General features: G+C 38.4%; 4 protein-coding genes and 2 long non-coding RNA genes across 6 annotated transcripts; all 6 read right to left on the reverse strand.

The window, feature by feature from the left end:
• Positions 1-7,170: 7,170 nt before the first annotated feature.
• Positions 7,171-11,619, reverse strand: LOC141653750 (peptidyl-prolyl cis-trans isomerase FKBP43). The gene is made up of 10 exons (XM_074461598.1): positions 11,422-11,619; positions 11,243-11,316; positions 10,850-11,088; positions 10,127-10,266; positions 9,283-9,499; positions 8,127-8,724; positions 7,948-8,035; positions 7,773-7,814; positions 7,635-7,683; positions 7,171-7,531 (listed from the first exon to the last, which is right to left on the reverse strand). Exons 1-10 carry the CDS (start codon positions 11,432-11,434, stop codon positions 7,453-7,455), a joined length of 1,539 nt encoding a protein of 512 aa, XP_074317699.1. The 5' UTR covers positions 11,435-11,619; the 3' UTR covers positions 7,171-7,452.
• Positions 11,620-21,040: 9,421 nt separating this feature from the next.
• LOC141651883 (uncharacterized) lies at positions 21,041-22,163 on the reverse strand. The gene is made up of 2 exons (XM_074459575.1): positions 22,007-22,163; positions 21,041-21,414 (listed from the first exon to the last, which is right to left on the reverse strand). The coding sequence occupies exons 1-2, from the start codon at positions 22,161-22,163 to the stop codon at positions 21,041-21,043; spliced, it is 531 nt and encodes a 176-aa protein (XP_074315676.1).
• Positions 22,164-50,376: 28,213 nt separating this feature from the next.
• LOC141651884 (protein FAR1-RELATED SEQUENCE 5-like) lies at positions 50,377-54,331 on the reverse strand. The gene is made up of 6 exons (XM_074459576.1): positions 54,167-54,331; positions 53,500-54,122; positions 52,998-53,176; positions 51,965-52,911; positions 51,599-51,703; positions 50,377-50,457 (listed from the first exon to the last, which is right to left on the reverse strand). The coding sequence occupies exons 1-6, from the start codon at positions 54,329-54,331 to the stop codon at positions 50,377-50,379; spliced, it is 2,100 nt and encodes a 699-aa protein (XP_074315677.1).
• Positions 54,332-55,283: 952 nt separating this feature from the next.
• Positions 55,284-56,384, reverse strand: LOC141651885 (uncharacterized). Its single transcript, XM_074459578.1, has one exon. The coding sequence runs from the start codon at positions 56,382-56,384 to the stop codon at positions 55,284-55,286; it is 1,101 nt and encodes a 366-aa protein (XP_074315679.1).
• Positions 56,385-56,712: 328 nt separating this feature from the next.
• On the reverse strand, positions 56,713-57,354 carry LOC141653752 (uncharacterized). Its single transcript, XR_012547506.1, has 2 exons — positions 56,950-57,354; positions 56,713-56,838 (listed from the first exon to the last, which is right to left on the reverse strand). It is a non-coding gene; the product is annotated as an uncharacterized LOC141653752 (long non-coding RNA).
• Positions 57,355-60,381: 3,027 nt separating this feature from the next.
• Positions 60,382-61,043, reverse strand: LOC141653751 (uncharacterized). Its single transcript, XR_012547505.1, has 2 exons — positions 60,715-61,043; positions 60,382-60,601 (listed from the first exon to the last, which is right to left on the reverse strand). It is a non-coding gene; the product is annotated as an uncharacterized LOC141653751 (long non-coding RNA).
• Between the last annotated feature and the right edge of the window lie 11,046 nt (positions 61,044-72,089).

The following is a 72,089-nucleotide window of genomic DNA, read 5'->3' on the forward strand; positions in this document are numbered from 1 at the left end:
GCCGAGAATTATAACATGCCCCTTATTTCTGCTTTTGTTGAGAGATGGCAACCCGACACCAACAGTTTTCACATGCCTTTTGGGGAGATGTCCATACTCCTTCACGATGTTGCGCAGATCTTAGGCGTTCGGGTTGATGGTAACTGTTGTAAGGTGGAGAATAATGACGGGACGTTGGCGAATCCCCTTATGTATGTTTGTGGCTTTTTGGGATTTCATCGAGCGAGTTGAGGTTGCCGTTAAACTCTAAGAAGAAGGTCCCTATTTACAAGAGTGGGGGTATATTGGTAGATGCAATTTGTGAAACGGCGAGAGCTAATTGTGATGTTGTTTTTGCTCGGGGTTTTGGTCTGTGGTGTTGGGGTCGACACTTTTTGTCGACAAATCAGGTGATAGGTTACGTCGTCAGTTGTTTTCTTTAGTGTATGATATCTTGATGGTGTACACGACTACGCTTGGGGAGCCGGTGTACTTGCCTTCATGTACCGACGATTGGGGTGGCTTCACGTGCTTGTGTGAAGACTATTGGTGGTTGCTTGACTTTGTTGCAATCGTGGATCTATGAGTATTTTCCTATGTTCAGACCCGGTCCACCTTTGGCAATTGACCCTACTCAGCCTTGGTCGTGTTCTTGGAGATCCGTTGGTCCCTTCGCTCAAAATGCGGAGAAATTGTTGGAGTATCGGAGGTTGTTAGATGGGCTTACTTGTGCTTCCATTAGGTGGGATCCGTACGGGCGCGTCGGGAGAGCGATATCATCCTCGTACTTTGTATACCGGTTGTATTCGTTTCATGGACATAGCGGAGCCGTACCAGCCTGATCGGTGTTTACGACAGTTTGGGTATGTGCAGATCATACCCAATCCCATTATGAGATTGACAGCGCACCGTCCGGCCGGGGATAGGGTACGAGGTTAGGGGTGGGGTTGAGAGACCGATCATCTTTGGGATTGCTGGGAGGATCACGTGGTTCAGCTTTCTCGTAAATCGAGACCAGTTAGTTTCCCGGGTGAGACGGAGCCAGATTATGTGACTTGGTATAATGGGAATTCTCACCCGTTGATCATTGATCCCGACCACCGTGATGCCCCCGCGCCACATGAGGATTTTGATATCCCTGCTGAGGTAATAATATTACTTACAGTTCTTGTAATTATTGTTTAACTTTCTTACTGTTCCTCGATAATGTTTATAATGTTTTAGTTGTTCTTGTCAATTTGCAGGATCGCACGTCTTTGTAATGTTTGAGTTTACGAGGCCAAAAAAATTAAGGATGACAAGAAATGACTTGCCTTCCTCCGCAAGATGAAGAAGAACGTCGACCCATTGATTGAGAGAGGGGGGATATCATACGTCGCCGAGGACCTCGTCAAACACCCGGTGATGTTGTTCAGCGTAGATCAGATGGTGTGTACACTGATAGCGATGAAGAGGATGATAAGTAGTCGGGAGACTAGTTTGTGTTTGTTTTCATTTATGTTGTACGGTTTTGAAGACATTTTTTATGTTGGATGATTATGTTAGTTGACTATTTGAACGTTGTTTATTTCAAAAAACATGACGGTTTTAAATTCTGAAATTTCTTAAATTTCTTGAATACATAGCAATCGATGCAAATTCATACACATTTCGGAAATAGTAACTACTTCATGACAATGGCCAACATAATGAAAACAAACAAATACAAGATACACTTGAAATAAAACTTCATCATCCTTGTCATTTCCGAAATCTCCTTTTTTATACCTAGCACTTGCTCTTTCATGACATTTCCACTTGATGCATCATCACCTTCATCTTGACATGCTATATTCAACTTTTTTGTTATTGTTAAATGATCTTGATCAACCACGACACAAAACGATCGCAAGGTACGCACTTAAAAAAAGCTTTCTTCGGATTAGTAGTCACGTCGGAAATCATGATGATAGCGTTTCTTTGACAACGATTGCAAATTTGATTCTTAAAATCAAGGCCTTCAATTGGTCGGGTTCCCCACATTGAGGATGATGTTGACATAAGTAAAGATTTGAAGAAGAAAATGGAAGATGATGAAGATGATTGGAAAATAGAAAAGGTTGAAGATGAGTGCAAAATTACAACATTATGTAGATGTTTATATAGGGAAAAATGTGACCGTTATAATTCAAATTTTACCGTTATAATTCAAATTTTACCGTTATAATTCAAAAATAGCCGTTATAATTCAAATTTTACCGTTATAATTCAAATTTTACCGTTATAATTCAAATTTTACCGTTATAATTCAAAAATAGCCGTTATAATTCAAAAATAGCCGTTATAATTCAAATTTTACCGTTATAATTCAAATTTTACCGTTACAATTCAAAATAGCCGTTATAATTCAAAATAACCGTTGTAATTCAAAAATAACCGTTACAATTAATAGGTTATAAATAGGCCATTCTATGTCAATTTCAATCACAACATCCAAATCATCTTCACTCACTACAATACTAATTATTCACTCACAACATCCAATCCTAAAATGGTTCTCACAAATGCTCAAAAAATCAGAGTTTATCAAATAAGAATCGATTTAATTGTTCAAAATTTACCAATTCTAATTGAGCGTCTTGAATCAGTGGTTCCCAGTGACACTGTATGGCACATGCTTGAAGAACCTCCAATTGGGACCCTCTGTATAATTTTACAAGGAAATCCGGATCATGTTCTAACTCCAGCAGTTAGAGATGAGGTTGTTTCTGATGAAGTACTAAACGAGAAGATGTGGGAGTTTCGTAGGTTGAAAAGTGATATCTTTACATATTTTGAGCGCATTCTCACCGTGATCGATTACCCAAGACTATCAGACTTATGTCTTTGGCAGAGTCTTAGGGGCAAGGAATTCTTTATCTCTACTTGAATGATTTGTTGACTCAATATATGTCTACCCAACCTGAAGAAATTGAGATTCAAGATCATGAAGAAGATAAGGAATCGTCATCTTCATCATCGGAAGATAATTAAGTTCGGGGTTTGGGTTTAGGGTTTGGGGTTTAGGGTTTAGGGTTTGGGGTTTAGGGTTTAGGGTTTAGGGTTTGGGATTTGGGGTTTGGGGTTTAGGGTTTAGGGTTTGCTATTTAGGGTTTGGTATTTAGGGTATGGTATGTTTTAATTATATTTTTATTGGTTTATGTTTTAATTATGTCAAAACGCGTTTTAAGGAATGTTTTAATTAAAATATGTCAAATTGTGTTTTAAGGATTGTTTTAATTAAATTACGTTTTAAGTCATTTAATCGGATGCAGAAGATAATAAACTACAATAATCGGATAAATAAAATAAAATATAAGGTACAATATTCGGATATATAATATAAAAGATACAATAAAAGCTAAGATGAACTCGCAAATTCGCGCCATACACTAAACGATGTCGATACAGGCTATTATAATGATCTACGCTTGCATCATGTACCCAACAATGGGCTAATGGAGGCATAGGTGACAAGGGGCGTAACCGGAGCCGCAAATAGTGGTTTCCCGCATGTAATACCCATAAGACACCATATGGGGTACGTACTCCGGGGGGGGGCTCGTAAAGGCAAATAAGTAAAACTACCATTCCAATGTCGCTGACCTTCTCGATCGTCAAATGCAGAAATACAACATATCACCCAATTGTACATCGTAGCATAACCATATAGATCGAAACTGTCCATCCAATTACCCGAGCCACACGGTATCTGATCCATAAATGTAATTCTAGCTACCTCCGCATCAAATCTCGCTGGGCCATAGATATGATCACGGTAATCGGGACTACGAATTTCCTAAGTAAACTGTTCTAGCCATCGTGAAATGAGATTGGTCACCCGAACAAGCATGTGAGATAACTCAAAACCACAATGACCGTCTCCGTAAGGATTAAACCATGCTTCTACATACTCGTGAAAAAATGAAGGCAGGAAGTCACGATAAGGAAAATACCTCAAATCACCAATGGTGTAGTCAACCTCAAGAGGTGCGCAATACGTTGTGCCGAAACTCCTCGTAGTCGTGGTAGCAGTGGTAGACGGTGTACCGAGGCCCGTTTGAGTGGACCGGGGGGTTCTATACGGAGTAAAACGAACCGACGGAGTAGAACGGGGAGTAGACGACGGAGTAACAGGAACCGTCGGAGTAGAACGGGGGGTACTAGACGGAGTACGTTGGGAAGACGGAGTACCTACTCGAACACGAACCCGTGCATGCTCAACGGCGGACGGATCTCTACGAGTTCCCCTACTCGGACGTCCTCTAGGGTTCTCGTTCACCCGAGGCTCGTTTACATCCTCCTGTTCCGGATGTATCTGAGAGTAAAGGGCATCGAACATGGATGATCTCATACTCGGATCTGCATTCCGAATTTCATCGAACAACTCCTCCAATCGATCATCGTCACAAGTCGGCATTGCCTCCGAACCATCGAACTCCAACTTCCTCCAAAATGCATGTAACACATCAACAGGGACCCGAGATCCGTTTCTAGCAATGCGATGTAGTGAACAAGCACATAACAAACCAAGTGTAGTAGCCTTTACACAACCGCAATCGATCGTCAAGGCATCTTCCATCATCTTGGCACCTCTTTCGAATTCTTTACTTAATTCGAGAGATGGCATTCTTTGATATTTTTAAAGAAAGTCCGGAAAATAATCGCTGAATCCCCGTCAACCGCCTCGATCTAGATAACTCCAACGAGTGTCGGATCTCAACATGTTGCGTTTCCATCAAAGAATGAAACCGAATCCAGATGCTATCAATCGGTTTCGCGCTATTCACCATCTCTTCAAATTCGCATGAGCCGACTCAACCCGGGATGTAGAAGTATTCCCAAAATGAGTTATCTTGTTCGTTCTATACTTGGCCCATTTTTCCAAGTGCGGGAACCATTGCCTCTCAATATAAGCCGCCACTCCCGCCCATTCCCTTGCCAATTTGCCCCACGCAACATTAAACTTTTCTTCGGTCTCCGCCTCGACAACCGCAGTAAACAAGGTAAAAGTTACGTGCTTAGCCCAATTATCCTGTTTCGTGATATCAAGTGCTTTCGTCTCCACGTTAGAATATATATGCCAAAGACATAGCAAGTGAGACGAATTCGGAAAAACAATGGGAATCGCGTTCAACAAACCACCCGCAATCGTAACAATAGCAATAGGTTGAACGGCATCATTGAGCGGGGCCTTGATTTCCGTAGTACCCACAGATATTTCTCCTCGGACTCATGCGTCACAAGAGCATACGCGATGACAAAGCTCTTCCCGACGGGTGTGACTCCAACCATCTCAACAAGTGGAAGACGGTATTCATTTGTCTTGTACGTGGAATCGATCTGTACCACATAATAGTATGATCGAAACATCTTAACGGCTTCCGGATGAGCCATGAACACGTGGGTTAGCTCATCGGTCTCATGATCGATGACCCAATAATGAACGTACTTATCTTCAACCGCAAGTGCTAACATCGTTGTTGTGCGGGTTTCTCTCTTCTCTTTCCTCGGCCCTTACTTTCCGAGAACGTTTGTAGATTTGTCGCCGATTAGGTCTTGACTTTTCCGGATTCCGCTGATGCAAACCCGCACTAATAATTGCCGGTCTAACGTGAGCTCTAACTTGGGCATCGATATAAGCCAACTCCTCGTCATCAAACTTTGCAAAGTATCCGCCGCCGATCACAATACAACGTTAAACCATGATTATGAAACCGGATCTCATCACAAGCGCCACTTATTCTCTTCTCATTCAACAACTTTCATTGAAAATTTGCAATTGCACCACGCGGTAGCGTGTTACCCTCATTAAAGAATCGGCATCCTTATTTACGGGACCTTTTCCACCCATCCGACAAACAAAATAACGTTGTCTCAAATTCGTGTTACGACCAACTTTCTTGTTGCTTGCTTTTTTATACCAAACCCGAGTCGGAGCCCGATCTCATATGCCCAATTAAACGCTTCAATACTAGATGCAAAAACGGTTGTCGTAAAATGATCCGAGTAATCAATACCGTCTCCATCGTTAATCACCGCGCACGCATTTCAATAAATTAGTTATTAATTAATTATTTGCTTCGGAAAGAGTCGGAGTAAATAAAAAATATTAATGAAAAAAGAGTCGAAATATTAATGAAAAAAATATAATATAAAGACGGTCGTTAATTATTTGAAATGTCGGAAAAAATAAAAAATTAAAATAATATAATACAAAGACGAGACGGTCGTTAATTATTTGAATTGTCGGAAAAAATTAAAAATTAAAATAATATAATACAAAGACGGGAATTAATTATTTTAATTGTTTTATACAAAAGGAGCCGAAAAAAAAAAAAAAAAAAAAAAAAAAAAAAAAAAAACGAATTGGGCCTTGGACGAAAGAAATTTTCGTCCAAAACCAGGCCTGGACGAAAAATTCTTTCGTCCAACATGGGCCTTGGACGAAAGAATTTTTCGTCCAGGCCTGGTTTTGGACGAAAAATTCTTTCGTCCAAGGCCCATGTTGGACGAAAAGAATTTTTCGTCAAGACTGTGTCCGGGCGAAAATTCTCTTCGTCCAGGCCCGTTTCGTGTAATTTTTTTTTTTTTTTTTTTTTTTTTTTTTAATTGCTTTTTCAAATAAATCCGTCACAAATTCTATCATAATTCCGTCTACATTCATGGCATCTATCCTAATTCGGGATTCAAACGATAATAAAACATAAATTTTTAACAAAACTAAATCGTAAACTAACCTCGTTACTAGCTTCATTGTTGGAATCGTTGTTAAAATCGTTCCCGTTCATGTTGTTAATTACAAAACCCGACTTTTTTTTTGTTTGAAATATTTTAGTGAGACGGTGACTTGTGTTTTAGTGAGACGGAAATTGCATTTGTGTTTTGAGACGGAAATTGCATTTTGGTGAGACGGATATGGAGTTATGATATGGAGGGCAAACTTGGAAATTTACGTTAATTGTCGACGATATTTAGTAATTTGTCGACGACGTATAGCAGGACCCTTCTCAATACAATGGAAGCCCAGCCCACTAAATAAGACTGGCCAATTAGAGCCCTGATGCGGGTCAGGCCTGGTCAAGCCAGACTATTCCATCATGTTGGCCAGCTCCCTGATCAGGCCGGGCTAGCCAGTTTCATTGGCTAGCTCTACAATGAAGAGCTATTACCTTCTCATGATACAGAACACAATATGATTCTGATGTAAACTTTCATTATCCAAAAGCATACAAAGCCTAATCAAGCGGAAAATATGGAGCACTGCAATTTGAGATGTAAAGGTTTAGCCCAATGTTCAATCACCTAATGTACCCAAAAAAATGTTCAATCACCTAAAGCACGTTTTCTATCAAAAACTATTGTTCCGAGTAGAAGTGCCGCGACGTAGCCTCCCTATGAGATCTGAGAGCCAAAAGCCGACGATCAACCTTACCGGCTCTCCCATCAGCAATGTCAACGAACTTTAAGCAACTCGACATCCATTACAAGCCATGCATTTGGTGGCACGTCATTAGCGCCTTTACTCCCAAATCTGTAACACAAGTAACACAAATTAAGCAGGAAAAAAGGAGACTGAAAAAAACTAAAAAAAGAGAGACATCAATAAAGATTTCAGTTCAGAGATACTAAAGTACCCTAATTCAGGTGGGATGACAAGCCTCCGTTTACCACCAACTCGCATACCTGAGGAACACAACTCGAGCAATAAATGCATATTGAACTCTTAAACAAAGCAAAAGGAAAACAAAACTAATTACTGCAGCAAGTATTACCATCAATTCCAAGATGTAGTCCATCCAAAGCATCATCTTTTCCTAGAAGAAGCACAAGTAAAAAATCGTGTCAAAGTTCAACATCAAAAATTACTGAAATGGGGGAAGAACCAATCAAATTTCAGCATCAAAGATTACTGAAATGAGGAAAGAACCAAAGTAAAGTAGAGCGTACCTAGGCGAAACTTGAGTGGACTTTTTCCAACAGTTGAGTCAAACACCTGGCCTTGCTCCTTAAGTCTACCAGTATAATGAACAGTGACCTGAGGCCAAACAGTAGGTGTAATTAGCTCATATTTTCAAAAAAAAAAAAAAACACCAAGCTCAAGAATAATGAAACAAATTACGACTTACCTTTCTACCTGAAGAGGCTATTTTTCCATCTTGTTCCCCGATTTTTAGCTCCTCAACAACCAAGCCACCAAAGATAGTCCTCGTACAGAGATCTGATGTTTCCAAATTCTCCGGCAAACCATTAGCCTCGTTATCTCCCATGTTTGAAGGCATTTCTGTGTCCACTAGTGACGCATTCTTTTTGTCCTTTCGCTTCTTTTTCTTAACTTTTCTGTCCTCGGACTGACTATCATGAGCTGCCAATGCAGCAACATCATCTACCTTCTTTTTTTTCTTCGATTTTCTGTCATTAGAAAGAGAATCTTCAGTTGCTCGCACAGCAACATCATCCACCTTTCTCTGAACTTCTCGGTCAGGACAACCATCAACTGCCTGCTCAGCAACGTCATCTACCTTCTTTCTTTTCTTGACTTTCCTGTCACTAGCTTGGCAATCATCTAATGCCTTCCCAGGAACAATATCCAGCTTTTTTGTAGTCATGTTGTCCTGATTATCATCAGTTATCTGCCCAACAATATTATCGCGGTTCTTTCTTGTCACTTTTCCGTCATCAGACTCATAGTCATTACTTTTCTTCACAGAAACATCATCATGTTTTCTGCATGACATGTACAAGACAAATACGAAAATTATACTCAATATACTTTCCAAGATCACCGCTCAAACCGAGATTTAATATCACGGACATAGGTAATGATCATTAGCTTTTGCTGTCTACATGGTCGTGCGTAATTTAATTAATAGAAGAAGCCTTGCTGTTGATTGAGTTTTGGACTTGATAAAAAGTGGCCAAAAAAATCCTATATCAGTGTTCTGAGAGGATCCAATTTTTTTTTTTTCTTATCAAAAACTGAAAACGCAGTAATCTGCTCAAAAAAATGACAATTTGATCTTGATAGCAAATTAAATTTCAATTAAAAAAGACTTGAGGTAAATAAAAAAAAAACATGTATTTTTAACTTCGTATGTGCTTTCATAGGAGTAAACGTGTCATTATTTGGTCACAAATTTTGGTAGGTATTGACGGTTAAAAAGTGTCTCAATGCAAGGAGAAATTAAATATTTTGTTTTATTTTAAATTTTTATTTATTTTTTTTCTACGTTACATATAAAACGCCAGTAAAACGGAGAGACTATTCAAATAAGCAGTGTTAACCTTTTCAAAGCTTCAGAGTCTGTCTTTGCATTTCCAAGGAGCGATGATATAGGCTTCTGATCATCCTCGTCACTTTCATCAATTAACACACAATTTCGACTACGGGTTTTCAAAGAAGTCGCGTTCTCATTTTCAGATTCACTCAATTCATATTTCTTCTTAAGCCGCTTACGGGTGCCTTTGCTCTTACTATTTTTCTTTTTCTTCCCCTTTTTCACTACAGAACAGAATAGCAGTAGCATCAGATTTGCCTACAATGTCTTTACGCCAACTTAGTGAAAAAATTATTCAAATAAAACATTTGATGAACTAAAACTTATTCAAGAACATGTCCTAAAAAAACATCCAGCTAATCTAAAGCTGTTTGGTGACAGTGTACCGTTATTACTTCTGTGCGTTAATATACGACTGTGGTGTTATCCTCAGGAAAATGAAAAGGCTACAAAACACATCATATGTGGCGTGATGTACGAGTAACTTAATGCACACACCAGCAAGCTCTTAATGCACAAAAGATACTGCTATTCAAATTAGGACCTGGTATATACTCCATCAGCTTAAAATAATGCCATCATGACATGTAAGAAATTAATATGAACAAGTATTAACTCTGCCATCAATCTATCATACGCTTGAGCAAAGATATTTGAAGAAAAAAATGGTATTTGCAAGTGTGACATAGTTTCATCGGGTGTAATACTCACATTTGTATCAGTACAAATAATTTATAGTAGATTGCAATAATGCAGTACTCACATGAGCACATGACTCACATCAGTAGCTAAACTAATGCACATATATGATCAAACAACGGGAACTACAGAAAAGACAAAAGAGAACACACCTTCCTCACTAGAAGAAGGTGATGGAGAACGATAAGTTGGTTCACCATCATCAATGAAACTACCCCCATAGTCATCATCGTCACTGACCTCACCCGATACTTCAGTGTCTGCATCTCCAACATCTTCTCCATATGATTCACTTGATCATGGTCAATGAAACAACAAAATAGAAAGAGAACCGAAACAACAAAAAGAAAAAGAGGTAGAACGCAAAGCTTCATTGACATCAGGATCTAGTTTACATTCGATACAGTTACTACATAAATTGTAGAAAAAAATCCATCGTTTGTGATTTATCAAGGCTCACACTATGTCACACTTTTAGTTACACGAGGACTAATAAATCTTCGGATCGAATAGTGAGGCGTGGCAAGAACTATCCATACCGAGAACTTGACTTATGAAGCATTTTCAAACACCTAATCAGCAGCTCAAATATTTTGACACCAGAACAGCTATGACACTAAAAAGGCATAGTATTTCGACAAAAAGTCTAGCATAGTATACTTGGAACATTCCAAAGCTGAATAAAGTTAACATTTGACACAAAAGTGATGAAATTATCATCAGCAAGGAGCATGTCATGTTCAAACAGCATAACGAGTGCCTACTAACAAATGCAGAAGAAAGATATAATCTTGATGGCCATATCCAAATCATGAACCTAAAAAAACATCACGGAAAATCAGCGGCATTGTAGGCTTACAAAATTAAAAGGATACGACTCATCATCAGCAGCTACAAGGTGCCGCGTTTTTGGCAGGATATAGCCAGTGAGATGAACGCTGCGTGGACCAATAACAGAGAAAGTGACATCCTCAGCCTCTTGAAATTCCAAATCTAAATGGATTGACTCCATTTTTTCGGGCAATAAAGAGCATAACAACACAGGAGCCTTGTTTCCCACATTACACTGAACCAAAGTGCTCTTGTGATTGGAAGAGCCTACTCCAACTGTAGCCTACAGTTTTTGTTTCGAAACATAAACAGTAAACCATCCAGTAAACACAAGACGAAAATGAGGGTTGTTACGGCTTTAGGTGATATTGATAAAATTAGCGGCTTCATATTTGGTAAAGACCTAAATTAGAAAATTGAATAAATAATAGTAATACCTGTGTAATTCGGAGCCTCGGGGAAGTATAATCGTGAAAGAGTGTAAATGTTTTGCCGGGTTTAACTTCAACTCCTACAAACAAACAAACAATCAATAATTAACAAGTTTGATAGAATTAAAGAGGTGAAATTGAATAAGGAAAGGCTAATTAGTTGGTAAGATGTAAAGGAGAATGACCCCAGAAAACCATGATTTGGGAGAAAATGGATGGAAATTGAATGGGTAAATTAGGGTTTGTAATTAAATTGGGAATTGGGGTTTTGTAATTAAATATGGGGGGTTTGGCGCCAACTTGGGGTAAGGCCTAGAGCGACTACCCGACTTCCTGTATCCGTATATTGACTTGTGTTAAGCTTTTCATATTCTACCCAGTACCCACTACTTCATAGCCCAACACACTTTGCCCAACGCTCCCACCAGAGGAGGTTGTGGATGGTCGTGGTAGCTTAGAGCAGTGGTTGACTTTGAGTCTTACATTTCATTCTCTTTAAGGAATAAGGATTCTCTTTATTTTCTCAAAAAAAAATGGATGTCCTTTAAAGGGTCGGGGGCTAATTTTAGATTGATTGAATCAAAATGAAATTTATAATATAATATGTGTATTAGAGAGGAAATTGAGAGTATCCAAATTACTCTTTAATCATATGACAACAATAACAACAAGTAAATAAAAAGGGGGGTTTTGGGTTGAGTTTTCAATTGTAACCAAAGCAAGGGAATTCAAACAAGAGTGTAGAACAAGTAAACAATCAAGAGTTTAAGATGGAAATTAATCAATATTAGGAAAGACTTAACCCGACTCAAAGCATGACACTTTAGTTGACAAAACCCTTCAATCAATCCTTCAATTATATATTATCACCCTATTGTGAAGATAAATCTTCTAAATCTCCTAAATAATGGCCAAATGACAAGGAAATCACACTTAATCAAATAACCCAACTTATCAATTCTACCAAGTAGAAATCACATACATTGGACAAATTAATAAGAAGATATGAGCACAAGAGATTCAATAGGGGTAATTAGACACAATGAAATTACAATTAATGCCCAATTACAAGTTAATCCTTTACTTGCTAATTAAGCCAAGAAGAAATCACATTCATTAGCATAATAACAAGGTGTTGCAAAGATGAGATTACAAGGAAATCACACTTAATAATCTCAACAACAATAAATTAAGGAACTTGATTAATTAAGCAACAAGGAAATCACACTTAATTACTCAATATAAACAAGGATTCCAAAATTCAAACAATAAACACAAAAGGATTAACAATGATAATTAAAATTAAAGAAGGATTAAAGGATCTTACAACCAAAGTTTAAGCCTTGAGCCGGATTAAGATAGGAGATTAGTTCTCCATAATTAGATCTAATATCCAATTCAAAAGATGAAAATATTCCCAAATTACAACCTTGATTAATTAAAGTGAACAAAAGATGGTTAACCTAATTGCAAACTTCCTATTTATAATACCCCGTAACCTAACACTTATGGGCTTAACAAAAGACAGCCCGTAATACAAAACGCTAACAAAAACCGTCAAACCCAGAAAACTCGCACGGTGCGAGTTATGGAGTCTGGAAACTCGCACCGTGCGGTTTCTCTGCTGGAGTCCGTCTTCCTTTCGTTCTTCCTTAGATCCTTTGGAAGGCTTTCTTAGTGCATTTCTTCAAGCTTGTTCTTGGCTCTTCCTTGGACATTTCTCTTGATCTTTCGGCTTCCTAATCTTCACTTGAAACTACGCTAAATGGTGAAACATATGGAATTGGCTAAATAACGTCAAAAACGTCACAAACCGCTACCAAATGCTACCAAATGAGCTCAAAATGATACCAAAATGTAGTAGAAATAGGAGCTCATCAAACACCCCACACTTAGCCCTTTGCTCGTCCCGAGCAAACTAGAATAAGTCTAATCACCACCTAGGCCAAGAAGTATGGGCACTCCTAATTCCCCTCTCTTCACCTCACTTCTTCCTTCTTATGTCATCCCTCAACTAAGCTCATGGTCACTTTCCTTCATAGCTCCAATAAGTGACTAAGTGACCCAAATTCCACCTATTCGAACCTCTCTTCTCTCACTCCCCCTCCTTGTGTCATCCCTCAACTAAGATGGTCCTAAGTCCACCAATTCATCCATACATCCTTCCCAAAACTCAACACCTCCTCCTTATTACTCCCCCTTATCACTCCACTTGGTAATACAAGGCTACCATGGTCACTAAAACCTCTCCTTCCAATCAATTTGGCAACCTCAAACACCTCCATTCTTCAACAATTCACAACAACTCAACAACTCATCAATCAAAACACAACTTTCCAACAAAGTACAATACAAGTCAACACAATCCCATGCTTCAAGTATACCAAGCACTAGTAACAAAGTAAGCTTCCAAATCCCCCTCCTAGTCTTGGCATATCACTATCCTACCCTTCCGGCCTTCTAGAGCTCCACCACTTATGTCACCAACTTCAATGGAAATAGTCAAGTATGTGACATGATTTCAAGGCTTCAAAGAGGTCACATGATTTTTTTAATTTTTCCTAATTCTCTCATTTTGCCTAAACCGCCCTTTCGGGTTTTCGGTTTAGCTCTTTTCCTCACCTCTACTCTCGTGGCTCGCACTCTTTTCTTCATTTTGCCCGGAGCGCCCTTTCGGGTTTTCACTCCGACCTCGGCCACTTTCCCATTTTTGCCTAGGATGCCCTTTCGGGTTTTCATCCTAGCCGGGGTTTTTTTTTTTTTTTTATCTTTTCTTTCTTTTTCTTTTTCGTTTTTCTGTTTTTTTTTTTTTTTTTTTTTGAATTGAAATACAATGCATGGAATTAAAATATATCACAATATATACATGATACCAACTCAAGAGTGATTCCAAGTACTATGTGTGGGATGATCCTTATTTGTGGAAATTTTGTGCCGATCAAGTGATAAGGAGGTGTGTGCCGGACACCGAAATCATGTCAATTCTCCGGTTTAGTCACGAGTATGCTTGTGGCGGGCATTTTGGAGCCAAGAAAACGGCTAGAAAGGTGTTGGAAAGCGGTTTCTTTTGGCCCACATTATTCCGAGATGCTCATGCCATGGTGAAGACATGCGATAGATGCCAAAGAGTTGGTAATATTTCAAAAAGAGGAGAAATGCCCCAAACACCCATGATCTATTGTGAAATATTTGATGTGTGGGGTATTGACTTCATGGGACCATTTCCCGCCTCTTGTGGCAATGTTTATATACTTTTGGCGGTGGACTATGTCTCCAAGTGGGTGGAGGCTAAGGCCACCAAGACCGATGATGCAAAGGTGGTTGGAGAATTCATCAAAACCAACATCTTTTCTCGATTTGGTTTTCCAAAAGCTTTGATAAGCGACCGGGGTACTCACTTTTGCAACAAAGCCATTGGAGCTCTTCTCAAAAAGTATGGGGTACTTCATAAGGTCTCAACCGCCTATCACCCTCAAACCAACGATCAAGCCGGGGTTTCTAATAGGGAGATTAAGGCTATACTTGAGAAGACGGTGAATCCCGACCGCAAGGATTGGAGCTTGAGGTTAGATGATGCCTTGTGGGCCTATCGCACGACTTACAAAACGCCAATCGGGATGTCACCTTACCGCTTACTTTTTGGGAAATCATGTCATCTACCCGTGGAGGTTGAGCATCGAGCCTATTGGGCGGTTAAATCCTTCAATTTGAAATTGGATGAAGCGGGACTTCATAGGAAACTTCAACTACAAGAGTTGGAAGAAATCCGGAATGATGCTTATGAGAATGCTTCCATTTACAAGGCAAGAACAAGAGCATGGCATGATAATATGATTTCACGAAGAGTGTTCCAAGTGGGAGAGAAAGTCTTACTTTTCCAAAATCGACTTAGACTTTTCTCCGGGAAATTGAGGTCTAGGTGGATGGGACCATATGAAGTGGTGAAAGTTTTTCAACATGGAGCAATTGAAATCAAATGCTTGAAATCCGGAAAAGTTTTGAAAGTGAATGGGCAAAGGCTAAAGCATTATCATGAAGGAATTGAAGTGGGTGAAGTGGAAACACTCCATCTTGTTGATCCAATCTACTCAAATTGATGAAAGTGCAACTTTGTCGAGCCATCGACGTTAAATAAACGGCAAAAGTTTGTAAATATTTCTTTCCCTTCATATTTAAATTTTGCATTGCATTATTTATATTGCATTTGTCATGTTGCATTGTTCATATTGCATTTCTCATGTTTAAATTCATTGCATCCTTTACTTTTTGCATAATAAATTAAATCATTTGCATTTTCACTAATGTTTTTGGCATATTAGAATGGTTTAATTTGTGTTTTAGTGTTAGGATATCAACTCAAGGGCATATGTGAAGAAAGGAAGGAAGAATGTTGGGTAAAAGAATTAGCTAAAGTGAAGAATTAAGCAACAAAAAATCAACATCCAGCAGCAAAGTCGCACGGTGCGACTTTTCTGAGGCCAAAACTCGCACCGTGCGAGTTTTTTTGAGAATACGTAATTTCAGCTCTAATTTCGCACGATAAGCTCACTTGTTCTTCCCCAATTCTTCTCACATTCTACCTCTCCCTTCACCATAACCCTAAACACCCAAATCACCAACCAAAATCCTTCTCAAATCATACAAATCAATCAATTTACCTTCAAGTTTCATCAACTTTCATCTCCCAACATCGATTTGGGTAAGGTAAATTGCATACAATCCGAGGAATCATCATCATTTCAAGCTAGGGTTTGGTCAATTGAAGAAGTTGAAGATTTGGGGTTGCAAATCGGTTTTAAGGGACGAATTTGAGCAATTTGGGTTAGCAATCTTCACCAAACAACCCAAGCAAGGATCAAAGGGAGGTATAACACCTTATTCTTCTCCTTGTCAATTCTATTTCACTAAAATTCGAATTTGTGTTCTTCAAATTCGAAATTTGGTTGTCTATTTGTGTTGTTATCGTCCTTAAAACAACCCTTTAACTAGTGAGGTGTTTCTTTCCTAGCAAATAGCTAATTAGCACAACATTTCTTGTAGTGCATATTAGGTGTTTGATCAATTGCCTCACCCAAAATTTTGTTCAAAAATTGTGTTTTTATGAGATTCTAATTGTTCTATAATGGGAAAAGGAAAAGAAACCGCGGCTTCCTCCTCCAAAGGATCCAAGGGAGCCTCGGATTCTTATGCAAATGAGTATTCGGGTAAGGAGGGCCTCCGAGACACGGCCCTCTCAAATTGGAAAAAGTTTGCCTCGGTGTCTACCGTGGCACAAACCAAGTTCCTTAATGAAAACCTTCTTATCGAGTTGGGAATGCTTCCCATAACTCGTATGCTTTTAGAAAAGGTCGGACTTGAGGCCTTTATTCATGTTGCCGCACCCACCCGAAGGGGTGTCACCTTTGAGTTTTTGTCATCGTTGGAAAAGGTTAAATTGGGGAGGGATAAAGTTAGGGAATCAAATTCCGGGCATGCCGCCTCACCCATACTTTGACTTATGATGAGGTGCGCGAGGCCCTCCATATCACCAAAGCCCCCGTCAAAGAGAAACTTGATAAACCATTGATGAGTGCTTTTTGGAGCGATATTACGGGTGACGTACGTCACGGGAACTCAAAGAACACCACCATCCCCAACCCGGTCTTACGCCTCCTTAGCCGTCACATAAATACAAATTTCTTGGTCATGACCGAACCAACCAAAATGCAATACCAACAAATTCAAATTCTTTGGTCAATGACCCCGGAAGGGAGGAGTCTGCGGATTGGGTGGAATTGTTTGTGAGTGGGTGTCTTGAATTGCAAAAGAATCCCAAAGGGACCATTTTTATTGGGGGCATGATCGATTTGATCGTGCAAAAGACGGGTGTGCCATTTCCACCCAATGCTTATCCTCTTGATGGTAGTGGTCTCATAGACTACCATTACTTGAAGCACTCTAAAGTGATTGAGGTGGTTGACAAAGTCTCTCCCTTGGTCATTTGGTGCATGGGTGGGCAACATTCCAAGCATTATATGTATTTACCCCGTTCCTCCGACTTACCACCCTTGGGTTGGGGAGTCGAAAGATTTCTACATGCCCCGATGATGCTTTTGTGTACCTTTGGGTTGATAGAGCCCAAGTAGTTGAGCCGGACGAGGATGAGGGAGGAGAGCAACCACAAGTGGGGGGGGGGGGGCTTTGACTTTTGGTGACATGCCTCATGATGCACCATTTGATGAACCCATGCCTAATGCCCCCTTTGATGAGCCACATTTCACTCCTCCCCATATGCCACAACAACAACCACAATATCCTTTTTCGGGTCCTCAATTCGACTACCCGGCTTTCAACACATGGCAAACCAACATTACCAACCGTGTCTCAAACATTGAATCTACCCTCTCCCAAATACAACTAACGGAGAATGCTCGGTGGGGAATCACCGAAAACCGCTACCATCATTATCAAGAAGACTTGGAAGAGTTGCGTTATACTTCAAATTCAACTTTTGATATGGTGGCTGCGATGAATGCTCAATTCATGCAACAATTCCCCACCCAATATGAAGGGTACAATGAGGCTAAGGTTAAGGAAACAAGAGCCGAAAGGGCTAGAATGAGAAGTAGAAGAGAAGCAAGAACAAGAGCCGAAAGGGCTAGAATGGATGCAAGCAACTATGCCCTTGGCGCGGTACTTGGCCAAAGGGTAGGAAGAACACCTTATGTTATTCAATATGTATCGACAATGATGAATGAAGCTCAAAGGAACTATACAACTACCGAGAAAGAATTTCTTGCGGTGGTGTTTGCCTTAGAGAAATTCCGATCTTATATTCTTGGAGCCAAGGTCATCATCTTCACGGATCATGCCGCTTTGAGGCACCTTGTCTCTAAGAAAGAATCCAAGCCCCGTTTGATGAGATGGGTATTACTTTTGAGCGAGTTTGACGTTGAACTCAAGGACAAGAAAGGCTCCACCAACACGGTGGCGGATCATCTTAGTAGAATCATCAAAGAAGACTCCTTGGTACCACAAAGCTCAATAAAGGAGACTTTCCCGGATGAAGCCCTTCTTGCCTTGATGTCTACCGAACCTTGGTATGCACATATCGTGAATTACTTGGTCTTGGGCAAATTTCCACCGGGTTTGACTCGACATCAAAGAGACAAAATCAAGAGTGATTCCAAGTACTATGTGTGGGATGATCCTTATTTGTAGAAATTTTGTGCCGATCAAGTGATAAGGAGGTGTGTGCCGGACAATTGGCACCTATAATTGGCACCAACTCTTGTTCTTGCTTCTCTTCTACTTCTCATTCTAGCCCTTTCGGCTCTTGTTTCCTTAACCTTAGCCTCATTGTACCCTTCGTATTGGGTGGGGAATTGTTGCATGAATTGAGCATTCATCGCAGCCACCATATCAAAAGTTGAATTTGAAGTATAACGCAACTCTTCCAAGTCTTCTTGATAATGATGGTAGCGGTTTTCGGTGATTCCCCACCGAGCATTCTCCGTTAGTTGTATTTGGGAGAGGGTAGATTCAATGTTTGAGACACGGTTGGTAATGTTGGTTTGCCATGTGTTGAAAGCCGGGTAGTCGAATTGAGGACCCGAAAAAGGATATTGTGGTTGTTGTTGTGGCATATGGGGAGGAGTGAAATGTGGCTCATCAAAGGGGGCATTAGGCATGGGTTCATCAAATGGTGCATCATGAGGCATGTCACCAAAAGTCAAAGCCCCCCCCCCCCACTTGTGGTTGCTCTCCTCCCTCATCCTCGTCCGGCTCAACTACTTGGGCTCTATCAACCCAAAGGTACACAAAAGCATCATCGGGGGGCATGTAGAAATCTTTCGCACTCCCCCAACCCAAGGGTGGTAAGTCGGAGGAACGGGGTAAATACATATAATGCTTGGAATGTTGCCCACCCATGCACCAAATGACCAAGGGAGAGACTTTGTCAACCACCTCAATCACTTTAGAGTGCTTCAAGTAATGGTAGTCTATGAGACCACTACCATCAAGAGGATAAGCATTGGGTGGAAATGGCACACCCGTCTTTTGCACGATCAAATCGATCATGCCCCCAATAAAAATGGTCCCTTTGGGATTCTTTTGCAATTCAAGGCACCCACTCACAAACAATTCCACCCAATCCGGCACTCCCCTCCCTTCCGGGGTCATTGACCAAAGAATTTGAATTTGTTGGTATTGCATTTTGGTTGGTTCGGTCATGACCAAGAAATTTGTATTTATGTGACGGCTAAGGAGGCGTAAGACCGGGTTGGGGATGGTGGTGTTCTTTGAGTTCCCGTGACGTACGTCACCCGTAATATCGCTCCAAAAAGCACTCATCAATGGTTTATCAAGTTTCTCTTTGACGGGGGCTTTGGTGATATGGAGGGCCTCGCGCACCTCATCATAAGTCAAAGTATGGGTGAGGCGGCATGCCCGGAATTTGATTCCCGGAACTTTATCCCTCCCCAATTTAACCTTTTCCAACGATGACAAAAACTCAAAGGTGACACCCCTTCGGGTGGGTGCGGCAACATGAATAAAGGCCTCAAGTCCGACCTTTTCTAAAAGCATACGAGTTATGGGAAGCATTCCCAACTCGATAAGAAGGTTTTCATTAAGGAACTTGGTTTGTGCCACGGTAGACACCGAGGCAAACTTTTTCCAATTTGAGAGGGCCGTGTCTCGGAGGCCCTCCTTACCCGAATACTCATTTGCATAAGAATCCGAGGCTCCCTTGGATCCTTTGGAGGAGGAAGCCGCGGTTTCTTTTCCTTTTCCCATTATAGAACAATTAGAATCTCAGAAAAACACAATTTTTGAACAAAATTTTGGGTGAGGCAATTGATCAAACACCTAATATGCACTACAAGAAATGTTGTGCTAATTAGCTATTTGCTAGGAAAGAAACACCTCACTAGTTAAAGGGTTGTTTTAAGGACGATAACAACACAAATAGACAACCAAATTTCGAATTTGAAGAACACAAATTCGAATTTTAGTGAAATAGAATTGACAAGGAGAAGAATAAGGTGTTATACCTCCCTTTGATCCTTGCTTGGGTTGTTTGGTGAAGATTGCTAACCCAAATTGCTCAAATTCGTCCCTTAAAACCGATTTGCAACCCCAAATCTTCAACTTCTTCAATTGACCCGAAACCCTAGCTTGAAATGATGATGATTCCTCGGATTGTATGCAATTTACCTTACCCAAATCGATGTTGGGAGATGAAAGTTGATGAAACTTGAAGGTAAATTGATTGATTTGTATGATTTGAGAAGGATTTTGGTTGGTGATTTGGGTGTTTAGGGTTATGGTGAAGGGAGAGGTAGAATGTGAGAAGAATTGGGGAAGAACAAGTGAGCTTATCGTGCGAAATTAGAGCTGAAATTCGCGTATTCTCAAAAACTCGCACGGTGCGAGTTTTGGCCTCAGAAAAGTCGCACCGTGCGACTTTGCTGCTGGATGTTGATTTTTTGTTGCTTAATTCTTCACTTTAGCTAATTCTTTTACCCAACATTCTTCCTTCCTTTCTTCACATATGCCCTTGAGTTGATATCCTAACACTAAAACACAAATTAAACCATTCTAATATGCCAAAAACATTAGTGAAAATGCAAATGATTTAATTTATTATGCAAAAAGTAAAGGATGCAATGAATTTAAACATGAGAAATGCAATATGAACAATGCAACATGACAAATGCAATATAAATAATGCAATGCAAAATTTAAATATGAAGGGAAAGAAATATTTACAAACTTTTGCCGTTTATTTAACGTCGATGGCTCGACAAAGTTGCACTTTCATCAATTTGAGTAGATTGGATCAACAAGATGGAGTGTTTCCACTTCACCCACTTCAATTCCTTCATGATAATGCTTTAGCCTTTGCCCATTCACTTTCAAAACTTTTCCGGATTTCAAGCATTTGATTTCAATTGCTCCATGTTGAAAAACTTTCACCACTTCATATGGTCCCATCCACCTAGACCTCAATTTCCCGGAGAAAAGTCTAAGTCGATTTTGGAAAAGTAAGACTTTCTCTCCCACTTGGAACACTCTTCGTGAAATCATATTATCATGCCATGCTCTTGTTCTTGCCTTGTAAATGGAAGCATTCTCATAAGCATCATTCCGGATTTCTTCCAACTCTTGTAGTTGAAGTTTCCTATGAAGTCCCGCTTCATCCAATTGCAAATTGAAAGATTTAACCGCCCAATAGGCTCGATGCTCAACCTCCACGGGTAGATGACATGATTTCCCAAAAAGTAAGCGGTAAGGTGACATCCCGATTGGCGTTTTGTAAGCCGTGCGATAGGCCCACAAGGCATCATCTAACCTCAAGCTCCAATCCTTGCGGTCGGGATTCACCGTCTTCTCAAGTATAGCCTTAATCTCCCTATTAGAAACCCTGGCTTGACCGTTGGTTTGAGGGTGATAGGCGGTTGAGACCTTATGAAGTACCCCATACTTTTTGAGAAGAGCTCCAATGGCTTTGTTGCAAAAGTGAGTACCCCGGTCGCTTATCAAAGCTTTTGGAAAACCAAATCGAGAAAAGATGTTGGTTTTGATGAATTCTCCAACCACCTTTGCATCATCGGTCTTGGTGGCCTTAGCCTCCACCCACTTGGAGACATAGTCCACCGCCAAAAGTATATAAACATTGCCACAAGAGGCGGGAAATGGTCCCATGAAGTCAATACCCCCACACATCAAATATTTCACAATAGATCATGGGTGTTTGGGGCATTTCTCCTCTTTTTGAAATATTACCAACTCTTTGGCATCTATCGCATGTCTTCACCATGGCATGAGCATCTCGGAATAATGTGGGCCAAAAGAAACCGCTTTCCAACACCTTTCTAGCCGTTTTCTTGGCTTCAAAATTCCCGCCACAAGCATACTCGTGACTAAACCGGAGAATTGACATGATTTCGGTGTCCGGCACACACCTCCTTATCACTTGATCGGCACAAAATTTCTACAAATAAGGATCATCCCACACATAGTACTTGGAATCACTCTTGATTTTGTCTCTTTGATGTCGAGTCAAACCCGGTGGAAATTTGCCCAAGACCAAGTAATTCACGATATGTGCATACCAAGGTTCGGTAGACATCAAGGCAAGAAGGGCTTCATCCGGGAAAGTCTCCTTTATTGAGCTTTGTGGTACCAAGGAGTCTTCTTTGATGATTCTACTAAGATGATCCGCCACCGTGTTGGTGGAGCCTTTCTTGTCCTTGAGTTCAACGTCAAACTCGCTCAAAAGTAATACCCATCTCATCAAACGGGGCTTGGATTCTTTCTTAGAGACAAGGTGCCTCAAAGCGGCATGATCCGTGAAGATGATGACCTTGGCTCCAAGAATATAAGATCGGAATTTCTCTAAGGCAAACACCACCGCAAGAAATTCTTTCTCGGTAGTTGTATAGTTCCTTTGAGCTTCATTCATCATTGTCGATACATATTGAATAACATAAGGTGTTCTTCCTACCCTTTGGCCAAGTACCGCGCCAAGGGCATAGTTGCTTGCATCCGACATTATCTCAAACGGTTCATTCCAATTGGGAGGTTGAATTATAGGTGCCGAAATAAGCTTCTCCTTGAGCATATCAAAAGCTCCCTTGCATTCTTCACTCATGACAAATTCACAATCCTTTTGAAGTAGCTTGCATAGGGGAGCGGCAATCTTGGAGAAATCCTTAATGAAACGCCGGTAGAACCCGGCATGACCTAGGAAAGATCTTACTTCACGCACATTAGTAGGATAAGGCAAGGTGCGAATGGTATCGACCTTTGCCTTATCAACCTCGATTCCCCTAGAGGAAACAACATGTCCCAAGACTATTCCTTCATCAACCATGAAATGACATTTCTCATGGTTGAGAACGAGGTTGGTATCAATACACCTCTTTAAGACCCAAGTAAGATGACTCAAACAATCCTCAAAAGATTGACCATGGACGGTGAAATCATCCATGAATACCTCAATAAAGTCCTCAACATGATCCGAAAAGATACTCATCATACACCTTTGGAACGTCCCCGGGGCATTGCAAAGACCAAAGGGCATCTTTCTATAGGCAAACGTTCCAAAGGGGCATGTGAAGGTTGTTTTTGTTTGGTCCTCGGGTGCGATTGGGATTTGGAAATATCGAGTAGCCATCAAAAAGCAATAAAAAGCCTTTCCGCTAACCTCTCCAACATTTGATCCATGAAGGAAGCGGGAAATGATCTTTTCGGTCACGGCATTGAGCCTACGGTGAGTCGATACATACCCTCCACCCATTTTGAACTCGAGTGGGGGTCAAAACACCTTCATGATTCTCGACTACCGTTAGCCCGGATTTCTTTGGGACAACTTGGGTTGGACTAACCCATTGACTATCGGAGATAGGATAGATCATACCTACATGAAGGAGTTTGAGTACCTCTTTCTTCACAACATCCATCATTGGAGGATTCAAACGCCTTTGTGATTGTCGGACGGGCTTTGCTTCATCTTCAAGAAGAATCCGGTGCATGCATAAAGTGGGACTAATGCCCTTGATGTCGGCCATTGTCCACCCAATTGCTTCCTTGTGTTGCTTAAGAACCCGGATGAGAGCCTCTTCTTGCTCCTTAGTAAGCTTGCTTGAAATAATTACCGGTAGAGTTTCTTCATTTCCTAGAAATGCATACTTCAAGTGGCTTGGTAAGGGCTTCAATTCAACAGTAGGAGGCTTGACAATAGAGGGAACAGGTTTCTCCTTTGGTAGCTCTTCTAAAAATTTGGAAGAAAGGAAGAAAAGTTCCTGGACAGGACCAAACTCGCACCGTGCGAGTTTCCCCTCCCCAGAACTCGCACGGTGCGAGTTCTGTGCTGTTTTCCGGATTTCTTCCTTTTCTTCCCATTCTTCCATTGGAGGATTTTCCTCTAGGTCCTTGATTGTTTCCGGCAAATCACAAGACAAAGCATACCCCGTATCCTCTCCAACCAATCCATTAGTCAAAACAACATTTAATGAATCAACTTTGCACAATTCATACACGGTTTGCACAATTGGCTCAAAAATTTCAAGAAAACACAAAGATGAAGTCTCGGATGGGTATTTCATAGCCTCATGTATGCTATACTCAATCTTTTCCTCCTCAAATTCCATTGTGAGGCGGCCACTAGATACATCAATCTTGGTGTTAGAAGTTCTCATGAAAGGCCTTCCCAACAAAATGGGAGTGGAGCCTTTCTCGGGTTCCATTTCAATCACATAGAAGTCGGCGGGGAAAAGCATTCCCCCCACCTTCACCAAGACATCCTCCACAACCCCTTTAGGATAGATATTGGACCTATCAGCCACAGAAATGACCGTACGAGTCGGTTTCAAAGGTCCTAACTTAAGTGACTCATAAAGGTAGTTGGGCAAGACATTAATGGATGCACCTAAATCAAACATAGCATGTTGACAATCCAAATCACCAATTTTACAAGGGATGGTGAACATGCCCGGGTCACTACATTTTTGTGGCAACCGTTTTTGAAACATTGCCGACACATGTTCACTAGCCCTTACCTTTTTCATGCTCTTAGCCTTGTTGGTCCTCTTAGTAGTGCACAACTCTTTCAAAAATTTTGCATGCTTGGGTACACTACTAAGAAGATCAAGAAGAGGAATGTTTACCTCCACTTTATGAAAGATATCATAAAGGCTTGAAGTCTTCTTGTCAACTATCCTTGTATCATTCAAAGCACTTGGAAATGGAGCTTGTGGCTCATATTCCGGAAGAGGTTCATGTACCCTTACTTGTTGAGGTGAAGATGCTTCCCCTTGTTCCACTACCACTTCAATTTCATCTTCAACCACATCCTCCACTTCATGAACAATAGGAAGTGGTCTTGTCTTCTTAGGAGCTTTGGGTGCCTCTTCCAACTCTCTACCATTCCTCAAAGAGACCGCTTTTGCTTGTTCCTTGTTCGGTGGAGGAATGGTGTGAGAAGGGAGACTCCCTCCTTGGTTGGGTTGAGAATTGAGTGTAGTGAGGATTTGACCAACTTGGGTCTCAAGGTTGACAAACCTAGAGTCGGTGAGTCGGTTTTGTTGGTACACGGCGGTTTGAAATTCCTTGGTTTGTTGTTCCATTGCCATTTGATTCATGGTAAGAGTCTTCATCATTTCTTCCAAGGAATTTTGTGATTGGTTTTGGTTTTGATTTGGCTTTTGAAATGAAGAGTTTGAAGCCCCTTTTTGATTTTGATTTTGGTTATGATTTTGGTTTTGATTTTGGTTTCCACCCCACCCCATATTTGGATGAGATTTCCAACCTTCATTGTAAGTGTTAGAATAGGGGTCAAACTTCCTAAAACCAATAGCCTTCACCGCTTCAATTGCCTCCTCCGTTTGCAAAGATGGACACCCATCGGTGGGATGAGTTGGGTCATTACAAAGACCACAAAATTTCACATGAGAATTACTCCCACCACCTTTTGTAAGTTCCTTCACCAAATTAGTGAGAAAGTCAACTTTCTCCTCCATATGGTTGGAACCTTGCCTTGAGGAGAATGTTCCACTTGACTTCTTAATTCTCCTCCCAAAATTCCTAGAGCTTCCTACCAACCTTTCAATCAACTCATTTGCTTCTTGGACCGACATGTATTCAATTCCACCTTGGGTGGCGGCTTTAATCATCCTAGCATCATCCTCAAGTAAACCACCACAAAAGTTCAAGAGAAGGTCGTGGTCGGTATACCCATGGTATGGGCAACTAGCAAGAAGTTGTTTAAACCTCTCCCAATACTCATACAAGTTCTCCCCATCCAATTGCTCAACATTACTTATTTCTTTCTTCAATTGAGATGAGAGACTAGCGGGAAAATACTTTTCTAAGAAAGCCCTCTTCATTTGATTCCAAGTGGTGATGCTCCCGGTAGGGAGATAATAAAGCCAATCATTGGCTGCGTCCTTGAGTGAGAAAGGAAAGGCCCTTAGTTGAAGTTGCTCATCGGTAACCCCATTAGGCTTCATGCTTGAGCAAACAACATGAAATTTGTTGAGATGCTTGTTGGGATCTTCCGTGCTAAGACCATGGAATTGGGGCAATTGGTGAATGAGCCCGGACTTCAATTCAAAGGTGGCATTTTCCGCCAAGGCCGGAAAGAAGATACACAAGGGTACTTGTGTGAGATCCGGGGCGGTAAGTTCCTTAATAGTTCTAGGCCGTGGTGGGTTCTCTCTTTCACCATGCCCAAGTGGTTGTCCGTCCTCACGATCACCTATGATGATTTGAATGGGTATGAGTTGTTCAAAAGGGATGTTGTTATCTTCTCTTTGGTCTTGTTGAAAACCGGGATCAATTTCTTCAATAACCGGGTTGTCTCTTCTAATACCTCCTCCTATCCAAGCAAGTGATCTTTGAATCTCCGGGTCGAAAGGAAAAAGTGGTTCTCTTGAGTTCTTAGTATTGACCATAAACAATTCTACACAAGTGCACACAATCAAAAGGTTCACACAAGTAAAGAACAAGACACTATCAACAAGAAACAAAGACTAACTAACACAACTATCCTAAAAACACAAATAACAAACACTAGCAAAACCGTTACCTTCCCTAAGAATCGCGCCAAAATTTGACACGCCTAAAATGTCGCACTAAAAGACGGCCAAATTAACAATTTATATACCACTAAACACACTAATTAGCACTAATTATAAACTAGTAAAATAGCAAGCAAGGGATCGAACCCAAGAGAAGATGGGTTTTACAAAAGTGAAATTAAAAGAGTATCTAGAACAATTGTGACAACAATAACAACAAGTAAATAAAAAGGGGGGTTTTGGGTTGAGTTTTCAATTGTAACCAAAGCAAGGGAATTCAAACAAGAGTGTAGAACAAGTAAACAATCAAGAGTTTAAGATGGAAATTAATCAATATTAGGAAAGACTTAACCCGACTCAAAGCATGGCACTTTAGTTGACAAAACCCTTCAATCAATCCTTCAATTATATATTATCACCCTATTGTGAAGATAAATCTTCTAAATCTCCTAAATAATGGCCAAATGACAAGGAAATCACACTTAATCAAATAACCCAACTTATCAATTCTACCAAGTAGAAATCACATACATTGGACAAATTAATAAGAAGATATGAGCACAAGAGATTCAATAGGGGTAATTAGACACAATGAAATTACAATTAATGCCCAATTACAAGTTAATCCTTTACTTGCTAATTAAGCCAAGAAGAAATCACATTCATTAGCATAATAACAAGGTGTTGCAAAGATGAGATTACAAGGAAATCACACTTAATAATCTCAACAACAATAAATTAAGGAACTTGATTAATTAAGCAACAAGGAAATCACACTTAATTACTCAATATAAACAAGGATTCCAAAATTCAAACAATAAACACAAAAGGATTAACAATGATAATTAAAATTAAAGAAGGATTAAAGGATCTTACAACCAAAGTTTAAGCCTTGAGCCGGATTAAGATAGGAGATTAGTTCTCCATAATTAGATCTAATACCCAATTCAAAAGATGAAAATATTCCCAAATTACAACCTTGATTAATTAAAGTGAACAAAAGATGGTTAACCTAATTGCAAACTTCCTATTTATAATACCCCGTAACCTAACACTTATGGGCTTAACAAAAGACAGGCCCGTAATACAAAACGCTAATAAAAACCGTCAAACCCAGAAAACTCGCACGGTGCGAGTTATGGAGTCTGGAAACTCGCACCGTGCGGTTTTCTCTTTGAGTCCGTCTTCCTTTCGTTCTTCCTTTGATCCTTTGGAAGGCTTTCTTGGTGCATTTCTTCAAGCTTGTTCTTGGCTCTTCCTTGGACATTTCTCTTGATCTTTCGGCTTCCTAATCTTCACTTGAAACTACGCTAAATGGTGAAACATATGAAATTGGCTAAATAACGTCAAAAACGTCACAAACCGCTACCAAATGCTACCAAATGAGCTCAAAATGATACCAAAATGTAGTAGAAATAGGAGCTCATCATCATATCAAACCAAAGGAAAACGCTTTCCATTTCCCATGTTTTTCTTTCCGATTTCCTTTTCTCTTCTCTAATAGGAACCAAACGTCCCCTAAATGTATTATGGAGAGTATGTTATTTCAACTCTTCACTTTTCTTTCATAATTCATATTGTATCTGTGTATGAAATATGTACTCCACACTTATTAGTCTGACACTTCTCATGAGAGAATTTAATTAGTGAAGCTCGTGCCATGAAAGTGAAGGAGTAGGGCTTTATGGGGCATTTGGTCTATTTATCGATTTTAAGTCTTAGTTGTTGAATTCTTTTCCATTATACTAAAAAAATGGAAGATTACATATGTAGAACTGTAGAAGTGTATTTTTGCATTGAGGACGTGTCTCTCCATATGTATCCTCATTTTAGGACAGCGTATTGTGTTTCATTTTTTTTTTTTGAAATATGTATCATTTTCCTCTTAATTCACTTATTATTATTACTATTATTGTGGTGTTAGTAGTGGTGTCTTGTTGGTGGTGGTGGTCTTATTTTTGTTGCAAATTGATTACACTATACATTCCAATATTATTTACTGAGATATGGGTAAGACAAGACTCGAACATTGCAAAAAAAATTCGTTAAGGACCTTAACACTAACACTGTTAAGTTTCTGTTAAGTTTCTAACATTAAAATAGATTTAACAACCAATATCCATCATCATTCATAACAATCAAAATTAATTAAGGCAAGGGCAACACATAACCATTAATCTTTGGAACATAGCAAAATAACAGACAATACAGAAGCGGTCAGTATTCAGGATCTCTTATTGTGGGCTATTCGATCAAATATACTCCATTTTGATGTTTCTTCTAATTGTCTTCAGATCCTCTTCCAAATTGCGGGAGTGGAAAAACCGCACCACAAGACCCATGGAATTCTTATTTCCATTGTATTTATTTTAGTTTTATTCCTCAATTTAAATAAGTCAGCTCACACACAAAAGGTGCATTGAGCTTGTAATAATTATCTTTGTTTTACTGCGGTCAAAAAAGAAAAAAAAAAAAAACTTAAAGCTTATTTATACTTGAGGCTTCATCCTCGTCCTTATAATATTCCCTTTTATTGACGCTAATTTTCCAATCCTCGATGTTTTTGTAATTGCTTGTGATCTCTTTTACGAGTATATCAACTCATAATTTAACATAGCTCCAACGGTTAAGAGTAGCGTAATTGTAAATTTGATTTGTGTATGATGTTAGAAATGATAATGATTAGATTTCATCATCTGAGGAGTCGACGATAAAACATAGAGCACATCCATAAGTGTGCATGTACAAAACTAAACAACACATTTTTTACTTAGTATAATCAAACCCCAATAATACCAAATTATACAATAACACACACTGAGTAATGAGCAAGAAACTTTTATTTATCCTATATATTGCTCTTAGACGATATACCATGTCATACCACTCTTCTAAAAGTAAGATAAAAACTTGCGGATCGTTCTCATAATATAATTCCCTTTCTTCTTCTTGTGTCCATGATGATTAAAACGGTGAGCATGAACCTCATCATGAACCTTATCACCCTCATCATCACTATCATCACTATCATCACTATGATCATGATCATGATGATGATGATGAGGACGACCTGCCTTCCACCCTCCATCATACTTCTCTCTCACCTCATACACGACTGCTTCTCGCTTAATCGGATCAAACTTGCCGTCCACGTGTCGGTGTCGGATGGCCTCAGCTTGCTTTTTCATGATCGTAGCCAGATCATCCTTAGGGTCCACCGCGACTCCCGGTCCAAACTTCGTGAACCGAGTCGGGAAGGCGGCGAACTGGTGGCGGCAGCGGCGTGGGACATATCTCGTAAGCGGAACTCTATACCGGTTACGCAGGTTGACCCGACGCCGGTTCAGCAACTCGGTTAGGTCGAGATCTGATGTTTGGGTGGGTAGGCGGATCAGGGGATTGTTGTGACCCAAGTTGGAAGAAGAGGATGATTCATCTTGATTATTATCATCAGAATTGGTGTTCGCGTGGACAATAGCGATAACGAGGAAAAGAATGGCCAAGATGGAAAGAGGTTTCATAGTTTGGATTGAATGTTTTTTGATTTTGGATGAAAACAAAGTGCCCAAGAAACACGCTTCTTCTCCACTTTGATTCGAAGACGTATATTATAAGGAACGACCATGCTCGTAGTCGTCGCTACTATTTTAAGTCAATGCAAAGACTTCGTGATTTTGACGTTTATTCATGACTTTATGTGCCCAACGTCTCGAACTAAAAACAAAACATAATACTCCCTTCATACCAGACCAATGGTAACATTGACCGTTTTGGCATTATTCATGGTCGTAGGGAATCTTCGATATTATTCTTAATCTATAAGACAAAATATAGTCAAGTGAGATCTTGTTTGATTTATCGTCATGAATGTTATAAGAATATCAAATTTTTATAATTTTTAATAATGCGTAACAAAAGATATTTACGTTGCAAAACGTGTCTCGACAAGTGTGAAAAAGTCAATGTTATCATTGGTGTGATATGGAGGGAGTAATTACTAAACCAATTAGTCTTTCGTGTGACTTCACTATCCGTCGCAAATGAGAGATGAATTGATTGAATACTATATTATATTAATATGAATAAAAGCGACCCATTTTACATACTTCCTCCATTCAACTCCACTCTACCTATTTCTATTTTCTACACTATTCACAAATGCACGTTCAATTACGATTTTCTCTCAATATATAAGTGAAAATACATTCATGTGAGATCTTGTTTGATTCGTCTTTACGAGTACATTAAAAATATCTAATTTTTATAATTTTTGCAAATACGTAGCTAACGATATTTACCGCGTAAAACACGCGTTGTCAAACGTGGAAAAACAAAGTGGTAGAGTAGAGTTGAATGAAGGAAGTATGTGTCATTTTGTCTCTATTTGAATAAGAAGATTGAAAGCTTAACTTTGTTTTTAACTTTTTGGGAGTGGAAAGATAGATTTTCAATAAGAAATAGTACAACAACTTTTCTATAAGACCGTCTTATAGCATAGGACTGATCCAAAAGGAGAAAAGCCCAAAATTAACATATAATTACCTTCATATTTTAGTTTTATTTTGATTACCCGATATTTTATAACGAATACCGACATATTTAAATATGTAAGTTATCAAGATAAAATATTACTCCCTCCAATTCATCATAATGTTCCCATTTGAGAATGACACAATACTTAAGAAAAAATCAATATAAAAGAATAAAGAACAAATGTGGGGTTTGTTGATAAGAGAGAGGAAAGAATAGTTAGTAGTTAAATAAGGAGTTGTGGGGCCAAAACATTAAGGAAAGTAATAAAATAAGAGTAAAAGAGTTGTGTAATAGGAGAGAGGGATGAATAAAATAAGAGTAAAAATTACCAAAAAAGGAAAGGGGAACATTACTTGAATAATCCGTTTCGGGAAAGAGGGAACATTATAACGAATTGGAGGGAGTATGTTATCAAAATAAACAATTTTTTTACACATTTATTAACTTACTTAGTTGGACTTTGTGCCATTAGGCTAGTCTTTTACTAAAAAAAGGTCCTATAGAACAATTTGTGGAAATAGTATATTATAATTTAAATAGTACTCCCTCCTATTCACAATAAACCTCTCATTTCATTTTGACACAAAAATTAAGAAAACACATTACCCCACCATATAAATAAGTTTGAACCACACAAATACACTACCCCACCATACAATTAAATTTGGACCACACAAACACTTACCAAAAAAGAAAATAGGGAAGTTATTGTGAATAGACGAAAATGGAAATATGGAGTTTTATTTTGAATAGGAGGGAGTATATTATAATTTTGTGTTAATGTGTCCACCCAAAAAAATAAATTTTGTTTTGATGTACTTAATTTTATATATATTTGTATTGGCTGGGTTCAAATTGGACATGGTTTTAAAAATTCATAGTACATTAAGGCCAACATCATCTAAGGTAGTCTTTTTACAATTGGTCTCTCTTGTGACGGGTTACCATTTGTGACGGATATTTTGTGAGATAAAATGGTAATAAAATGGGTTAGTGGAGAAAGGGGACCACATAAATAGTGTTGCAAATAGAGAAAAAGTGGGTACATTGTGAGGTAAAATGGTATCCGTCTTCAGCTTGTGGCGGATATGTCATGTCTTCAACGAGAATTTGTGGTCTTTTTAAGTGTGTACAATTCATAGCCACGTGTAGTTCTAATACTCACTCTTCAACTCTTCATTGTTATTACTCTATGACGATTGCTTATACTTTTTTTTTCATTATGTCAATATAAATTTTGTTGGAGTTTTACATAAAAAATTGCTACAATAATTAAGGTTTTTTATACCGATGTATATGACATATATTTTCATATTTGATGACATCACCATGTAGGGGCGAGTCCAGGATTTCATTTTTGGTGTAAGCAAAATAGTACACTCGTGGTCAGTGGCAAAGTTAATAAATATTTAATACATAAAACGAACATTGTAATTTTAACTTAGGGGTTGTTTGGTTACCTATTCTAAAACACATGAATTGTAATTCATGGGATTTGCAAAATGGGGGGGTTGTTTGTTTGCCCCAAATCACATGAATTGAAGTTCCATAGGAACTCCAATTCCTCCATGATGTGAGAAGTTGCTTACCTAGGTCCCCCTAAGTAAGTGGAAATTCCTGTGGAATTCACTTCCCACATTCAACCAAACAACTTTTTCCCATTTCATGTGATTTATAAAATCATGGGATCTCTCAATTCCTTGGAACTTCGATTCCCTTAGCGAACCAAACGACTATACTACTCGAAGTGTTTTCGTTGTCAAAAACTTGTTCATCAAGTTTGACAGAAATAACTAAACAAGACTACGAGAATGTTATTCAACCATTCAAAAAAGTAGCATCATAGTGTGAATTACAAATCAAAGAAGTGGATTCTATTTAACATGGATATACGACATATACCTATTAAAAACGCAACACTAGTGCTTTCATGTATTTTATAAATCATAATTCACATAAAATAAAAATAAACAATATAAAAATATAAAATAAGAGTACTTTCTTGAGGAGGAGATAATCTGTTGGTGGTAGAGATTGGAGTACTTTGACATTATGATAAAAGTTTTAGGAATGGTGAAGAAAAAATTATTTAGGCAAATAAGTAAAGCAAGTGCAATGGTAATTTTTAAAATAAAGTTTTTCATTTCCATGTCATATTATTACAAATTCCACAAACTTGAAATTTTTACCTACAATGGAAGAACTTTAAATAAAGTTCTTAAGAGTATTGGTAATGGACAAAATTAAAATAAAGATATGTATTCATTGGTCAATTTTTTTTGGTTTTTGGGACAAACTTGGTTCTTATTTTCAAACCAAGTTTGTCAAATGAAGAACCCAAGAACACAAACTATTTGTCCGAAAAGGCTACAAGTACACGGGGTGTACAAGGGCCTTGGTACACAGGCCAGTGAGAGCACGCCAAGTGGAGTTTGGTAGGGACCATATGGAATCTTTTTCAAATGAGTTTTTAGAGGGATAAATTTGAAAATTTTGAATTTCAAATTCAAAAATAGACAACCTATTAATTGCTACACTTTCCAAAGATCATTAGCAATATTAATCTAATTTTTTTATACTAATCTCTATACTAATTATTTTTTGTTTCTTATATTTATTTTATGTTCTTATTTATTTTAACCTCATTTCTCTAACTAAAAAAAATCGTTTCTCTCACTTAAAAAAATCAGTATATTCGTTTCTCTCACTTAAAAAAATCAGTATATTTTTTTCCCCAAATCTAATAATCCATAAAAAAAATCAGTATATTTTTTTTCCCAAATCTAATAATTCCTTAAAAAAATAAGTATATTTTGTTTCCAAATCTAATAATCATATTTAATTATTAAAATCTCATACTATATTTCAATTGTATCGACACCACCATCATCTTTCAAATATGAGTTTTAATCAATCTTGTTCTTGCGATTCACATTGTTATCATAACTTGGTTCCAATCCATCAACTCGTGAAGAAAAATGGACCTAACAAAGGAAGGTTTTTTTATCGTTGTCCCTTATGGAAGGTATATTTATGTTTATAGCTCAAAATAATATAATTAGTATAATATCTATGTTTATTGCTCTAATTAATTTTTAATGCATCTTTAGACTGAAGATTGTGGTTACTTCGTATGGGATGAATGCGTGGAGGTTTTTCGGAACATGAACAGGTTGATTGATCTAAACAACTCTTTGGAGGATAGGTTACGCCAATTGACATCGGAAAATATTAAATTGAAATCTCAGAAGTTACGTGCTACTAAATCAGAAAAGTTAGCTCGTCGGTTATTGTATTATTCATGGGTTGTATTTGTATTATTATTCTCAATTTGTATTGTGATAATACTACATAAATAAGAGAAGAAGCTTTAATTTGTTATTGATTGTTGATCTAAATTTGTATTTTGACGATAGTTGTCCATTATTCGTTGTCGATCAAAAATAATTTCGGTCTCGGTTTGTTATGCTTGATTATTAAGGTTTTAAAAACTTAAAATGAATCAATTGCAAAAAGAAAAACATTTAATTTGTAATGTGTTAACTTTGCAAATTGCAAATTGCAAATGACATCTACTTACTTGTGGCCCAAGTAAATGAATGGATGAAAATGGCCCAATTGAGGAAGTAAATGGGTCGACGAGAAAGAATGGATGAAAATGGCCCAATTGAGGAAGTAAATGGGTCGACGAAAAGTAATCGATGAAAATGGCCCAATTGAGGAAGTAATAATGGGTCTAGTTACCGAAGGCCCAAGTAAGTTAGTTGATAAATAGAATGAGCCCAAATTGTTATATAAGACCAATATTTTGATTAGGCTTTTCCCCTATTGGGGCCACATTCCTAATGGTCTGGTTTTTAACATAGAAACATGGAAAATGAATATTAATGGCCCAAGTGAATAATGGTCAGTCCTATCAAGTTAAATTGCATAATTATTTGTAGCAGCATAAGATCTCGTTGTGGCGTTTGTTACTCGCTTGGCCGTGTTCTCCTCATGTGCCGGATTTATTTTGGATTAAAATTAGTCATCACACATTGGTAAAATTACGGGTATTTTTTTAACGAAGGACGTAAGATAGTAATTAAAAAAAATAACAGGAATTTGAAAAGGAAAATGGGTAGTTGATAATCATAGATCCATTGGAAAATATAAACCAACCTTTTAATCCTTACAAAATACGTACTATATAAACCATATTTAACCTAACTAAAAACCAAGAAGTTCAAGTTGATAAGCTCCAACTCAATTTTCTGGATTTCAACCACCCCTTGTTCACGATTAGCTTTCACTTCATGTATAAGAGCTTCCATATTTTCCTGCACGTCGTTCATCCCTCTACTTATTGCCCGCTGCCTTATCACCTCCGCTCGGTCTATTAGATCGACCAACTGAGTGTCAATCTCTCGCAACCGAGCGAGTTTGATTCTGCGATTGATAGTGTATTGTACTAATATAGAAATGATCTGTCTAACCATCTGAAATTCATACTAGTTAATTAAATTAAAAATAAAACGTTATGTAAAAGGAAAATTGGATGACAACTACCATTCATATCCCATCGCCAATATGGACATAAACCGTTTATATTCAATCAAAAAATAGTTATGATTGACGAGTTATTAAATTGATTGTCACATACATGCAAAAATCGTTTACGGTTTTAAACTTATACAAACGATTTCATTTAAAAGAAAGAAAGGTTAAATATCTTGATGAAATGAGCAGTAAAAAAGAAAGAATGGTTAAAATACCTTGATGAATGATCAAACAATTAGTAACAAGAGTTGTGAACAAGTTTGGAGTCCTCCTTACAAGTATATATGAGATCTAGGGTTTGTGTTGTAAAGGGAGTTTTATTTTTGTAGATGAATGTAAAATACTGCCATATTCCTTTTATAATGGGGAGAAAGACAATTCTTTAATTTTTGTAATTAGTGATGTTTAAAACCATCTATATTTAATTAAAAAAATTAAAGCGTTATGTAAAAAGAAACAAATATAACAACCTTTCATATCACATAAACCGTTTATATTCAATTAAAATATAATTATGATTGAGGATTTATTAAATTGATTGTCGCATACATGCAACAATTGTAAACTATACAAACGATTTAATTTAAAGGAATGAATGGTTAAATAACTTGATGAATGAATTAGTAACACAAGAGTTGTGAACAAGTTTGGAGTCCTCCTTACAAGTATATATGAGATCTAAAGGTAGTTTTATTTTTGTAGATGAATGTAAAATAGTGCCATTTTCCTTTTATAATGGGGAGAAAGACAAATTTTTTTATTTTTCTTATTAGTGATGATGTGTTTAAATCCTGTCAATTGGAAGTCAAATCAACATGCATGCATGCTAGATTTCTGTCGTTTCGTTGCTTGCTTACACGACACACATAATCAAATCAAATCAATTGTAATTCTTTTTGTGTTGTGTTTAGTCAAATCAAAATAATCAAATCAATCCACATTTTTAACTATTAATAGATATTCATATGTTATATCAAAACCAAAGAAAATCAATGATAATAAAACTGATTCAAATGGAAAATATTAAAAACCCACATTTAAAATTTACATACTTAATATAAGTGACATCATGCATGCCTACTAAATTAAATAGAACTTAAACGAGAAATAGAGGCTCTTAGAGAGGCATTCTCTTCCATGATTTTGATCTTCACCTCCTTTGCTAGTTTGAGGTCTCGTAAAGCAGATGCAATATTTGCCTGCATCTTCTCCGACTCCGGCATAAAGCCACAATCTTTAGCCACCTTGAGTGGGATCTGAACATTAACAAGGAATAGGTTGTTCTTCCTTTCGATTTCCTCTAAGCGATTTATGAAACATTTGTTGTACATACTCGATTGTAATCAATGTTTTGGTAATGTTCCGATCCATTATTTTGAAGGAAGTTTTCAGTTTAGGTTTTAAAGGTTTAGGGTTTGAAATATTGATAGACAAATCAAATTAGATAATGGCTTGGGTAGTAGATGTGGTTAGGATTTACTGAATATATGTATCATATATATAAATAAAGTGTGGGTCGTGTCTTTTCATATGCCACACAGGAGGATTTTTAATTATAAATTAAAATTAACAAGTGGAAGTTGAATTAAAATTAATATGTTTATAGGAAATGACAACTTGTCCTTTAATCTTCCGGTACAATGAATTGTATTTTAATAAATCTTACGTAATTAATATAATTCCGAGTATTTAAAACCGATATTTATTTATCAACTCTTGTTCAAGTACGAAATTAAAATGACGTCACATAGTTAACATTCAAAATCGAACAAAATATAAAAGGGGTAGAAGAGAAAACCCAACCATGATAGTACTAAAATGAAGTAATATTAAGATAAACTTAAATAAGAAAAGTACAACATAATAATATTATAAAAATAAAACATGCATAGATATTAATTGGAAATTAAATACATGAATATCTAATTAAGGACTTCTTTTAATCCTTACTAATTTAAGGATTTTAAAGCCTTTAGATCATCCTCAAGTTCTTTCCTAAGGTCGATGCATTTTCCATAAGAAACAAACAAGGATTGTATGAGATCATCCGCTTCCTTTTCAATCTCCTTAACGCCCTGTACATAACAATAGTTCCGAGTTTCAATCGCACCGTCAATCATCTTCATCGCTCTCAACTCTTGTTCAAGTACCGTTTGAATGTTTTTTTCCAAATTGGCGATCAAACCCATTGACATACCACTTAGGTTTGCCATTTGAAATCTTTTGTAGTTTTAGTGAGAAGAAAGAGATAACTATTGTTATTTTAAATTGTTTTCTTTTAGAATGATGTTAACCACCAAATATTTATAATTGAATTTATGACCTTTGGAGAACCATGCGTTGAATAGTTAAAAAAAATTGCCACTTGCGTTTTTATTTTTATTTTTATTTTTGACAAATTGGTTCATAAATTATGACTGTTGGTGATTGCCAATTTCATTTACCTTGCAAACAATGGCCACTTGCATAGAAATCAAATGAATGATACACCTAATGTAAGAGGTAGAAGCAGAGAAAACCCAACAATGTTAACTAATTTAGAAATAATACCAGGATAAACTTTAAAAAAAGTACAACGTAATTATATAACTAAATATCAAACATGAATAAAATAAGGTCTCCTAATCCTTATTAATAATGAACTTTAGAGCGTCAATATCCTCTTCAAACCCTTTTCTAAGATTGTTAAATTTTTCATACGTACCCAACACGTATTTGATGAAATCATCCGCGTCCTTTTCTGTTTCCTTAAGGCCCCTTAAATAACAATCATTACGAGTTTCAATCGCCCCGACAACCACCTTCATTGCTTTGAACTCGAGTTCACGAAGATTGGAAACTTGTTCTTCTAAAAATAGCAACGATTCAATTAACAATTCATTAAGGTTTCTCATTCTAAAAATTTTAGTTGATTTATTTAGAGAGAAGATAAAAGGTGAAATAGTTTAGAAAGAGAGGAATAGTTATGTTTTAGAATGGCTACTTTGTGTTAGCTCCCCACTATTTATAATTAAGTTGGTGACTGTTCTACTACCATGACATCAAAGAAATTAATTAAATTAAATTAAATTAATATAAATTTAATTTAAAATTACTTTTTAATTACCGTTGCTTCACCATTGCTCTATTAAATATAAAAAAATAAGTTGGTATTTGTTGGCGTACCATTGTTTGTATTTTGATTGAAATTATATAAATAATTGAAATTGGCATAATTTTTAAATACTTTAATTTAGCACATTTGAAGGTAAATTAAAGAGTGCAAGGATTTGAAACGTAAAATCGAACTGGTAGATAAGACTTAATACTGAATTGAAAATAGGAACATAACAAATTCGACCATCTAAAATCGAAACGAGACTATGAATCTACTTGAAATTAAAAGGATCCATGAAAGTTATTTAGTAAACTCTTTGATCCACCCTTGATAAAATTCTTGCAACCCTATCCTCTATTATGGCAAGCCTTTGGTCAAGATGAAACAAATCTTTTGTTACTGGGTCCCTTATCCCCTGGCATAGACAATATTCCTTGACTAAATTAGTCCCTCTTCTTATAGTAAGGATACCAAACTTCACCTCTCGGCGTAAGGACAGACGGTAATCTCTTATAAATGATGGTTCATGGTCTCCAAGAAGAAACCATTTAGCCCAAGCTTTGCATACCTCTGCTACATTCTTCTTATCAGATGTGGCCAACCTATTGAATATATGAGTACTCATAATATCCACATTGCGAGGACTTCGGTAATAGGTGAACCCGTTCCCCGGTTTCTTTCAACACTATATTCAACATCGAAATCCATTTGCATGGAGCGCTTTTTGTTGGCGATATATTCTTCTTTGAACAATTGTTTGTCCTCTTCCAATCTATTGATTGAATGAAATCGACAGTCAACAATTCTCATATTTGAATATTTTTTTATGTTAAATTATGTTTAATTTAACTTGAGATAGTCTTTTAGGTTGGAAGCATAAGGTATTTATTTAAGATGCGTGACCGTAATTGGTCTGTGGCCTTAAATACACAACTGTTTATTTGAAGAATGTAGCAGATAATGAAAGGTTACATGAAACTAAATTATTTGAAAAGATACCAAATATAATATTATGATATCTATTTTAAGTGAACATTACTAGAAAATGTTCCTTTATACAACTTAATTGATCAACTATTTTTTGTACGAAGTAGTAGGTCTAACTTATGGCGCTTTGTTTCTAGGTTTGGTTTATTTTAGGGTTGGTTGTTTTAGGGTTTCTAGTGTTTTAGGGTTGGTTGGGGTTGTATTTAGTGTTTGTTAAGTATAATTATTTATACGTCACGTTTATTTTAGGGTTGGTTTTGGTGGTTTTAGGGTTGGGTTTATTTTAGGGTATGGTTTTAAAAAGGGTTTGTAGGGTTTTTTACTAGGGTAGGTTTATTTTAGGGTTTGTTTTTAAAAAAGGTTTACTCATTTCGTCTCGATCTTAGGTTTATGTACCTATTTCTCTGTCAATTGATATGTAAATTACCTTTTTGGATGTATTACTCAAATGTTATTTACTAAAAATAGATTTTGATAACTATTGAGTCATAGTCCATATTTGTCTGTCAATTGATATCTGAATTTCCTTTTTGGGTGTATTACTCAAATATTACTAAAATTATCATAATATAACTATTGAGTGATACTATAAATTTGTCTGTTAGTTGATATCTATTTCGTTTTTGGGTTCATTCTTGAAATGTTATTACTAAAACTAGATTTAGATAACATTTGAGGCATACTCCATCTGTCTCGGTCTCGGTCAATTGTTATCTATTTCCTTTTTTCTTGTATTACTAAAAATAGATTTAGATAACATTTGAGTCATACTCCATCTGTCTCTCAATTCAATTGTTATCTATTTCCTTTTTTTCTTGTATTACTCAAAATAGATTTAGATAATAGTTGATTGATACTCCATCCGTCTCGGTCAATTGTTATCTATTTCCTTTTTTCTTGTATTACTAAAAATAGATTTAGATAACATTTGAGTCATACTCCATCTGTCTCGGTCAATTGTTATCTATTTCCTTTTTTCTTGTATTACTCAAAATAGATTTAGATAATAGTTGATTGATACTCCATCCGTCTCGGTCAATTGTTATCTATTTCCTTTTTTCTTCTATTACTCAAAATAGATTTAGATAACATTTGAGTCATACTCCATCTGTCTCGGTCAATTGTTATCTATTTCCTTTTTTTTTTGTATTACTCAAAATAGATTTAGATAATATTTGAGTAATACTCCATCCGTCTCGGTCAATTGTTATCTATTTCCTTTTTCGGTGTACTACTCAAAATAGATAAATATCCACATTTCAGTCATACGCCATCCGTCTCGGTCAGTTGTTATCTTTTTCCTTTTTGGGTGTATTACTCAAAATAGATTTAGATAACAATTGAGTCATAGTCCATCCGTCTGGGCCAATTGTTAGCTATTTCCTTTTTCTGGTGGTTGTTATGTCAAATTTTCTTTATTAGGATTAAACTTATGTTTTGTTGAAGTCATTTAAAATTGAGAAGGATTTATGTTAATTTGTTTACAAATTAATTGTTAATTCGTTTACTACTCATGGCATGTTTTATTTTGTTACAAAATAAATTATTGATGAACAAAATTAGGTATACTAAAATATTAAACCTACTACCAAAAACGTACGCCTAAAACTAGGTTAATAAACACATTACCTCGTAAATAGATGACATAATAAAGATTACATAGGGAACTTAAGAAACACAATTTACTTGCAGCTTAAAAAAAGAACAATATCATCATGAAATAACATTGGAATATTAAAGAAATGTCAGAACTCAATGGCCTTTTAGATTAAAATATAAATTTATGAAAATCGAATTTAAGGAAGGTTATTTATATGTATATATTGTATATCTTATACTCCAAAAAAAAAAGATAGTGGTTAATTTTCTTTAAATTGTATCAAATATTTTAGATTTAATGTTATATGTTACTTTTAATTTACTATATTGGCCTTTAGTTTTTTAGAGGGAAAGTTTACTACATTAAGTGTAATTTTGGAGGGAAATTTTACTACATTAGGGTAATTATGGAGGGAAAGCTTACACTATAAAATAATCACCTCTCTCCATTTTTTATACACACAACTTAACACTCAAGTAAAAGAAAAATCCTTTTATTACTCTATACAAAACAATGTCGATGGAAAGAAAGGCCCACATGGCTGATCTTCTTTCTTTAAGGATGTTCATGAGGGAAATGCTCAAGGAATCTGGAAAAATTGCAGTAACCAACGCAATTTCTAGAATCCCTAGAACTCCAAATCGCTTACTAGATAACATGTACGAGGAGGAGTTTAACCTAATGTTCGAGTCAAAGCCGAGAAGAGATCGGTGTGTACACGAGGGAAATAAACGGGGTCGTTGATGTTGCAAGGCCAAGTGATGAAGATGTCATTCTCTACCCGGTCAAGAATGATATTGTTGAGACACAAACTGCTAGAAGGAGCAACCGTGTAAGGTTAGCAACCCCAACAGTTAACACGCCGTCACCAAGGCCAAATGTTCTTACGAGAGGAATGAAAAGGAAATATGGATCTGAAAATATAATTGTTAGAAGACTACACTTCTAACAAGCTTTAATCTAAGGATTAATATTAATTTAGTTATGAGGAGGGAGAGGGGGGGTTCGGGGTTAGCAGTATCTTTCGCAATTGCTGTACTTCTATTTTGCATGCATAACTTTCATTAATGGAGTTTATTTTCTTATCAAGTGGATTAATTGTCTAAATCGTTATATTTACGTTTTAAATTAAGTTAATTTCACAAACCAATATATTTGTAGAAGTTTACGTCTTAGAGGTATAATCAACAAAATTTAAGCATCGGTAGGTTTTATTATAAATTCATTTCAAATACATTTTTATTGTAGAAGTTTACGTTTTACATGTATCTACATTTAAAAACCATTAGATATTAGAATTCACTAGTTCCTACTATTTTGCATTAAACATATGATTCAATTCCATCAAATATTAACAACGTTAGAAACTCAATATTACATAAACAACATTATTACGGACTTAATAGATTACTTCATGGACAATATAATTTTCCATCATATACGCCGTAGAAGACTTATAATAACTAAATTGAAGACTTATAATAACTAAATTATGAAATCCCAAAATATTACAGACTTAATAGATAACTTCATGGACAATATAATTTTCCATCATATACGCCGTAGAAGTCCAATTCTTCTCTAGTCTTTTCCTCCATCTCCTCCATTAGCCACGCGGACCGAAACCACCATTGATGCCATGCTCTGGTTGTTTTGCTCACGACAATTGCATTCCATCCGCACCGGGGTAATATATACCCCACCATCAAATCCTCAGAAGAACCAACTTGGTAAGCAGATGACCTCTTATCCGTACCGTCGAGACTAATTTGTTTTGGGGGATTTCTAATGAAATCCAAATAATCTTTCTCAAGCCGTTGACGTTGTTCCACTTTTCTCCTTTTCACTTCTAAATACCATGGTTCTTGTTTTATGGCCTTTTCTCTCCTTTTATCTTCTTCAAACTTCTCACGGAGGCATCGTTTATCCGTCATGTTTTAAGTTAACTTGTGGGATTTTTTTTTTTAAATTAAAAATCAATTTAATATGATTAATGAGTAAAATGGGAAATGTGGACCATTGGTGGAAATGGTAAACCAATGAGCCTATTAATAGGGACGGCGCGTGTAAGAACTTTTCAGAAATTATCTTTTTATTGACCAATGACGGTTGACGTGTACGGGGAAGTGGGATTAATATGAACCGTTTAAAAGTAAATACTTTATAATTTTTAATTATAATAAATGAATACTGTTATAAGAAAAGACGTTTTGGGACTAAAATATCACATTTGATATGGATAATTGTGCAAGACAGAGTATTTATGAAGATGTCTGTTGATTACTCAAATTTTTTTTTAATTATAATTAATTACAACCTGTTAATAGAGAAATCTTTCTGCGACTAAAAAATAAAGTTTCAGATGGTTAATTGTTAGACAGAGTTTCTATGAAGATGTCTGTTCATTACTCAGTGTCTTTTTCAATTGGTCAATTGATATTTTTTTAGTTATTTATTTTTTTGATTAAAAAAAATATCATGAAATTTTAAAATTAACATCGAAACGATATTGAAATATTTGAAGCTTGATGACTTGTTTTGATTATTTCTTCAATTTTAAAAAAAAAAAAAATTGTACTTACGAACTTAAGTCAAATTTATATAATTCGATAATGGAAGAAAATAGAACGATATTCATATTGCATAAACGATAATGTGAACAATACATCATGAATTGAAATTCAAACATCGAAACGATAATGGAACACAAATTAAAACGATATTTGAAATTGCATAAACGATAATGTCAACAATACATAATGATTTTCAAATACAAAAGAAGACAATAAAACCATCATATTGCTTCGAGATAAGGAACTTCTACATCAACCCGGAAAATCGCAAAACAAATTAACAATGAGATAAGAAAGAGATATTAGATAGGTTCCCATAATATGCATGTCCTCCAACTTAATTAAATTATTAATCAAAATAACTTAGTAATTGTACTCTCTGATGAAGATGGAAGCTTCTTTTCTTTGTTTTCTCCGTTCATATAATGACAGAGGCAAGTATCTCTTAACATCTAAATCACCTCGACTAACGACTTGCGTTCCTAGCCGGAGTTTATATGTCAAACTTTGATCATAAACTCTGTCAAGCCTAGGACCATTTGTTCCAATGAGGAACCATTTTGCCCAGGATTTGCAAACCTCGGCCATATTCTTCTTATCTCCCAATGCTAACTTATTAAAGATTCCATTTCTCACAATCTCTTCCAGATTGAGAATTATGTTACGACTTTGATTTCTCCTTACACCATCTTCTTCAAGTGTGTGGGTACGTTTAAAGAGCCATTCCATTGCATTTTTTTGGTCCTCTACGTGATTTTCCTTAAAGGACTTCCTATCTTCATCCATTATGTCTATCTGGATTCTTTGGACATTCATCATCTTTATCGACATTGAACATCATCTTCGGAAGGTAGTCGATAATATATTTAATTTGGATTTAAATATTGGGGTAGATATGAGGAGTTGATAATAAATTGTGTGTTATGTAACTATTTAATAGGGAAAGGAACTAGGTTACATTATATAGAACTATTAAATAGTTCTGACGATAAATAGGTCATTTACTACGGTTTCTAGGGTTTCTATGGTTTAATGGTTAATATAAATAATTTTAATTATATTAAAATAAATTATACTAAATAATGATTTATAAATAAGCTCAATCTAATTTGAGAATTGTAACATCACATGTAGATGATTAATACAATGTAGATGATTAATACAATGTTACCACCCTTGAGCTTAGGTTTCTTCGTTTAGTATGATTCCGTGTAGGTAATCCCTACGCAGTTGGTACAGGAGGTTGTCCAAAGTAGTGTATATGTCACCCCCATAATCCATAATGCTTCATATTTGAGGATTGTAACATCACATGTAGGATGATTAACACAATACTGAGTTCATACTGGGACGTTGTCCAAAGTAGTGTATATGTCACCCCCATAATCCATAATGCTTCATATTTGAGGATTGTAACATCACATGTAGGATGATTAACACAATCTGAGTTGGTACCCGGACGTTATCGAAAGTAGTGTATATCAACCCCATACTCCATAATGCTTCATATTTGAGGATTGTAACATCACATGTAGGATGATTAACACAATACAGGTTGGTATCGGACGTTATCCAGTAGTGTATATCAACTCCATACTCCATAATGTTTCTTCGTTTAATATGATTCTCGTGTAGGTAATCCTAAACCCTAAACCCTGAAACCCTAAACCATAAACCCTAAAACCCTAAACATAAACCCTAAATCCCTAAAACATAAACCCTAAACCCTAAACCCTAAACCCTAAAACCCTAAAACCTAAATATTTTTTAAACAAAATTGGTACCGGAGAATGTCCAAAGTAATATGGTTAAACATTATTTAACGTAATTAAATTATTTGGTAGAAATAAATATTTTAAACAAAATGTCGTTGACAATAATGCCCCTCAATTTCACTAAATCCATCCCTCCATAGTTGCAATATTTCAAGGGTATAAGTGAAAACATTTCTTAAAAAATTAAAGGGAAAATAAATAGGGAAAACATTCATTCAGGCGCCGAAATGAAAAATCGAAACAAAACACCCCCAAATCCAGAATTCAAAACCCTATTTCGCGAAAAATTAAAAAAATTAACTTCCCTCCAAGTCGAAAATAATGGATGTAGGCAGAGAATATTGGGGAAATGTTCTAGATTGTTGTCAAGATATCAATAAGGGAATAGACATGGGTGACAAAACAGTAGAAGACGAAGTTAACATGTTCGACCAAAGCAGCTGAAGACGTCAACGATAACGTATTTCCATACTTTCTTTACACTTTTTCATTTGTTAATTACTCAATATTTTAGATTTAATTGAACAACCGTATTCACCATGAAGCTTAACAACGAGGGAGAATCTGATGGCGAATATGAAGAGGATGAATCAAAATCCGTAGACGAAACTGAATCTGTATGTGTTTAAATTAATTTCATACTCATGTAAATCCTTGTGCTAATTAATTGCAGGAGATGTACTGAAATTAATCTCACTGGTTCTTTTGAAGGACACTCATTCGAAGGATAGAAGCATCGATAAACCCATAAAGCGTGGAAGGCCAAGGAAGCTTCACAAATCATCTGGCCCCAGAAAGGTAATATTTAAATTTTAAATTTTAATTAGTACTCCCTATTAGTACTCCCTATTAATTCCAATTTGTTCGATAAAAACTCCAATTTTTTATCTTTAATTTCAGTATCCTCCAATGCGCCTTTATCCTCATAAAGTAATGGAGCTTATTGTCAACTTAAATAGTAATCAAATCCAGTGGGTAAAGCAGTCCATTTTTCAGACGATCCTTGACCTCAAAATAAACAAGTCATTTGGACCGTTTTTTCCTGGCATGGTTGAGTCGTAGGTGGAACCCTAGATCCTGTGAACTGAAAATTCGTGATGATTATATTGTTAAAGTTGATGAGGAAATGATTGGGTGGGTTCTTGGTTTACCATATGGTGATGACGCCTTCGACTTTGAAGAAACGTCTTCAAGGCGTCTAGAGTTTAAGGAATTGAAGAAACACTATGAATGTTATGGTGGTGTCCCCTACAACTTCATCTACAATGCATGTATATCTGTGGTCAAAAGTAGAGTACTTTTCTTGCGGCATTTCATTTTTTATGTATTAGGTGTCCTTCTCTGTACTACGAAGAGCAACTTTGCAAGTCCAGAGCTGCTACGAGCGGTTGTTTACGATTACGTTTCTGAAAGTTGGAAATGGAATTGGTCTAAGTTCATTTTACAGTGGATGGTGAAATATCTTTTGGTGAAGGTACATGTGATGGTATTTCAGTCGTGCATTAGTCTTGATGGTAAGTGATTCCTCATTATATGTGAATAGCTTCAGATATGGTTGTTAATTTTCCCTAAAAGTTGCACTCCATAAGCGTGCATTGTCTCTCATCACGTGTTGTACTTGCAGATTATTTATCTTGATAGGTTGAACTTTGAGGGTAAGGGCCTTAGGTGAAAAGTTGATGAGCCAAGATTGGGTGCATGGCAACACTCTGATATTCAAAAGGCAATAGCTGGCGATAGGGTAGGTGATTCGAGAGGATCATTTTGGAAGGTCCGATGTTGTTCGGAATGTCGTTTATGGCCAACCTTACCCAATAGGTCCACGCTACTGTAGACCAAAGTGGCTTGAAGGTAAAGGGTGCTCGGTGACTAAGGAAATGGGTGTTGATGTGGATTTGAAGAAGGTGAAGGTAAAGCCGGCAACGGTAGGACGTAAGCGAGTTAAAAAGGTCACAGAAAAGGAAACAAATAACTGCATTATTGAAGATGTGGACCAAAAGACATTTATCAATGAAAGGGTTGACAAACTTCTACGCCGGATAGTTCTACATCCCGCCAAAGCTGCGTATGGGTTAGTGCATGGGAATTTTTAGGATTCTGTAGTTGCTTTCATAAAATAATACAGTTTGTGTACTTTGATATCGTCCATATTGTTATTTTTTAGGTGCAAAGACGACTCAATTTTCAATGACGGAGAAGTTGAATTGTCGGTCCGTCGTGTTCGTCAAGCTATTCTTGGAGAAGAACCAATTGGTGTAGAGGTTGTTGAAAAAGGTTTCCATCTAAATTACATTAACTAATTGTTTAATTTTTACTAAATCAGAATTTGATTAACTTTTTTACTAGGTAATGGAGGCTTTGGCAAGGGTAATCAATTATACTTTATTTTTGGAAGATCCGATTGACACTCAACACTACATACTTTGTCCAAAACTTATGGTAAATTGTGAGACATATTCAACTAACTTTGTAATGTACAATCTTAGAACTACATGTTTCTTCAATTTATGTAGGGGGAGATGCTTGATCTGGTTGTGAAGGGTAGAGGCTGTCATAAATTCATGCCGAATATGGCCACCCTAGTAAAGAAAGATGTAAGTAAGGGGTTTAAACTGAGTGAGACAACCCATGTAAGTGCCTTTTCTTCATAAATTTGCATGCATGATGGTTTTATCTGTGCCTCACCCGTATTTGTTTTTATTTGTGCCTGAACCTTTCATGTTTATTGACTAGTTCCATGTACCTGTATTTGTTGATGGCCTCTGGATGTTGTATGTGGTGAACAAGTGTAAAAAGTCAGTACGCCTTTACAAGACAACCGATGATTCAATTGACAACACGAATGTTCATGAAGCTGTGGTAAGCAAGCGTTATTAATGTCCTAATAACGTTTCGTATATGTTATGTGCTACTAAAGCATAAATAGCACAACGCTAATAGATGGAATTTTCTATATGTTTTTGCAGAAAAGGACGTTGGAGAAAGCAACAAGTTTGGCCGGTGGGATTTCGCTCAAGTGCGTGAAATGGCAATCGAAGGAGAAGAAAGGAGTGGCAATTGAGGGGATTCAAACAACTTACGTCATGCACCGTTTTCTTAAGTTACTATATCCATCTGATGGAAACTTGGCAGAACTTTAGAAAGACGGTAAAATGTGCCGTAAGTTAGCGTTAGGATTTATGTTGGGTCACCAAAATAACGGGAGCAGTTACATCATTAAGAAACTGATCGGGGAAGTCTATTAAGAAAATGACTTGTTTAATTTTATGTAAATTTGTTTGTATACACTTTAAATTAACGAATTGCATTTCCACGTGAAGACAACGTAGTAAACGGACCATTTCGCACACATCTTCAAATTAATTACCAGAGAATATGGAGTATGTACATTGAAGCTATACAATATACGTAGTAAACGGACCGTACGGCATATGTACATTGAACCTATACAATATACGTAAAACTGACCATTGAATATGCAGTATAAAAATGAAAGGACACCATCTCCATCTCCTATATATATGTGTCCCCATAAATTTTTTTCTCTGTCAACCATTCCATCAACACAACCCAAAAACCCTAAAAAACCTAAATGGAAGTTGTTTACCCATACAAAAGAATGAGGTGGGAACCAAGGGTCTATACACCAAATAACTATAAGGTCAAGGGATACAACAAGACATCAGAAGCATTCGAGTTGGTTCGTGCGGGGACCTTATCATGTCCTACATCCGCCAAGATGCGATACGGAAACTAGGTGAATCGCCCTGGTTTTGCGAGCATGGGGCGTTAATTGGTACCATAACGAAGGTGGCCGTGATGAAACGAAGAAGTATAAAATGTCAATTAGTGGTGGTTGGCCACAACCACCATATTGTCTATGAAAATGGACAATATTCAATTAGGAAATGTTTTGTTTGTTTTTTATTTTATGGAATAATCAAAAAATATTAATATATAATGTTTATGTTTATCTAAGTAAGTTTCGTTCTTTTTAGATCATTTTACGTTAAGAAAATATATTAATGTTATAATGTTTATGTTTATCTAAGTAGGTTTCGTTCGTTGTTAGATCATCATATCACATAATGCAATATTATAATATCCGTATCATAAAGCTATTAAAATAACGCAATATTGTTAAGATCTTATCTCTTTTTTTTTTTTAATTTTCTGCCACAGTATAATCCTATAATCATGTTCATATTGTACTGAATAAAAAAATAAATAAAAAAATACAAATCGTTTATTTTAAAATCCCACAACAAAGTGGCACCCATTCATATTTTTTTCCACTTCCCCATATAAACTGACTGCACAGAGAAGTTGAAGAGACATACCGTCTGATAACGTCTACATCACGCCTACTTCTTCATCATTATCAACAAGGTAGGTCTGATCTCACATTTAAACTTAAATATGTTTATTAATAATTTAACAAGTATGTATGTTACCGTATATGTTAAAGAATTATTGTTCTTCATCAGTAGAAGATGAAGTACTTGATGGAATATTGTTCTTTGTATACAAATTTTGCCCTAAATTTATACTCTGTACAAGTTTAAATGATTATTGTTGCTTAGTCAGTCCAAGATGCATGCTTGTTCTTCATATATTGATGTCTTGATGATTCTGATTATATGATATGTAATCCCCAAATATGCATGTTCTACATATATTGAGGTTTAGGTTTAAAGGATTGATGATTGTGAGTTTTGAGTAACATCATGTATCTCGTTAATCTTTATGCATGTTTGATCTTCTTGGAATCTTTGAAGAAATTATGGATATGAACAAGAAAACGGAAGTGCGACCCTTTTCGGTGGAAGTTTCAACATCCAAATAAAAGACAAGCGGTTTCAAATCCGGATTGTCCTTGGGAGGCGGAAATAACAAAACTAGAGGAAGAAAGATTTCTTAGAAGGGCTAGGAATGTTCCAAATTGATTGCGTATCCAAAAGGAAAGGTCATCCTCAAAGGGACAGATGAGAGATCATCCGCTTACGAAGTGGGTTCTAATGAGGACTTGATGGTGGGTTATATAATACCCAGGTGCGGCTGGTGGAAACGTTCTGTGAGCAAGGCAACAAGGGGATGGTATACCTGGTGGTTCCACTCAGGCCCGACCATTGAACGTATTGAAGAGCAACTGCGTACTGAGAACCTCTTCTACGACGGAGATTATAAGAGGCGATATTGTCCATGACTTTATTTACTTTTAAGTTGATCTTTTAGGGCTCTAAGTTTAAATTGGTATGTAATTTTGTAATTATAAGCTCATGGTTTCTGGAATTAAACTTATGGTATGTGAAATTAAACTTGGTCAATATAATTAGACTTCATTAAGTAGATGATTGTCTTCATTATGCAAAATGCAATTTCATTCATATGCAATTTACATGACAAACAGACTAACGGTAAAATTCGTAAGATGACCCATTCATCGATCGATTAACATCTCCTTCCATCGCATGCAAAGGAGGAGTAGGCTGTGATGCACCAAATGTGCTTCTGCTAGGGGTAGAATAAGGTGAGCGTAATTGCGATGCACCTAATACGCTCCTTGTAGGAGTTGATTGCGACGTATCAAACTGGCTCCGCGTAGGGGTACATTGTGACGCACAAAACAGCTCGCGTAGGGGTACATTGCGACGCACCAAGCGGCTCCTCGTAGGGGTACATTGCGACGCACCAAACGTCTTGTAGGAGTAGATTGCGATGCACCAAACTCGCTACATGCAGTATTTAAATGATTGCTCTCATTAGCGGTGAATGGGTTTGGAACATTAGTTTTTTTCTGCAATTCAAAAAATTATGACGTTATTAGAGGGTTATGCAAAAAAGCCGAGTAAAGAATTTAGTACAACAATGAATAACAATTACTCTATTACTCACCTTCTTATTCTTTCTAGCATCGGGAGTTCTATTGCCTTTTGGTACCCTCCCAGATCTTCTTCTGTCAACAGGGTCCTGCAGACCACCTTCCCTCTGTCTTCGCCTTCCTCTTCATATATCTAATATTGCATTCCTTAGGTTGTAGCCTTCTATGACCCCATACCCTAGAAGAAACACCGCCAGGGACATAGGCGTCTATAGTTTCAACACCAACAATCCCCTCCAACTCCTTAATTAATTCAGAAGTCAATCTATCATATGTTGCATAAGTTTCATCGTCTCGAAGCGCTAGTGTGGAAATGTAATGGTTCCTTATAGTTACCTCCAACGACTTCTTCGCACGAGCTGAGGCTTCCGGATTATAGTACCCAGTTTTGATTGTCTCGTATTCTCTAACCAAGTCCTTTCGCCATCGATCAAGTATATACTTCTCTGGGATCACCTTCACATCTTCGATAACCATGCATCTAATAATATGTCGACACAAAGATACCCTTGAACTCAAATAACTTACATGAGCACTTGAGCAACCCCACACTTCGTCAATATCAACCCAATATTTCTTACACTTGCCAAATGGCGCCACTTTTTTATCTTCAACGTTAAATGTCACACTATGCCCAAGTCTTCTCGGCGGATCAGCGTTCGTATAAATTAACCCAATTACCTCGTCACGTACCAACTTATATATCTTCTTAGTATACAATTTATGGAAAACCTGCTCAACAAGTAAGTTGCACTCAATCTTATACGGTTTCTCTGTGCAATCGTGATTGTTCGCGGTCTCCTCCTCCACTTTCAATTTCAAGGCTTCCTCAATTTTCTGGGCAAACTGACTTAAAGTAGTCCTCCCATTGACATAAGTTTTGAAAAACCGGTTTTGTTGCTCACTCCTCTGCGTCGACGACATCCCAGCACAAAATGCCCCACGCCAATATGCGGGGACCCAACTCTCCCTGATCAAATACGACTCCGTCACCCACGAACATTTTTCAATACCATACTTACGAACCATTTCCTTCCATGCTATCTCAAAATCATGCACCTCCAAACTGTCGTGAACTGCTAAATTAAGGTCACTTGAGATATCGTTCCAAAGTGGATGTTTTCCTGCATTTTTACCAAAGCATTTTTCAATATGTGCCAAAGGCAGAGCCTGTGGCGAGTGTTTGGGAAGATTTTTTTAATTGTATTACCAATTGCTCTTTCCTGGTCTGTCAATATAACTGATGGAGCTTTACCCATGCATTCTAAAAACTTGGCAAAAACCCACTCAAAACATTCTTCATAATCACGCGTAACCAAAGCACAAGCAAAAGCAATTGAATTCCCATGTTGATTCACCCCTATGAAAGGGGAAAAAGGCATGCGATACCTGTAACACCATGATTTACTCTATCAGATTAATGATATACTACAAAACTTATACTTACATAACCAAACAAATAAAATCAGTAATCAGAATAATTTCTATAGTACAATTAAATTGGTAATTTTAATTTAAATTTTATGAATTCTTGAAGCACGGTAAAACACTCCTACTCTTACATAACAAAACAAACAAATACGATTAATCAAAATAACACTTTAACACAGATAAATTGAGATATAACGCCTTACATATTCGTCAAGAAAGTTGTATCGTACGACACAACGTCTCCATACGATTTAAACATAGCTCGGCAGCGTGAATCACACCAAAAAACATTCATTGGAGCCCCAAAATCATCGAGCTCAATTGCATAGAAATAATTAGGATCCTCCTCTTTCATCTTCTCAAAATATGCCTTCAATTCTTCAGCATCGCCATCTATGACGCTACGTCTTCGTTCTTGATTGATGGCGTTTCGACTATCACTAAACTTAAAGCCAAGGTTCTCATGACCTCCCCCCTCCAAGACCAACGACTTGTAATTATTTAATATTGAAATACCAGCAGCATCATTGATCATCATCCTCTTTTTGAAGTAGTCATTTATATGTCTAAACCCAACAAATAACCGGCTTTTCTTAGGATCTATCTCATGGTTGTGCTCTAAATGGCATTGCGTTATCTTCACTACGTCTTCATCGTCGAAATAACGGGACTCAATGTAAGCATTGCAGACATCCTTGGTTTTAGCAGCATGACCACAACAAAGCCTTAATCTTTCATACATATGATACCGCGGTTCATTCTTAAAGGAACCTTTTTTTGAAACACCGTCTTCCTTGTACTTTTTAAAGAGTTTATTACTGCGAATGTACCATGAAAACCCCTTCTTATATATGAATGAACGGGCGAAAGTCTGCGAGTTCTTGAGATGACTTGTAAGCCAAACCTACAACGGGTTCAACAATGTTGTCGTTCTCAGCCACGATGAACAGCGGTGTCATCATCATCCACTGGACCGTCGCCATACAACTCGACATACTCTTTCATTAAATCAACATCGCCATTATATTCTGCTTCACCGTTGCCTTTTGTTTCTGCTGCTCGTGAACATTCACCTTCTTCATACAAGTTATTGAGATCAAAATCAAGCGCCATCTAATCATATTTTGAACGAGTATTTTTTTTTGGTGTAGATGTTCAACGAGTATTAAAAAATAAGGTTTCCAAAATTTTAATCACTGTATTTTTTTTGTTCTAGTATAAGTTACTGTATTTAAGTAATGAAAATAATAAGAGAGATAAAGTGTCAATTAAAAAGATTAGATTAAAAATAAGTGTTGTTAATTATAAAGATTAGATTAAAAATAAGTGTTGTTAATTATAAAGATTAGATTAAAATAAGTGTTAATTAATCTTGGGGTTATTCCCAATACTACTCCCGCCAAAACCCAAATAATCCCTCCCATTTTTCCCTCCAACTTTCCCTCCAAACAAAAAAAGAATCTTTGACTCACCTTTACACGTGGCGAGCGCTGATTGACCCGTGTACCAAGGCCTTGTACACGCCGTGTACTCCTAACATCTTTGCTATTTGTCACAATGGACAAACTCATCAAAATAAAGTTCTTGTGACAAATCCAAGAAGAAAAACTAGACATTAATTAAGAATTAATACAGTTTTTATTTTTGTTGGTAAATGGAATTTAAAGATTTAGGGGAGAGTTAATGTGAGTCATTTATTAAGGAAGAAATTAGTGCACATGATGTGCATTGAATTATGGTGTAGCATGGTTCAAATTTCTGGCGGGATTTTTTTTTTGTTTTGGTGTAGCAACAGCTAACACCGACCCTAAGTGTAGCCTCGCCTCTGTCACCATGCCACTATGTTAAAGCTCAGCTAAAATCATTTAAGCCACAAACGTCCCGTATATTACGGGGTTTAGAAACTAGTTTACATCAAAAAGACGAATTCAATGTAAAGACCTAGCTTATTTCGCTTTAATGGGAGGATACTAGTTTATTCCACAAGAAAAACATCACTACTTTTACATAAGAAAAAAATGAATTAATTTTTAAAAAATAAAAAGAGAAAAAAGAAAAAAGAAATCTAGGAATGTTTTTTATCCAAGTTGTTAACAAACCGGGTCATCTGAAATCTCCAAAACAAGAAATAAAGCAAAGCGAGGGCAATCATAAGAAATGGCCACAAAGACTGAGCCTCACTCTCCTCGTTTGACCCTACTTCCTCAATCCTAAACCATTCTCTCTCCTGTCCCTTTGATTTTCCCGTCATGCCCTCCTCAGCAAACCCATATAACAAATATACCCTTCCTTTATTCCCCACACTCACGCTGGAAGGGAACCCCTCACTCTCAAGGGTAATTCTGTCAATTAACTCTCCCCTACCCCACCTGTCCTCGCTCTTCAACACCCACACCTCACTCGTCGAAACCACAAATACGACGCCGTCTTCTCTAACGGCGATTCCGTGCGCTGACGTCAACTCCACCTCCTTCGGTAGTGCCACAGACGACATCTTTCCGTTAACGGCATCCACTCTCAGCAATTTCCCCGTGTTTGACTGGACTACTAGAAGTAACTCCTTTCCGTCCAGGTAAACGACGCCGTTTAGGCCGGCGTAGCTGTACGGCGAGGTGCGATCAAGCGATAGGACCGAAGCTGTGCCGTTTAAGGAGACTTTCCAGATTAGGTTTTCGCCGAAGTTGGTGACGTAGGCGTTGCCATGGGGGTCCAAAGCGACGTCGTTTGAGGCGGCGGAGGAAGGGGAGTCGGTTGGGAGATGAGTCAGAAAGAGAAGGGTGAGGGAATTGGATGTGCGGTGGAGAGAGAATGCGGCGACGTACGGCGTATTGACGGTGTTGAAGGCGGCGATGAGGCGGTTACGGCGGGTGTCAAAGGCTAGACCGAGGACAATTGGATTGTAAGGGAGGTTGCTTGCGGAGGAAGTTAGGGTTTGAATGACGCCGTTGTTGGTGACGGTGTGGAAGGTGCCGTGTCTAACAGAGGCGACGATGAAGTGATTGGAGGTTGGGTCCCACGTGAGACCCTCCGGGTACAAGGTTGGTGATCTGAAGGTTATGACGTGGCGTTCACGAGATTCGGAAATGGAGGATTGTGATATGAAGACGAAGACGACGATGAAGATGGAGAGACGCAGTGGTAAGGGTGTTAATAATGTTTTAGCCATAATTGATTGATCAAGTTTATAGTTGCTATTAATGGAAACTTCCGATTTGATGGTGTTATATATATTGGGTTAGGCCGTTAGGAGGGTAGTTTTGGGATTTGAGCTACTTATAATTAGTCCACCTTTTCTTCAAGTTTGTTACAAGGAAGCATATCGCATGTTTTGTTTGATCACATATGCCCACCTTACTCCGACGCATTTTAGGATGCTTCGTGAATTCAGAAATCGGGTAGAGTATTAGATCGTGTACCAGTGGTTTATTCATATAGGTAGGTATTTATTATACATATGAAAAACAGGAGACATGATTGCGAAACAACACTAACAATAACAATACCAAATTACACACCGATTTATTCTGTTTTAGAAAACTAGTACAAGTACACAGCGATATAATTCGAGTAATATCCAAATTCTTGCGCTGAGCATCCCTTGTTAATTGTTATGTTCAGAACTGCAAATCAAACCCACATTATCAGATGGAAAGAATGAATAAATTTCGGTACAAAAACATATGGTCATAGACTTATAGTATTAAATTAAATATTGGTGGAAAAAACATTACCCTTGGGCATGGGTTGTAGCCAAATGAGCCATTGTTGGCAGAGTAGTAGCTACTCTCCTCTCTCATTCCCATGTTAGACCCAAACCCACCGCCAGCTTGATACCCCATACCCATTCCATTTCCCATGCTCATCCCATAGTTGCTACTAACCATTTGGTTGCCACCCATACCCAGGCCTGCCGAACCCATACTTGAGTAGCTAGAGTACTCTGACATTTGCCCACCTCCGAGACCACCCCCGAACCCACCTTGGAAACCGTTGTAAGAGCTCATGCCACCCATTGAGCCACCAAAGTAGCTAGCTTCCTGCTCTGACTCGCTGTGGGAGCTCTGGAAACGGAAGTCCATGGCTCTTTCTCCTAAACACCCCTTTGGAAATTAAGCTCTTGTTTTGCTTAGCTCAATGCCTTAAGGATTGTGAATTGTTGCATTTATATAGTGGCTAAATTGGGGAGGAATCACATCCACCATCTCTGCTTTCACCTTTTGAAAATTCTCTGCTGCACCTTAGTGAGTGTGAAAATTAGAATTGTTAAAGTGAGGATATATAATTTCCCTTAAATAAGGAAGCCTAATCTAAAGAAAATTCTCTGGTTTTAGAACTCCTATCCTGCCATATTGACACGTTTTAGAATATTTTCCATTTCTTAATATTAATAAAGTTGGCAAGTGAAAGCATATTATATTATCATCTTTAAATCTTATGATGCTATAAACTTTAAATGCTGAACATATCATGAATCTTATGCTTAAATATAGACTAAATGCCATTGTCTTGCTTTTTCTTAGTCAATTTATACGAAAATCATCTCATATGGACCATAGCTGTCTTATCAATGGATGCGTTTGTGGGTAATGCAGCCGAATCCACATAATTTTGAGTGCAAAACAGGCCATTGTGAGGCTTCTTGGTCAGCTGTGATCAACTCCTTGTTCTTTATGTTAGCAGGATATTTGCTTAATATTTGCTGCCTTTCAGGGCCGTCCCGGTAGTTTTGGGGGCCCTGTGCGAACTCTTCGAGAGAGGTCCCATACCATTTTTATTAAAAGAAAAATGGGAAAATCGTATCTTAACTATTATATATGAGAGTTTTCTATGACTAGTGTATTCTTCAATCCTAGACGAAATGCAGATACAAATATAAATTTCTTTCCATTTTTTAACAATAGTAAAGTGGCACAGTGGTTAGTCGCTCACTAAAGAAGCAACACAACCCGGGTTCAACTCCCTCATAGCCTTATACCACTTACCACCAAGTCATAGTGAGAATTATATTAATATAATGACCTAAATTTATTATCAATTAACGCAACTAATCTTTGCAATTGGGCCCCCTCAAGTCGGGGGCCCTGTGCGGCGGCACCTATTGCACATGCCCTGCTGCCTTTGTATAAACTACCCAGTACTACTTATCCTTTGAACCGGTGCTTAGATCGTGGAATTTTAGGATTGAGGTTGTATTGAGACCGAAATTAACAGCGTGGATCTCTTATCATAATTTGATATTGAGAGCTAATGACTCCCTGCACCACAAAGTATTCCTACAAGTCAATATATACTACGGAGTACTATATTACTCCCTACAGGTTAGTAACCAAGATAGCTTTTGTCTAATGTTGTGATGCATGTTCTAAATGTTTCTAGATTAGAATAGATGTTATAACGGGGGTGAATAGAATAGGAATGCATTCAATCTCATGACAAAAACTTATATGAGACAATTGTACAAGTGAGACCAACCATTAACTTATAACTAAGTAACTAAGTGAGGATGAAATAAGGATTCGAGTTGGTCTCACATGTGAATCAGTTAGTCTGGAATTGTGTGAGCCCATGTTTTAAATCAAGCTTCGCTAATTTTGACGAATTTGTGTAAACTATGCCTGTGTATATAGGGAGCTAGCAAGTTGGAGCTTTCAATAGTGGTAAGATTTCTTGCTAGTTGCTATACATATTTTTGCTAAGCTATTGATCTCTGTTAGCTGCATGAACTGATGTCTCTTTTCCATTTTACCAGTTTTTTAAGCCTCTGATTGGGCGGATTCTCTAGAAGGACTGAAAAAGATCTTGATCATGGATTGGGAATGTGTAATACGGGATGATGTAGAGAAAGAAAATCATGTACGCCCTATAACATAAGCCATAAACCAACCCTTTTCAAAATCAGTGCTTGAAGAATCTGTAACCCTTTTTCCTGATAAAAGTAAAGCACCAGATTCCTCAAGATGAAAATGGTAAGTGCCACTATCCCGAGATCTCTAAATGGTGCAAGGCTTTCTGGAAGTGGAATAAAGTGCATCAAAGTCTAAGTTTGGAAATCTAAGGTCCAATTTGGTGAGATACATTGTACTTGGAAATGTGAAATACAATTTACTGAAGGGTCTTGGTACAATATGCAAGTGTCAAATTGTCCAAGAGAGAAGCAAATAACACAAATTCTCATTATAGACGGACACTATCCTATCCGTCTATAGCTATAGACGGATAGTGTCCCTCTCACAAATGAAAGTGGGTAGTGCAAGTGGGTGGGAAATGGATACCCCCACTTGCCCTCTCACTTTAATTTTATGAGAGGGCCACTATCCGTCTATAGCTATAGACGGATAGTGGCCGTCTATAACGAGACGGATTGAGCAAATAATTGGAAGAGACTAATAGAAGTGTTCAAGATCCGAGAAAAAGTAAGGGTATTACAAATTGATCGATAGTGATAAATTACTCGTTGTAGTTATACTCTTATGAGAGTTTGTATACTTTAGTGGACCAATTTGCAGAGTCGGCCTTTGTTTCCCTTAGTTGAGAAGGGGTTTCTAGTAAAAATTGTGCGTCTTCTTTACTTGCATTTACTTGCACTGTTTTGTGTGTTTCCTTTCTATCATCGCTGTTGGGTGAGATTCTTCACAGACCGGTTTAGGGGATGCTTCTCCAACTGATACTATCTTGTAACTGAAATGGGATCCACAAGGCAATTTTGATGCTTATGGATAGCTACTGTTAAATAGAATGGTGTTAACTGTTTTACTTCATGAACATAGTTTGAACTCGGGAAAAAGCTGAAGTTGCACTAATTTCGTCATTTTGAGATGCTTAAAAGCTTCTTAAAACTAACTATTAGATGATCTGAATAAAATAATTGCACATTTTTTATCAGTAGGGTATTTGCTATAGATTCATTTAAAGACTTGCTGATTTACTTCTCGCTGCTTCTTCTCTAAAGGATGATTCATGTCAGCTGGCCTCAAATCATTTTGGGATTAAGGCTCTGATGTTGTTGTTGTTGTTGACTATAAATAACTGTACGAGTGGGAATTAGCGCTATGACCGACATTTTATGCGAGTATGGGTCATCCTAAGGCATTGGGGTAATAATGTTGTTTACGTTTAGCGTTTAGCTATGTTTATGTACAAAGATGAATGTCAGAATTAGAATATTTTAGTAAAAAACGCACCATATTAGTATTGGATAAGATAGCAATGGTGTACAACCAGAAATTACTGGTATTACAGTAGTAAACATAGCATTACATACTTCCTGCCAAAATCACACTAGTTAACAATCCATACTGGGACAATTTATTCTATTAATAGGACTCGGTAACAATCCCCTTGAGCTCATTGGCAGGACCGAATTACTGTGTCGCTTTAGCAGTACTGCGGCAATCAACAATAACGACCGTTAGTAGAGATTAAACAAAGTATCCAAGGCAGAAGAGACTCACAATGGTTTTTTAAAATAAATAGGTCTAGGTAGTCAGAAAACTTACTGGCCTCCTGACCCTGCATGGGTCAGCATAGGTGTCATTCTCATAGACGATGCGCTCATCCCTCTCGACATACTCAACGGCAGCTCCACCAGGGTGGTGGTGATGACCATGTCGAGGAATGACCACATCAGTCTCACTTACAACATCACTGACCATGTTGTGGCGGTGTTGGTTCACTGGGAAACCGGAATTGTAGGTGTTGTACCCGTTGGAGTAGGAGTCGACCTCTCTCTCAGCCTCGTAGGAGGAGTAGCGGTTTCCATAGTAAGACATTGCTATTTGATCTCTTCTTAGTATTAGTAGTAGAAATAGGCTTTGGTGAGATGATTGAGGAGGAGCATTGATTGAATGCTTATATAGTAGCGATACGGAATATTGTTGCGCCGAATTTGCTGCCTTTTTTTTTGCTTATTCTCATCTCCTACTTAGTGGAGGATAGACATTTGAGTTGTAATTCCGTGTTTTGTAAGTTGATGATGATAAATTTAGCATCCAACTGACGGAAAGTAGGGGGATACAGGAGGAGCCCAATTGCTCGAATCCAACCAAATTTTGCTGCAATGGCCAACCCAGATTATTCTGCTCCTTTGGTTACGCAACTTCAATGACAATTCAATAGTCACTGTTAGAAGATTAAGCAGAGAATTTGGGCAGCTGTGAAGTGAATGCTGATGTGAGATGGGCTGTAAGTCTGTAATAACACGGATTATAAAATAAAGGAAAAACTTATATAAAGGAAATATCAGAGTATAATACTGATAAAGGGTCAAGGTGGCGGAAACACCTGACCAATCCGGTTCGCTACTAAAACCAAAACAACTAATACATTATTCAAAGATTCTTAAAACATAAAGCAAAATCCTATTTTATTATTAAGCTCGCTTCGCACATTCCCCAAGCAAGCATCACCCAGTCAACAACAATCTGAACAACCTGAGAATGGGGGTCGACAATCAGTCGGGAGTAACTAGATGCTCTCTCAGTCATGTTTACAACAATTGAATATAACCAACAATCATTAACAATTGAAATGTAAAACCAGTAAACATGTGAGATCATCTATACTCATGAAAACCCAACACAACTTACCATGACATAATCAATCTTAAATGGACGAAATCATGCTGTAACACCCCCGCACACCAGGACGCCTTACCAAGGACCATCCCAGTGTATGAGGATGTTACCATCTCGGTCACCCGAGGTAGTAGATCAAATAGACAATAAAGGACATTTATAAATTAATTACTTTAATTCTTTACAAGCAAATACAAAGCTGATTACAGGTGATAGCTATGACTACTATGGAACTCGTACATCAGGATATCTAAGCCGGTAGCGTGATGACTCGATCCCCTCCATGCCCAACAACATCAAACCAACGGTACCTGCTAAGCCAACTGCTCATCATCCCCGAATGAATCATCACAGTTTTGAAAACATAATACGGGGTCAGTTACTGAACAATTAAAATAAGACAAGTATGATAAGTAACCAGCTGATCATCCACCATCTCCGGTCTCCCGATCTCACATAGTAACCGACTACACACCGAAGTGTGTAGCCCTGCCAGACTACCCATCGCAACAGGTAGCCCACGCCGCCAGTGGGGGACCGCAGCCAATCCCCACCAAAATCCCGCTCATCAACGAGCGATAACCCTGTCCCTTAATGTGCACATCCCCTCTCGTGACGGGTTCCACGGAGGCCGAACTAGGGCGTGAAGCCACTCCCGCAAGTGACTCCACCACAAACCTCACAACACCATCACAACCACCACCATCACACCAACACTCCGATGATCAGCAGAGAACAGTAAAACACAATACAAACACATCTTAATTCAATTAACAGTAGCTGAGTAGGGAAACCCTACCTTAACGCCAACCATGAAAATGCATCCACACACAGCCAAACAAGACTCCAAGACGAATCCTACAACGATGACCACATCCTATTATACAACTACTTCCAACAATCTACTGAAGGAAACCACAAAACAACGACTTACCTAATAACGCGGACCGACGGTGACACGGACGACGACCACGCACACATCCTTCCTATGCAAACCCCGTCTTCGGTTGAGATGCAGGCTACATATATGAGAGTGTATGGGGGTAGAGGTGATTGGTGAGAGAGAGGTAGGCTAGGGTTAGAGGAAGAAGAACTGTCGAAATAAATGGGAAATGAAATAAATCTTGCGAACTTGCGTTTTTATATCAACGCGTCAACAGCAGCCATACTCGGTTGAGTACTCACATACTCGGCCGAGTAGGCTCTACTCGGTCGAGTATACACGATACTCGGCCGAGTAGTCCCTGCTAGGTCGAGTAAACACTCTTGTAAGGTACCTAACCTAGCCTAGTCTCTCACCTATCCCTTCCTAAGGTCTTTCCTGGTCAAAGGGTCGGTCAAAAGAGTCCTTAAACATCGTGGATATTACAGTCTTCCCCCCTTAAAAGGAACTTCGTCCCCGAAGTTCAGCCCACTCATCTCAACAACGAGGTTGGCCACCTCAAAGACGTTCCACAAAGCATAAAGACGTAACAACTCTACATAGCTTAAAGACGTATCAACTTCGAACACCACTAGAGAGTTTGTATCAACTTCGAACACCACTAGACGTATCAACTTCGAACACCATTACTCCTTGCGGTGATACTCTTATGAGAGTTTGTATACTTTTAGTGGATCAATTTGCGGAGTCCGCCTTTGTTTTACCCTTAGTTGAGAAGGGTTTCCACGTAATTGTGCATCTTCTTTACTTGCATTGTTTTGTGTGTTCCCTTTCTGTCATTGCTGTTGTTGTTGACTATAAATAACTCTACGAGTGGGATTTAGCGCTATGACCTGACTTTTTATGTGAGTATGGGTCATCCTGAGGCATTGGGGTAATAATTATCAAGAATATGTCATCCCTTAATAGAATTATTGTCAAATAATTCTACATATCTTTTGTATATATTTAGCATATCATATCTTATATATTAGGTAGCTTAATATTGTAATCATATCTTTTATATATGTTCATATCTTAGGTTGTAACTATAAGTAGCTTTACCCTGTAACTCTTTTCTTATGCAATCAATAATATTCATTCTTTACATGGTATCGAGCTTTTCCGATCCTCACGATCTCTAAATTTTTTTTCCTCTCTCACGCTGCATTCACGTCCCTTTGCCCCCGACCAACCCTCGATATGGCCAACCAACTCATCCTCCACAACGCTGTCCAACCCAACGCACCCCTTACTATTGTCACCTTTGCTAATTGCATCCAACTCAAGGATTCAATCACGTTCCGACAATGGAGATTTCAGATCAGGGCTATCCTTAATGGCCTTGCTTTGTTTTCCTTCATTGATGGTACGAATCCCGCCCCTGACCAAACCATCACGGTCAATCCCGTTCCCCCCGCCACTGCACCCACAACCCAAACCAACCCCGCCTACACTACTTGGTATCGCCAAGATCAGTTGATCCTTGGCTCTCTCGCTGGTACCTTAGCCCCGCCAATCGCTGCATTAATCGCCAATGACCAAACATCCCATGATGCTTGGACGACACTCTTGAAGTATTTTGCTAATTCTTCAAGAGGACACCGTCTTCAAATTAAAGATCGCCTTGACCACATTACCCATACCGACAATATGTCCATTACCGATTACATGACTTCAATTAAGTCTTGCACCGATGATCTCGCTCAACTTCAACACCCTATGGATGTTGACGATATCACCGCCAAAGTACTCAATGGTCTCAATAAGACCAAATATGGTTCTGTCATAGATGCAGTTCGTGTTCGAGATTCTCCTATCTCGTTTGATGCCTTACACGAACTGCTCATTCAACAAGAGCTTCGTCTGAAACACGAGGCTCCTACCGCTGCCTTTAATCCCTCTGCCAATCCGGCCCATTACCGCTACAACAACCGCACCACCAACTATCAACCCCGCCATAACAACAACAACTCCAATTCCCAAACCAACAACAACTCCAATTCCTATACCAAACCTAACACCAATCAATCCAATCAGCCGCGTCCATTCAAAGGAAGGTGCCAGTTTTGTGACACGGTTGGGCATGTGGCGTCTGACTGTCCTGACCTTGCCTCTAAGTACCCAACCTTTGCCTTCCCTACTCGAAAACCCCGCAACACCACACCCCAAGCGCACACGGCCACTCATTCGAACCCTCCCTCAACCCGCTCCTGGACCGTCGATAGCGGAGCGACGCACCACATCACCGATGATCTCAATACCCTTTCCCTTCATCAACCCTATGATGGACCCGATGATTTTAGTCATCGGTGACGGTTCTGCTCTTCAGATTACGCACTCTAGTTCTTTCTCTATTTCCTCCTCTACTGCTTCTTCAATTTTTTCTAATGTTTTAGTTGTTCCTCAAATCTCACGAAAATTACTCTCTATTTCCCAGTTCTATCTTGATAATAACGCATATGCCGTATTCTTACCCGACTCGTTTTTTGTTAAGGAAATCAAGACGGAACCGTGCTCCAGCCAGGGGTCCACTCATTGATGGATCCTATATCTGGACTCCTCCTACCCCGACAGCCCTTGTTGCCACAACGAATCAAGCATCGTGGCATCATCGTCTTGGCCACCCCTCCGCTAAAATATTTAAGCTTATTAATTCTAAGTTTCAATTACGTATTTCCGATTCTGATATTTGTATTCCTTGCAACTTGAATAACAGCCACAAATTACCTTTTGGCCCGTCAACTTTAAATTCTACCACTTCGCTAGATTTAAAATTTTCCGATGTCTGGACCTCTCCTATTTTATCCCCCGACTCCTTTAAATATTATGTCATTTTTGTTGATCGTTTCACCCCCTACATATGGCTATATCCTCTCAAACGTAAATCCGACACTCAAATAACATTCACCAAATTTCGTGCTATCACCGAAAAATTCTTTAATAAACCCATTAAACGCTTCTACTCCGACAATGGAGGAGAATTCACAACTCTTACCTCCCAACTAAATATCGATGGTATCACTCACCTTACTTCTCCCCCTCACACTCCCGAGCACAATGGTTTTGCTGAAAGACGACATCGTCACATAGTTGAAACCGGCCTATCCCTCCTTTCTCACGCCAAACTCCCCTTAACTCTATGGCCCTATGCCTTTTCTACCGCTGCCTACCTTATTAATCGAATGCCGACCCCGTCCCTCAACAACGAGTCCCCCTATTTCAAGCTCTTTAATCAAGAACCCAATTATCTTAAACTTCACAATTTTGGTTGTTTATGTTTTCCTTGGCTCCGGCCTTAGTCCGAGCATAAACTCCAAGCTCGCTCTATTGAATGTGTTTTCGTTGGTTATTCTCCAACCCAGAGTGCGTATCTGTGTTTAGACCCGACTACATCCCGTGTCTATGTTTCCCGACATGTTAAGTTTGTTGAAGACCAATATCCTTATACCCGCCTTCTCAATCTTAATACCGTGCCCTCTACCATGACCTCATCCGAATGGTGTCAATTCACCATACCCATATTATCCGGCCCACCACCCAATACACCCATAATCCCTGAACCGCAACCCAACTCACCCACTACTCCCTCTGTTTCCAACTCCCCCTCCCATTCCCCTACTTCCTCACCTGCTACGCCCTCAACCCCAACCGCCACTCCCTCTCCCTCACCACCACCTCCTCCCCCACCACCCACTCACAATCATGGTGTAATATTCCGTATTTATGAGTCTTGGGGTACTCTATCGAATGGTATCAGAGCGACGATCCTGAAACCTGTAACCAATGAACCCAATGAATATAGGGAGTCAATTAAAATGAACCCGGGGTAAAGGTTGTAGGAGCTAATGCAAAGGCTTGGGAGACGTCCTAAAGTCGCGAACTCGCCCTACAATTTTGAACCGGTCACATGGGGGGAATATCTGTTAAGTCATATGTGTTGTTTGTTCGCTGGTGTGTGGGTGTGATGAGGTGTGTTGTAAATGTTGGGTGTTTGAAGTAGAAGTTGAGAATATGAATGAAATTGAAGAGATATATATATATATATATAGAACTGTGTTGGAATGAGAAGCATGTTGAGTGATTACTATGTGGCATTAATAACATGATATAATTGTTTGTTAATCGCATGAGCAGTTGAGTAGCATAGTATGCATAATTAAGAAATGATACCGTGTTTATAAGTTGTTTTACATGTTAGAATATGTTATAGCATGCGGGTAGCATATTCGAGTTAGCATGACTCGATCGAGTGGGACTGACTTGATCGGGTGGGTTTTTGACGTTTTTACGACCAGAATCGAGTTTTAGGGTACTCGATCGAGTAACTAGGGGTACTCGATCGAGTAGGGGGTCACTCGATCGAGTATGTTAGAAGTCAGAAGGTCTGTTTGTGTTCTGAAGTCGAGGTACTCGATCGAGTATGGGAGGCACTCGATCGAGTAGCCTCTTACTCGATCGAGTAGGTTGGGACACTCGATCGAGTAGCACCTGGGTAGCCTGTTTTCGTGTTTTGAGGTTTAGTGCATGTGTTTATGTCTACCCTTTCTTATATATAGCTTCAAGATGCCGCCTAAGAGAAACGCTTACTATGCGAGAGCTGAGTCCATGAATACGGATGATATTGTTAAGATGTTGGAGCACCAGGATGCTCTTACGGAGGCCTTAAAGAAAGTGAATAAGGATAAGGAGGTTGATCACTCTAAGATCAGCCTTTACATAGCTAGGTTCAACCCAAAGGAGTACAAAGGGACCGGAGAACCAAACCTTCTTGACAAGCGGCATCGTGAGATGGAGAATATACTAGACACGGTTCATTGTCCGATGAGATAAGGGAGTAGAGCAAGCTGCGTTCTATCCGAGAGAGGCGGTGGTGAGTGGTGGGATAAGGTGAAAGTGAGTGCGAGAGAGATGTATGCTAACCAAGGCTTACCTGCTATACCTTGGGATGAGTTCCGTAGGGCTATGAGAAAAGAGTTTGTGCGAGAGCATGTGAGAAGCAAGGCGAGGGAGGAGTTCGATGGGTTCAAGATGACATCGACATGTCCGTGGCTGAGTACTATAAGCAGTTTAATGAGAAGTCTAGGTATCTTTGAGGACATGGGATTGAGTGATGAATGCGCCGAGGTTTGAGAGGGGGTTGACCCCTAGGATCATGGATAAGCTACTGTAGGAGTCCTTGCGATGTTAAGGACGCTTATGAGAGAGTGGGAGGGCCGAGAGGTTAGTGGAGATGGCTCGGGAGAGGTCCGGTGTTGAGAAAAGAAAGGTGAGAGTGAGGGTGGTGGCCAATCTAGTCATAAGAAAGGCAACCACAATCAAGCTAAGGGGTTTTTTCTCGCCGGGTCGGGTTTAGTCTTGGGCTTCCTTCGGGCGTGGCCGTGGGGGTAGCGATAGAATGTTGGGGTATGACTTGCTTTGGCTATGGCGGTGTCGGCCACAAGAGACATGAGTGCACGAGTGTGCCGGAGCTTTTGGGGGGGACGGGTCGGGGAAGTTATTCTCGGGGACCAAGCACGAGTTATGCGAGCAACATACCAAGTGGGTCATGGTCTAACCGGGGAGCCGAGCTATCCGAGTGGAGGTAACCGCAACGGCGGTAATTCTTATCGAAACCAGCTACGAACAACAACAACAATCGGGGGTCGGGTGCTAAGCCGACCACATCACCAAGATCTTGTCCGGGAGGTGGACGGAAGACCGATGGAAAGTCGTTCATGATGGACAAGAAAGCGGTGAGGAGGATGCACATGTTATCACTGGTACCTTTCTTGTTAACGGTATTCATACCTTTGTTTTGTTTGATTCGGGAGCTTCCCAGTCGTTTGTATCATCGAGTCATGTTAAAAAGTTGGGTTTGAGAGTATATGAGTCTGTGAGTGAGAAAGTTTTCATACCTTCGGGAGAGTCTGTATCTTGTGGGAGGTTGTTTAGAGACGTGTCTATGATAGTTGGGCAAGTTGATTTACCTGTAGACTTGCTAGATTTTCCTTTTAGCGGTTTTGAGATGATAGTCGGGATGGATTGGCTGGGAAAGTATAAAGCTAAGATAGACTGTCATCAAAAGAAGGTTTCTTTGAGAGGGCCTAAGGGTGTTAGTGTGTCTTATCGTGGGTTTTTAGTCAAACCCAAAGTTAAGTTGATTGCAGCTATCACGTTGAAGTCTTATCTGAGGAATGGATGTCCCTTGATCTTGTGCCATGTGAGAGATGACCGGATAGAGAGTCCGACAGTTGACGAGATACCAGTGGTGGGAGAGTTTGCCGATGTTTTTCCTGACGAGATTCCAGGGTTGCCACCGAAGAGGGAGATAGATTTCACCGTTGAGTTGAAACCGGGGACGGGGCCAATCTCTAAGGCACCGTACCGGATGGGTCCTAAAGAGATGGAGGAGCTCAGGAAGCAGTTAGATGATTTGATAGAGAAGGGATACATTAGACCTAGTGTATCGCCGTGGGGAGCACCAGTTCTTTTTGTGAAGAAGAAGGATGGGAGTTTGAGGTTATGCATAGATTACAGAGAGCTGAACCGAGTGACGGTGAAGAACAAGTATCCTTTGCCAAGGATAGATGACCTGTTTGATCAGTTGAGTGGTGCATCAGTCTTTTCCAAGATTGATTTGAGGTCGGGGTACCATCAGGTGAAGATTAGAGAGGTGGACATACCAAAGACAGCTTTCACGTCGAGGTATGGTCACTATGAGTATGTGGTGATGCCGTTTGGGTTATCTAATGCACCGGCCGTGTTTATGGATTTGATGAACAGAATCTTCAGACAGTTTTTGGACAAGTTTGTGGTGGTGTTCATCGATGACATCTTAGTCTACTCTAAGACTAAGGAAGAGCATGAGGAGCATCTGAGGATCGTGTTGCAGACGTTGAGGGACCATGAGTTGTATGCTAAACTCTCCAAGTGTGAGTTCTGGTTGGAGAAAGTTGCTTTTCTGGGGCATGTGATCTCTAAGGAGGGAGTAGCTGTGGATCCGGCAAAGATTGAGGCAGTGACAAAGTGGGAAGCACCAAAGAATGTTGCTGAGATTAGGAGTTTCTTGGGTTTAGCTGGATACTACAGACGGTTCGTGAAAGATTTCTCCAAGATAGCTAGACCTATGACAGCGTTGATGAGGAAAGAGAACAGGTTTCGTTGGGATGAGAGTTGTGAAAAGGCGTTCCAAACATTAAAGGAGCGTTTGACCACAGCTCCTATCTTAGCATTGCCTGAAGGGATTGAGAACTTTGAGGTTTATACAGATGCCTCAAAGAATGGGTTGGGATGTGTGTTGATGCAGAACGGTAAGGTGATTGCCTATGCTTCTAGGCAATTGAAGCCGTATGAGGAGAACTACCCTACACATGATCTAGAGTTGGGTGCGGTGGTGTTTGCTCTCAAGATTTGGAGACATTACCTTTATGGGGCGACCTTTAAGGTATTTTCTGATCACACAAGTACATCTTCACTCACAATGAGTTGAACATGAGACAGAGGAGGTGGATGGAGCTGATTGGCGATTATAACATGATATGGGTGATAGTAGATCGACTGACCAAGTCAGCTCACTTTGTTCCAATGAAAGATACATGGACTAAAGCACAATTGGCTATGGCTTATCGAAAGAATGTGCTTAAGTTACATGGAGTCCCTAAGGACATAGTGTCCGGCTGAGAGATGCGAGGTTTATATCACGGTTCCGGGAAAGAGTTGCAGGAATCTTTGGGTACAACTTTGAAGATGAGTACGACTTTTCATCCTCGCTGACGACGGTCAGACTGAGAGAACAATCAAAACTCTTGAGGATATGTTACGAGCTTGTGTGATGGACTTTGGTGGTAGCTGGGAACAGAGGTTAGATTTGATAGAGTTTTCGTACAACAACAGCTACCACACTAGTATAGGCATGGCACCGTTTGAGGCGTTATATGGAAGGAGATGCAGGAGTCCGATTTGTTGGGACGACAGTGCTGAGGCAGTGGTTCTAGGACCAGAGATGGTACATGAGATGGTGGAACAGATTAAGATGATCAGGGAACGCATGAGAGCAGCTCAGGATCGACAAAAGAGTTATGCATATCTACATCGCCGGGATATAGAGTTTCAGGTTGGGGATAAGGTTCTTCTGAAAGTGTCTCCTATGCGTGGTGTTATGAGATTTGGGAAGAAAGGCAAGCTGAATCAGAAGTTCATCGGTCCTTATGAGATCTTAGAGCGAGTTGGGGAGGTTACCTACCGTCTGGCTTTACCTGCTGCTTTAGAGAGAGTGCATAATGTGTTTCATGTATCGCATCAATGAAGTATGTGAGTGACCCGTCACATGTGTTAGAGGCAGAGAGCATAGAACTAGATGAGTCTTTATCATATCTTGAGGTACCTAAGCAGATCCTTGACCGGAAGGTTAGGAAGACTAGGAGTGGTGAGACAGTGTTGCTTAAGATCCTTTAGTCTAACCACGAGACAGAGGAAGCTACATGGGAGGCAGAGGAGATCATGAGAGAGCGCTACCCTTTCCTTTTTGATCAGGTATGTTTGGTTACGAGGACGTAACCTTGTTTCTTTTAGGGGGGTAGGAGATGATCGCAAAGAGTTTTTAAGAGTTTTTATACCCTTTTTACGTTGTGTCGGTATAGTTGTTGTCGTTGAGTCGGGTTGAGTTTGAGTTAGTAACAAGTTTTTATATTGAGTTTGTTTTAATTTTGTTGAGTCGGGAGTGTGGTAGTGTGAGTCTTTGTTTTGTGTTGGTTTGAACTTCGGGGACGAAGTTCTTTTTAAGGAGGGAAGACTGTAATACTCCGTATTTATGAGTCTTGGGGTACTCTATCGAGTAGGCCTTACTCTGTCGAGTAAGGGAGTTTTGCGAAATAAAATAGTTTCGACTGTTGGGTACTCGATCGAGTAAGCTGCGATACTCGATCGAGTAGGGGGTACTCGATCGAGTACCTGGGCTACTCGATCGAGTAGCCGGTTTACGGGAGTTGTTTTCTCGGGTTTTGTTAATTATGCGATTAAGGTATATAATCTTTTCGTCATTCATTCTAATTACTTTTCTAAAACCTAAATCACTGTTAGAAGAGAAACAAACTACGTTCATCACCTTAATCGCATTCTTAACAAATCCCGGAGCTTGGAAGGTCGGATTTCACTTGTTGTTACACCGTTGTAATCCTTGCGTCGAGGGTAAGACCTTTATACCGTTTTTATTGTATTTCGTCAAAGTTAGTTAAACCCTAATATTGGGAATTGGGGATTTCTTTGTGTTATGTGCATAGTAATAATTATGTGCTTGTATAATTAGGAGGAGGATTCGTAGAGGAAGCTTTTGACTTCAAATTTTGTGAGATCGTCGACAATTGTGCTTTCCGGTAGGGTTTCCCTACTCAAGTAT

This window comes from Silene latifolia, chromosome 4 (genome assembly GCF_048544455.1).
Source record: "Silene latifolia isolate original U9 population chromosome 4, ASM4854445v1, whole genome shotgun sequence".
In the NCBI taxonomy this organism is placed as follows: Eukaryota; Viridiplantae; Streptophyta; class Magnoliopsida; order Caryophyllales; family Caryophyllaceae; genus Silene; species Silene latifolia.

What these genes read in the sequence shown, in the direction of transcription:
- LOC141651884 (XM_074459576.1), bottom strand. Translation starts at nt 54,331, where the DNA reads ATGGCGCTTGATTTTGATCTCAATAACTTGTATGAAGAAGGTGAATGT. An exon ending in TGGATGATGATGACACCGCT is followed by an intron (nt 54,123 to 54,166) that starts GTTCATCGTGGC and finishes AACCCGTTGTAG; the next exon opens with GTTTGGCTTACAAGTCATCT. An exon ending in AGACCAGGAAAGAGCAATTG is followed by an intron (nt 52,912 to 52,997) that starts GTAATACAATTA and finishes GTAAAAATGCAG; the next exon opens with GAAAACATCCACTTTGGAAC.
- LOC141653750 (XM_074461598.1), bottom strand. An exon ending in GACTCTGAAGCTTTGAAAAG is followed by an intron (nt 8,725 to 9,282) that starts GTTAACACTGCT and finishes CATGTCATGCAG; the next exon opens with AAAACATGATGATGTTTCTG. An exon ending in ACTACATCTTGGAATTGATG is followed by an intron (nt 7,684 to 7,772) that starts GTAATACTTGCT and finishes TGTGTTCCTCAG; the next exon opens with GTATGCGAGTTGGTGGTAAA.
- LOC141651885 (XM_074459578.1), bottom strand. Translation starts at nt 56,384, where the DNA reads ATGGCTAAAACATTATTAACACCCTTACCACTGCGTCTCTCCATCTTC.
- LOC141651883 (XM_074459575.1), bottom strand. Translation starts at nt 22,163, where the DNA reads ATGTCAATTCTCCGGTTTAGTCACGAGTATGCTTGTGGCGGGAATTTT. An exon ending in CGATAGATGCCAAAGAGTTG is followed by an intron (nt 21,415 to 22,006) that starts GTAATATTTCAA and finishes AATTGGATGAAG; the next exon opens with CGGGACTTCATAGGAAACTT.